The 63281-nt window shown below is 33.0% G+C and overlaps 1 long non-coding RNA gene across 1 annotated transcript; it reads left to right on the top strand.

The window, feature by feature from the left end:
- The first annotated feature begins 2564 nt into the window (after positions 1–2564).
- On the top strand, positions 2565–42810 carry LOC143240466 (uncharacterized). Its single transcript, XR_013021770.1, has 3 exons — positions 2565–2719; positions 12596–12652; positions 42214–42810. It is a non-coding gene; the product is annotated as an uncharacterized LOC143240466 (long non-coding RNA).
- The last annotated feature ends 20471 nt before the right edge of the window (positions 42811–63281 follow it).

The raw sequence follows: 63281 nt of genomic DNA, 5'->3' as shown, positions 1-63281 counted from the left end.
CCCAGGAACAAGAAAAGTAAAATTTATTTTACAAAGTGTAATGAATTACGTCCTCTTTCTTTGTTTTTATAAAGCAAAGCCACGTTTGGATATCTGTCCACCGTAGAGAATCGAAACTCGTATTTTAACGTTTTAAATCCACAGATTTACTGCTGTCCCCTAGGAGGGCTTCTTTTCTATAAAAAAAAGGTTGCTGGCTATTCCGAAATGTGGTAAGTACATGTACACTCTTATGCACATGTTTTCACATATTTGCATGGGTATCTGTATTTGTTCTATACAGACAAGGGGAAATCCATCGTTCTTATTACTAAGTCAGCATTTTCTAGTTCTGAGTTACGTAAAAAGAACATTAAAATATTACAACACTATTAAACTGAAAACCGAGAAACACCTAATACATTTTGTTTCCTTTATGTGTCATACATTACCAGACTGGGAAAATTTTAAATATGGACAGCGTTAATATCCAAATCACGTGGAAATATTTTTCAAAGAAGATAAGTTTTTCATTTGTTTATAAAATGCACCTTGAAAGAAATATTAGTTATCTTTTTACACAACATGAATATGACAACACTCGTCGGAATTCTCTGGAATATTTATGTGTCGTGACATATAACACTTGCGAGAAAAGTGTTACACAATACAATGATTCAGAAAATAGAAACGAAAAAACAAAATACAAGGCCTTATGATGTCATCAACAAGTAATTTAAGTTTTCATAAGAACGAAGGAAAGGTGATTCAGGTTAAAAATTTATAACATAAAGCTCAGAGCGTGAATTTAAAAAAAATCCTGCTAATTTAGAAACGTTTTTTTATTACTTATACATATTGGGTCAAAAGTAACTTTACAGGAACAGAAATTCAAATTCAACTAATTTATTTCTTAATACGATTTCTTGTTTTAATTTCCATGTTCTAGTCAGTTTTTAAAAATGTACTGATGATTGCATTTTCTGACTGCTTAAATGGCTTATATACTGGTTATTATATTCTGGTAATAACACACTATTTTATATCACATATCTCACCAAATGAGTCATTGATTTAATAATTGTGTAAACTTATTTATGGCCTATCCTGTACTTCATAGATGATTTTAATGCATTTCAATCAAGAACATTAAAAACTAGTCTTCTTATCATTTCTTTGTTGCCATGGTACCAAAGATTAGTGTTTTAAACAACATCGTAATAATAGTAAACATATCGAGCACCAATCATAAAGTTTGGTAAGAATACTAAAGAAACCATGGTTAAAAGGCTTATACAGATGATACGATAAAATCTTTCGTCTAAAAATAACCCTTACATAGTGGTTAGGTTATATTAGTTAAAATGTTCAGAATGGTTTTGATTAATCTATTACGCCTTTTCATCTATTAAAAAAAAAGGGAATGTCGTGTATATTTGAGTATATACAGTTAGAGCTTATGATAAACTTGCATGTTCAATTATTTGTAAAAAAACAGAACTATACTTAATCAGTGGTATTTTCAAATCGATAGATCTACATTTTTAAACTTGTTTTAAGAGAAAAACTTGGTGTTTCAAACACACCCTGTTTATAAAATGACACATAACTAGAATAATTCAGACAAAATCCAAAAGTAATTTACGTTGTGTTGTGACCATTTTTGAGAAGTTGAATTTCAAATAATTAGTTGTTTGAAGTTAAGCAGAAAGCTTATATGTTGTCTACTCATCACAGGTATCAAAACCTGGTTTATAACGTTGCAAGTTCATAAGTGATGCTGAGGCGTATGTAAGATAATAGCAATGTATTTCAGCTGGAGAATGAAACAGAACTTTTAGAATGTGTTTATGAGGTAAAGATTAAAATGTAAACGGTCAAATTCTGAAATTATGTCATATTTAAAAAAACACTGTGAAACAAAATGTGGTTTGTGTATGGGTTACTGAAAATACATATCTAATAAATCAGATTAAAGTTGTTATCAACTGTAAATATTTTACACTACGGCACGAAATTACACCATTCAATGTGTTTTGTTTTAATAGTGGGACTTAATATTTTTGCTTGATAAGACGTGTGTTTGTTTGTAAATCACAACTCTACACAATATGTTATCAGTGTGGTGCCCACCATCACCACGCTGTGGGTACAGGTAACTAAAACATTTCGAACGCAAAGCAAATACTCAAGATAGGTAAAGGTTTTATAACCTCTAAGCGAAATTTATCTTGCAAATAATTAAAGAGAAAGATCTAACAGATTGGAATAGGCAAAAAAGATAGCTGTAAGAGAATGTTTGTAGAAATAATATTAAAATAAAGTTAATCTAATTATTTTAATAAATTATTTTTGTACGTCATCTCATTGGCAATTTGCCGACTTCTTTGTTTCTTGCATTTGTCTGGAAGGGTTGCTCAATCGTGGTTTAGAGTTATCATGTCAGTATGAAATACCAGCCTACTATATGTCTCTAAAAGCACTACGTTCTTTCACCTGCAAGCGTATTATAAAAGTGGCAGTCAGTCGCACCACTTGGCTTAGAATAACCACGTATGTAGCGGTAATGTTCGTTACCTCCTTTGTGTTCAGTAGTTTTGAATTAGGAACATTTATGCCTAAATTTTTGTTCTCTGGCCCGGACGTTTAGCTCAGGCATCGTATAATGTGCCATTCAGGTTAAAAATGCAGAGTGCTTTTATCTCTCTCCCTCCCCAACATTGTGTACATATAAGGAGTTGTAAGTATTTTTTATTTCTAAACTCCGTGGAGATTACCAAATGTAAAAACAAATAATAATAATGTTACATTGTACAATACATAAAACTTCGCTAGTTAAGATGTTCTGATTATTTCCAGCTTTATCACAAGCTTCTTTATTTTATAATTAAAGATATGAACTGTTTTAATCTCTTTTATGCGACACTTTAAGTGCATCTTCAAAAACATTAACTTACTTAGTTGAAAAGAGTATCTGAAAAGTTGAAACACGTCTTCGTCAGTTCAATGTTCGTTGCGCCGTCTTCCTTATTTTTAGAATCTATTTATGAAGGTATAGATCCAGCAACTGTATTGATTACTTGTAGTTCAAAGTTATAGCTTCAATTACTTACAAAATGCTAAAAAAAAGGTTATTGATCAGCGTTAAATCTCAGCACCATCTTTTGGCTGCCTAGAAAACTATGCTCATTTTATATATTTTTTTCTCACAATATATTTACACAGAGCATTCCGAATAAGAAAATTCAGCTAGATTCGATAAAGTTGCTATTTCAGAAATATTAGTCGTAATGTCTCTCCTATGTGTGTGTACCATTACACCTAAACAAACGGAAAGTATGACACTTATATATAAATTTAACGTCGATTTTTCATACTAAAACAAGTATAAATTATGTTCTTTTTGTCTTTATGGCACAATCAAACTTTTAGAAACTTCTTGCAGATAATTGTGTGTTCACTAATTTCTGTTTCGGTTCCTCATTCTAATTTTGTATAGACAAGTAGCCCAGCACGGCCAGGTTGGTTAAGGCGTTTGCCTCGTAATTCGAGGGTCGCGGGTTTGAATCCCCGTCATACCAAACACGATCGCCCTTTCAGCCGTTGGGGTGTTATAATGTTACGATCAATCCTACTATTCGTTGGTCAAAGAGTAGCTCAAGAGTTGGCGGTTGGCGGTGATGAATAGATGCCTTTCTGCTAGTCTTACACTGCTAAATTAGGAACGACTAACGCAGATAGCCCTCGTGTACCTTTGCGCGAAATTTAAAAACAAACATAGACAAGTAAACGTTAAACATATGGTAAAATATTTTATGGAATGCATGTTAAAAGTATTTCCAAAACATAAAGAATGTTCAAAGTACAATCGCCTGTCTTGGTTTATATATTTTTTTCATATGGGAAGTATGGAAGCAATAACTATGGAGTTTTCCATGCAAATTATAAAAAATAGTAATCCGGGTGAGTAAATACATGTATATTAAAATTGAGTGCTTAGCACGAGAAATAGCAACCTCTCACAGATCCTTCTAGTCTCCAGCTAGTGACATAAACACCTTAGAATGATTCTGCTGAGATTGCAAAAAATGAATTCCAACTGCCAGATCAACTGCAGTCTGACTATCTGGCGTTGTTTTAAAAAGTCCTGATGTCAGTGTAGAGCGTATTATTACAGTGCAAGAAAAGTTCGTAACTACCACAAGTTAGGGCTGGGCTCTTTCGGAAATGTTATTGCGCTCTCCCCCAAGCAATTGCTGTATTTAACCTAATTTGAGACTTTGTTCTTTAACATGTTTCAATTGTCCCTCCCCTGTTCTCACTTAAGAAACGTTGGAGCTGAAACTGTTACAAGTTAATCAACGACAATGTACTAGAAGAAGATAACGACAACGGCAGGGAATTGGAAAGAACGAATAAGAATATTAAAAGAACCATATTGACATGATGAGAGCTTGAAAGTAAAATTCCGCATTTGTTACTACATTCCTATCAGCCTAAACATTTGCTTTAGTGTTTAATTTTAACGACGCTGGATCTAAATACATACTAAAACACTCTACTGATTGGGAATAAAAACCAACCTGATTTGGGAACAAGGAGATAATGAATAGTACAATGCAACTCAAAATTGGGCGAAGTTAAAAAACAGAGAAAAATACAAACAAATTCTGATAACTTAAATTACATGTAGAATACTTCAGATTTTTCTTAGATCGATAAGAAGTAACTGAATTTAATAGAACGGTAGCTATTCTTCGAACTGCGGATAGAAATATTGAAACGGGGACATATGATTTTCACATTAATCAAGTAGCCAGAAGTATTACTATAGCCGTATATGGATTAAATAAATTAACACGGTATAAAAATGTAAGAAGAAAAACAGAACAAATATAAGGGTTTAGATAAATCCTTGATGTAATGCACTTCGAGGAAAATTCGTTCAAAGTAGTGAATTCATTAATTCGTTCCGGAAAGATAGATAGTTCACTTTGACTGAACCTTTTAATGAATAACACGAGTTCCTAACTAATTGTTTGGCTTACTGTCCATATACCTGATATCAATAACAAATTTTAATTAATATATGAAGATATCACAACAATAAAGCATATTTATTACGCAGCTGATGAAAAAAACGCCATGAACATTGCAAAAACAGAGCAGATATACCATGATTACCTGCCAAATACGCATAAGGAAAATGTGTTAACAAGATAAGACTTAAACATAAACATCTTATTATATCCCATAAGTGGGGTAAGTTTAGACAAGAGGTTAAAAACCCTATGAACGTTTACTAAATACGATGAGCTGTAGAACAAGTAATAAAACTAAATCTAACTCAGAAGCTCCTTCCATTAGATATGTGGGATGTGAGGTATATAAAGATATTTATTGATATTAATGAGCATCCGGAGCTAACGATACATGAAGGAAATTAATTTATATAATCGGATACGCACTTCACGAGCCCTGCATGCGTGTGTATCGAAAAATCGCTAGAAGCAGGTATATGCTTTGATCACTTTTGTGATCTAAAACACGCCAGAGAGAATTGTTAATGGCATTGTTTGCAGACAAGTAATGTGACCATTGAAGAGGACTGGCAGATCAGCAAGCAAGAAAAAAATAAATATTAAAGATAGCATTGCACTGACATTCATACATAGAAATGATTTTTTACACCGATGTCATATTAACGGTGTCAGTAGAAATAATACTGCAAACTTTTTCATTTTGTATGGAAAGGGTCCTGTTTACAAGAAAGCATTTGGATATGCAAATAAGGCATGTATGAAAAGTCGTTTTAGCACGTTTGATGACTCTAAATATAAGATTATTAACTCAGATAATCATTCTATTTGAACATTTTGCTTTTTACAGTACTAATCCTGAAAACACAGTAATTTACTCCTGAAAAAAAGTAAACGAATGCCGGAACTTCTTGACTATTTATCATGCTATTAAATCCACATTAAGTGTTCGAATTAGTTCATATAACTTCCTGATATATTAAAATGTCTAAGCAATATGTGTTGAGGATGGGTTGAAATGTAACCCTAAGCGTATCCTAAGATTAAATGCAATTTTTGCCTTATAGAGCATGCACAAAAATAAAACAAAACCATATACATGAAAATACTTCATATTATATAGCATGCATTAATATTTTATATCAAATTCAGAATATTATATCTTTTTGCCTCATTATTTTCAATAGTTCAGTAGATCTAGTAGCTACGTATTTAAATCTCACTTCAACTTGGGAATGATCCTGGTAATAATAACTTAGTTTCATTTCCTGGATTTTAAAGATGTAGGTTCTCAGGCAAAATCTTGTTGAGTTTGATAAATAGCTGGAAAACGAAAGGATACAAATAAATAAATCTCCTCAGATTAGAAGCGCTATTTTTGAAATAAAAAAGAGTCGAACTCTTTACTCGAAGATTTCATGTAAAACTTAAATCAATATAAAAACATAGACGAGAAGTTTTCTAACTACATTATATAAAAGGTCAGAGAAAATTTAAGCACTGAGCGATTTTTAAGATTTAATTGACTTCTTTAACAAAATTCGTGACGTTTTTAGGTGGACCAACAAAGAAATTGGTAAAAAAGATATTGTGACAGTAACTTAATTATCCTGTGCATGTTCTTAGTGCTCCTCTATACCATTAGTTAGATTATTTTTGCATTTAGTATAAACTGTTTGGATAAACATTATTAAATAAACACAAGTAAACCCTAATAAGTAATTCCGCTCCAGTTAGGGAAACTTTTCCAATCTATGTTTTTCCCATTTCTCCGCCGATTTCTTGTGCTGAGTAATAGAATAAAAAGCAGTGGCGATCTGTCTATAGTGTAGTATATCTCTTAAGTAACAAGTAAATTTGCCATTGAAAGACATTTGGATGTTTCATTCATGTATAGAGTCATCGGGTAAATGAGAACAAGCCAGTTGCAGACTCTTGCGGTTTGGTTACAACTGCTTCAAAATGTCTTTAGTACAACGTGAAGTCCCTTCCATTGAATGATGTGATTGCTGGTAAGCCAGACCACTAGACACAACACAAGCATATAACCGTTATCTGTTGATTATGGCTCACCGCATTAACGGGTATCCGCTGCTCCGAAAGTGAATCCTATATCTGCAGCCATAACTAGACGTCAGGTTATTTGTAGACGATGAAAAACATGTTTTTCAAGACCGGCCTTCATGCCATACAGCTAATAAGGTTCATTACATTCACAGCAGGGTAAAAACATTTCACCTCCAATGGTATCAAAAACGCATGCGGTTGGACAACGACAAATTTCACGATTTTTTTTTTTTATTTTACAGAATGGGTCGAAATTAAAACTGTAACCAGAAAAGAATGCGTATAATCATTCGCCGAGACTCTAAACACAAAAAAACATTTTCTTATAAAAAGGAGACGCATATACAAGGCAGTGGTGAAAGTACAGCATGAGAAAACATCAGTGTTTCTGGGCATACTGACCTCTACATCTACAGTGAGCACAGCTTGAAACCATTCGTACAGCTAAATACTGGTTCAGGTAATTCAGTGATAACATGTTCTCTCGCTGAGCTAAACTTCTTGGAGAAGAAAAGGTTAACTGAATAAAATGCTCTGTTCATCGAACTTCATTTCCATTGATTTATCCAGCGTGCTCGTAGAGAAGAGGCGTTGTATTCCACCAAGTGATGGCATGCTCCACAGATCCATTCAAAATAACTTTCACAGAAATAGGAGATAATCGATGGTTGTTTAGAATTTCGTGCAAAGCTACACGAGGGCTATCTACGCTAGCCGTCCCTAACTTAGCAGTGTTAGACTAGCGGAAAGGCAAATAGTCATCACCACCTACCGCCAACTCTGGGCTACTCTTATACCACCGTCATATTACAACGCCCCACGGCTGAAAAGAAGATCATGTTTGGTGTAACGGGGACTCAAACCTGCGACCCTAAGATTACGATGCGAGTGCCATACGGGCTTAACATTGATGTCAAGATGCACTGTTTATATCGGTGACCATTTGAAGTGAGATTTGATGAATTAAAAAGTTACAGAACCACATATAACGAATGTTACTGTATTTCAGTTCATATGACAGAAATCAACAAAGTAACAAAATTATTTTAATACAGTGGTTTTTGCTTTGACAAATCTAAAATCTTGTAAATTATAATTATTATTAACTTATTTTTGTACTGAAGCAAAAATATATAATTTGTTGCCATAAATTGAATTACATATTAAATTTAATTAATTTCTATGCACATTTCATGATTTGACAGTTGTTTTATCAATCAGTGCAGTTAGACATATTTTAAACTTTTAATAATTGTATTGTTATAATATTTTAGATATTTTCCAACTTATTAATATTAAACATTTCTCAGTTTTATTTGTTCTATTTATATATAACGAATTACTGTTGTTTTTAAACACTTGTACTATAAGTGTCAGTGAAAATATAACATTTCTAGTTCAAAAATTAAATTTCTGCATAGATTCTGTTCATACCATCAGTGTTTTTCTCTCATATATACCACTTAGAGATTTAAGTTAAATGTGTGATTTTTTAAACCCCGATTGTCTTTAACGGATGTTTTTATCAATTAGTAAGTTAATTTTTTTCACGTAATCATTAAACCTTTCTAAAGTAACTTTCGTATCCTTATTTCTAGACGTTTAATGTGAGATTTGGTTTTATCAGTAGAGTACTTTGAGTTGAAATATGGGATGAATTAATTGACATACATGTTTATCTGTGGCACTCAGCTTCTGTGTTGCTGAAGCACATATTACTTTTACTAAAAAGAAAACAAAAAAGGTTTGTAATTTTAATTCTGAAATATTTTATATTTGCGACTCGAAACAAATACTTCGTAATGTGGAGCTGCATTTCATATACTCAAATTCAATGCTTAAACTTGTCATGCTTTAAATATATCGTGTATCAAGCGATCACAGTATTTTTTATCTACGTTAAACCACTAATTAAAGGAATTGTGAAACAGTAGATAATCATCATTTATCTAACAGAAAAAAGTCATGTCTAATTCAGTCGGCAAAGAAAAGTCTCATATTTAACGATCTTGGAAGCTTGTGTTTAATCTTAACTCGAAAATTAAAACAAAAAAAAACTGAGAAATAAAGGGAAGATTACTGTAAAAGGACATCAACATAAAGTCGAAAGTTAACCCTAACACTTTATTAAAATAAATGGTCGAAGCATATACATTAAAGAAAATGTAATTTCACTAATGAATTACCAGTAATTTGGCCACGATTACCATATTTAAAAATACATTACGCACATGCATTTCCAAATTCGCACACCATTTTATAAGTAAAATGCAATTATATTTCTGAGATTTGTGTGACTATTTCATTTCTTTACATTAAAAGTTTTACTTTCATGACATCACAAAAATACGTTACAATAATGAACCGTAAACGCAATGCCTCAAAATATCCCAAGTGGTGTAATAGTCCAATTTCATCAAAAGAGTACTGAGTGCCATATATATTTTTAAAATATCGATCCAGCTTGCTGAAAGCCAGTTTCTTTAAATATTAGTAGTTTTTTCTGGTTCCATTCACTGGATAATTTTGAAAACATTGTTCATGTGTTGCTATTTTCGAATTTTTCATGCAAAGTTATACAAAGGACTATCTGTACATAGATGCTCCTATTTCTGAGCTGATAGTTCAAATTATGGTTGTATTTGATTAATTCTGAGCTTATATATGTATAATAAATTCACAGCCTCAAAGTACTTTTGTGGAAATTGGAGGTAGATCATAAATTCTTGGATTAACAGTTCGTGCGCACTTGCACTAGAATACCTCCAACTAACTCGCTTAATCTTATATGACTCATTTGATATGATCATTTAAGTGATATAGTAAATAATGTTATCAATGATGCAGTCTTTGTTATGCATATATGGACCAATGATGTGGAGAAAGGCAGGTCAAAAGAGCTAACTGATAAGTGTTAGGTATTGGTAAAAGCATTAAAAAAAAAAAAATAAATTATTGTGTTAGGAATACCGCTGAGAGTTAATCGTGGGAATGAGATTATAGGTAGATAGCAAGAGGTTAAGGCTTAGGTTAATATGTAAGGAGGTGCAGACTGGGAGTACTTTGATATACATAAACAAGATTTTTGTAATGGTAATTTTTTATTCAAATAAGGTAAGGGCTGGCTTGTTTGCAAGCGCTATTAGCTCGGCTGTAAGTGTAGCTTTAAACAAAGACAAAACTGTGGTGAAGACCAGTATAAACTAAATGCTGAAAAGCAAAATGTAGAGAGAAGCGTAATGTAATGTAAAAGTGCAGAAGTAGTTTTATGGGTAAGCTGAGTTGTAACTACAGAAATAATTGAAGTATGAGAAATAAAAGAACAGTTGAAACGAAGGATTTTGTGTGACGAAACTAACTGAAATCTGGTTAAATGTCTACAATTTTGATGACAAAAATTCCTTTGAAATACATGGTTATTTAACAGGGATAAAGTACTAAAATTAGGAAGATAATTAGCTTTATTTGTAAAATGTCAGTAACACCCTGATTTAATTTGTGAATATGAGAATTAATAATAAGAAAAATCAGTCTTATTTAGTTTTCTCTATGTAGACTTAGGAGGAAACTTGTTAGTTGGAATTTATTCCACATTACCAGATGAAAGTGATGACATTAGTGAGAAACTCTACACAGAAATTAATATTTCTGCTGTTTATGAGGTTGTGGTTATGAGAGATTTTAATTTCATGCATACAAATAGGGAAGTGCTAAAGTCAGTTCATCAGGGAGACAAGTTTATAGAAAGCGTTTAGGATGTTTTTATTCACTAAGTGATCAGGGAATCTACAAGAAACAATATTATTTTAGATTCATTGTCAATTTAAAATATATAACTTGGTTGTGAGCATGTAAATTGGGGAACATCTTGTGCAAGTGATCTTCCCTCAATTAGATTTGACGTTTCACTGCATATGGAGTTAGGAATAAGGAGATTTTGGTTCCACATTTCAAAAAGCAAATTTTGAAGAGATGCAACAAGAATCATCTTTTGCATGAATATGAGATATTCTTCTTATATAAAAACATAGTCACAAGTAAAAGACCATGTTGATTTACAAAAAAATATAAAGCATAAAATTAAAGAAAAGCACTATAAACCTAAGAAAAACAAACAGTAATGTTTTCTTTAAATACGTTAATAGTGAGCAAAATATCAGGACGTGACCTGTGAAGGATGAAATAGAAAAGCTAATTTATAATTATTATGAGATGACTGGATTATTATATTTTACTTTTTTATTCAATCTTTACTAAAGGAAAGTTAAATAATATTCTTCATGCCTAACAATTATTAGAAAACCTTGGAAGTTTAAAAATATTCTCAAGGGTTTAGAAGGAAGTTAATGATTGAATATGTGAGCCATTTCCTACTATTTTTTAAGTCATTGAACAGTAGACAGATGCCGAAAAAATAGAAGTTGACTGATGTTATTTCTCTTTCCAGAAGAGGTGATTACAATATATAGGCCAAACACCTTTACATCTTTTGTAGGGAAAAGGTTTTAAAACTTTGATCAAATACTATTTGTAACGTTTTTTAATAAAGCTTAAAATTATGTGAAGTAATCAACATTATTTCAGTGAGTGAAACTCTTATCTTACTAATCTTTTGACAATCTTCAAAGATATTACTGCTTATATGAATGAGGGTAACGGTGAGAATTTGGTGCATCTGTATTTCCAAAAAGTATCTGGTAAGGTGCCACATAAAAGATATATGGAATAGTTTGGCTAACTGGATGGAAAAATGGCTGAAAGAAAGCAAGCAGAGGATGGTTATAAATACAGATCAGTCAAGCTGGATTAACATCACAAGTGGGGTATTGCAAGGCTCATTGTTATTACCTTTGTTTTTTTCTGATTTACTTCAATGGCGTATATCAAGAAATGATCACTACATTACCTCAGTTTGCTGTTGATATTAAAATTTTGGGCATTGCTAGTCATGAGGAAGTGGATGCTACTTTACAAAAGGATTTTAATGTTACTTTTATAAATGGGGCAAAAAAACAGCAGATGGCTTTTAGTTATAATAAACGAAAGTTAATGCATGAGGATTATTATAATTTGAATCATAAGTATAATATAAATAAGGAACCTTAACAGCGTTGTGGGAGATAGATCATACTAAATACAAGTCCATACAGATTAAAATTTCATTATATGTGTCAATAGTTGGAGTACTGCGTTCAGTTGTTGGTTTCTTACCTTAGGACGAACATTGAATCGTTAGAAAGGGTTTAGACAAGGGTGACAAGGATTGTGCCTGGGACTGAAAACTTGTCATGTGAGGACCGATTAAGATCTCTGAAGCTGTTTGATCTTCAAAAACGTAGGGTTAGAAAGGGATATGAATGAAGGGTTTAAGATTATCAAGGAAATTGATGGTGCTGATACATTATATCTTTTAATATTTAATAGTGAGAACGGTATAACTATGGAACATAATCATAAACTTTGGAGGGGAGGATTCATCCTGAGCTAAGGCAATTTTATTTTTCTTATAGGATGACAGGCCTTTGGAAAGGATTGCATTTAGATGTGGCGGATTCGGCTAATTTATGGTAAGTTTAAAGGATGGTTTAATAAACATTTAAATGATAAGGGCTGACTTTTAGTGGATGGGGCAGTTTATATGGAACAGTATATATATATATATATATTTTTGCTTTCCTTAAAGTTTATATTAGATTACGATACTACGCCTTACACTGACATTGTTAGATTTAAACAACAAAAAAACCAACGTTTGAGTTGTTACCTTCTATTTTAAACAACGGGCAATGAAGCCTCATCACTCTTATTTCAAAGTTTAGATTTGTTTTTGTTGTTTTTTGTAATTTCACACAAAGGACTATTTACACTGGCCATTCCTAACTCAGCAGTGTAAAACTAGAGGGAAGGCAGATAGTCATCACCACCCACCGCCAACTTGTGGGCTATTCTTTTACCAACGAATAGTGGGATTGACCGTAAGTTATAACGCCCTCACGGCTGAAAGGGCGGTCATATTTGGTGTGACGAGGATTCGAGCATGAGACTCTCATATTACGAGTCGAGCGCCCTAACCACCTGGCCATGTGCGGCCCTCAATGTTTAGTAGTTGATGTAAAAAGTTGATGTATTATTCATTATTTTATGTATGTTTGTAGCTATCACTACATCTTAATACAGACATTTAAGTTATTTTATTCTTTACAATGCAGCTTTTGTTGGTCGTACGCATGTATTCATACTTTGAATAAAACCGGATCTGATTCTTGGTCTATGCGCGTGTTCTGAATAAAATAGGCTTACCTATAAACTATTTATAACACATCACTGAGATGAAGATTTATAAACAGTATAAAGAGACCAGAAGCTCTGTTTTTCTTTACCTCACTTTGAAGCAGAACTCACAGTATGAAGGTTATTTCACTGGCTGACATTTCAGAACCGAGAGTAAACAACGTGTGCTCTCGCTGAAGTTGAACGTTTGACATTTCAGTCAACGCTTGTCCCTTGTTTTCTCCACGTGACTCTTGAAAGTACTGTTTATTTTGTAAACGGTAAATACCTCAGTATCGTCGTGGCTTTTGTAATTCGGTTTTGAAACAAAAGTCATCAACTGTCCAAGTCGACAGAGCCAATAACAATGTTTGTAGAAGGTATTGATATATAATAATAGTAATTCTATACTGCAGTGTCGTCATCAGGTTTTTCTTGAACCATTATATGCGAGGTGCCATATGCATGTGAGAATAATTACGATTAATTGTAAAATGGTTCTGTTATACACATCAAATGGTCCGCTAGATGCAAATATTTTGGTAATCGATGTCTATCTAGTATAAATATTCGATTTTAACTAATCATTTTCATTTATTTGTCTCGGTGCTAATGTGATATTAATTTGTACTAAAATGTGCTTTTAAAATCATGACTTAAAAATAATGTTTAGTGGATAGATTTATTTTATTTACCTGAACGACATCTTGTGTCCTATGAAGGCTTGCGACACGATCTAAAAGGACACATTGTTATTTTGATAGAAACGCAGCTCAAAAAGAGTACTGATCCAGTTGACAGTAGTTGAATTGGTCAGTTGTACGATTTTCAATATCTCTAACATACCATTTAATATTAGTATGTTCTGAGAGTCAATCTGAGAGCTCGCATATTGTATTTATTCGAACATTTAGTACAGATTATAATCGTTATTATTGTGTAAGAGATCTGGGTTTTATTGTAAGCTTATATCAATAATTTAATAACTGCTGATGACAATAATACAGTCTCAGAAATATAATAATCTGAAAGCAACCTAGCTTTGAGGTTGAAGTACAAAAATTATTAATTACCTGAGTCTAAAGAATACTTGTATATGTATCTTAGCGAATAAATTACGTTATTTATAACTCCAAAGAATTATAAACCCTAAACATCAGTACCATTACTTATGTAGTTAAACGGTTTGTTTTGGTTGGATGTTTTTAATTTCGCGCAAAACTACACGAGGGCTATCTGAGCTAGCCATCCCTGAGTTACCAGTATTATGACTAGAGGGAAGACAGCTAGTCATCACCACCCACTGCCAACTCTGGCGCTACTCTTTTACCAACGAATAGTGGGACTGAACGTAATATTATAACGTTATATTGTTGAAAGGGCGAGCATGTTTGGTGTGACTGGAATTCAAACCTGCAACTGTCAGATTACGAGTTGAACGCCTTAACCACCTGATCATGCTGGGCCATATAAACAGGATACGGGTTATGTTCTGAATAAATGATGTTGTTTATAATACTGAATTATTAATCCAGGATAGATTTTGCATCTAAAAATAGCAACAGCCTACTGCTTCTATCTCTAAGAAGGAGTTACAGGCGAGTTTGACCTTCTTCCAGCATGTTATTGATTTTCCTGGAATAAACAAATCATGTAATTCTTTTAAATTTTATTTATTTATTTATTTTTTACACAATAAACATGACTTTTTACTATGTGCCTTTCTCAAAATGAATGTGTTAATTTGATCCTTTTGGCTCAGCATGGCCTGATGGTTAGAGCGTTCGACTGCTAATCTGATGGTCGCGAGTTCGAGTTCCTGTCGCACCAAACATGACCGCCCATTCAGCCGTGGGGGCGTTATGATGTTACGTTCCATCCAACTATTCGTTGGTGGAAGTGTAGCCCAAGATTTGACTGTGGGTGATGATGACTGTCTGCCTTGTCCCTAGTCTTACACTGTTATATTAAGGACGGATAATCCTCGTGTAGCTTTTCGCGAAATTCAAAAAACAAACAAACGCATATTTGGTCTTTCTTATTCTTCTTACAGCTCATTTCTCTGTTTTTGATTAAACAAGCAGAAGTTCTCCTTTATTTATTATGTCTGTGGAGTTAGGGTGCTGGAAATAGGGTTTTGATACCCGTAGTGAGCAGAAAACAAATATCCCTTCATGTAATTTTGTGCTTAAATACAAACAGTATTATTCTTTCAATACTTTATCGATTTTCTTTGAAGAAAGACGTAAATTTGAACTTATTTCTGTCTTTGAAGAAATCTTTTAGCTTGAACTATTCTCAAAAATGTGGTCTTTAGTGTTATTGGTGGAAACTTACTTTTGTAAATGTTGCAGACCAAAGCATAAAATTGCGGAGTGATAAAAGTACGAATTTAAAACAATTGCACATTACAATATGAAAATATTTCATTCACCTGTATTACCCTATACAAATATTTTACAAATAAGTATTATTAAACATATCTGGTTATACATTTTACTGAAGTAATCATAATATTCTGCTTCCAAGTTTTCTCCCCCCTGGTTCTCTTTAAGACGATTTTACCTTGCCATCTTTTCAGGCTTTGTCATAAACGACAGCGAGGCTCAGTCCATATCGTTATTGAAATTCTATAACACAAAATAACTTATCTTAAAGCTATTTCTTGTTTTATTTGTAAGGTTAGGTACAGAACGATGTAATCTTCGAACATTCTTGTTCAACCTAAGCTGATGCACGAATACATGACATTTTATCTAGAAACTTTAAAGCAGCATATATGGTGGAAATTCCATGATCTGAGTACTTTCACTAAATATAATTGGTATCTCAAAATTATAATCCAGAGTATATTAGCTTTCTGCATAAAAATATGCATGCCAGAATCCCACTTCTTTTCACTCTTAATATCATTCATACGTGACTCATTGTAACTAAGATTTTAAGAACATTTTGCTCTCTTTAGCTTTATATTTCGAAATAAAATTGAACTGAGTTTATGTGAAACACATATTTGATAATTCCTGAAATTCTTGCTAGGCTGTGTAGTTCAGTTTCTCCCAAATTCACACGTGTTTTGTATCATTCGTACGATAGGTACTTATTATTATATCTGTTACAGCTTTAAAAAAAATGTAGAAAATTGAATTATTCGTCAATCCATTTTGCCGTAAGAGTGATATTTTTATCACCAATGGAATTTACATGTTCTATTCCATGTCGAAATAAAAATAGTCCAAACTATTCAACTAATAAGTAACCGTAATCGGCATTAATCAAATGATTATACTCCTAAATGTGTATTAAGTAACAGGATAAATAGTTTATTAACATTTTTTTATGTTTTATAAGTTTCAAGAAACCAGGTGAAACCATCACTCATTGATGTGTGAAGTGGTCTAGAAGTTCAAATCAAGATAAGAATGGTGGGATTCATCGTAACGTTATAACGCCCCCACAGCTGAAGGACGAGCATGTTTGGTGCGATGGAAATTCGAGCGCCTTAACCACCTAGCCATGTTAAGCCCAACAATGATAAGAAGAGTCACTTAGGCAAAATGTAAAGACAGCAAAATTAATCAGCTATAATTTAAATAAAAGTAATACTGTTTGATTGTTCAGAATTTTCAGACAAAGGTACCTAAAATGCAAAGAGACGTTCTTAATTTTGAATTACCTAACCAACTCTTACCTAACCGTCACTCAAGTCTGTTTGTAGTTAAACACACAGCTACACAATGGGCTCTCTGTGTTCTGTCCTACACGAGTATTGAAACCTTGTTTCTACCAGTCTAAGTCCGCAGACATATCGCTGTGCCACTGGGGGGAGGGGCATGAAACGAATTAAAATATATTTCACAAACCCATTTATTTAGTGTATTAATGTCCCTGGCTTTGAACCTATGTTATAATGCTATGGTATTCCATTATAAATAAAGAGAAAATATGCTTAATTAACATTTATGAAAAGCTAAAATAAAATAAAAAATACTAAAGAGCTATCAGGTTTAATTTTGAAAATGCACCCCATAGTAACAAAGAGAATAAAATTTCTGATTGAAATTACCATCGTTGGAGGACCTAACTTGAATTTTAAAATGAAATCATATTCAGATTAATGAATGTCACAAGAATTATTCACAATGAGCAATGTTTGTACGCAAACACAAAACCTATTCACAAGATATGGCCGTATTTAGGTAAAAATAACGCTGAAACATACAGCAACTGTTTAACCAAATATATGTCACTGTTATATTGCTCTACCCCCCAAACAAACACATACATACACTAATAGCTCAGCGGTAAATATAAGAGGTTATATCTAAATTGCGGGTTTAATATCCACGAAGTATACAGCCCACTGCGTAGATTTTTATGTAGTAGTAGTTAAACTGTTAAGGTAAGTCTCATCACTCATAAGTTTGTTAATAGTTTTAACAGCTTTTTTGTTTGTTTTTTTGGAATTTCGCACAAAGCTACTCGAGGGCTATCTGTGCTAGCCGTCCCTAATTTAGCAGTGTAAGACTAGAGGGAAGGCAGCTAGTCATCACCACCCACCGCCAACTCTTGGGCTACTCTTTTACCAACGAATAGTGGGACTGACCGTAAAATTATACGCCCCCACGGCTGGGAGGGCGAGCATGTTTAGCGCGACGCGGGCACGAACCCGCGCCCCTCGGATTACGAGACGCACGCCTTACGCGATTGGCCATGCCAGGCGGTTTTAACAAAACAATTAGTATATGATTAGTGTTGACTAGGGTAATTAGTCATGGTTTACGTGGTTGTTACTAATTGATTTCTAATAACTCTAGATATCGTAGGTTTGGTTCGTTTTGAATTTTACGCAAAGCAACACGAGGGCTATCTGTGTTAGCCGTCCCTAATTTTTCAGTGTAAGACTACAGGGAAGGTAGCTAGTCATCGCCAACTCTTGGGCTACTCTTTTACCAACGAATAGTTGAATTGACCGTCACATTATAATGCCCTCACGGCTGAAAGGGGAGCATGTTTGGTGTGAAGGGGATTCGAACCCCCGATCCTCGGAGTACGAGTTGAGCGCCTTAACCACTTGGCCATGCGGGGCCACATATCTTAGCTTCATTTACAAGTAATAATTATTGACAGTTTGTGAAATGTTATATCTCAGCCACGAAGATTGTGTAAGTTAAAAGAAATAAAATACGTAAGTGGATCGTTTGGTAACCGAAGGTTGTTACTTCACTACAGGTTTAACAGCAAGAAGAATGTATTGTTAAATAAAATTCTGAAGAGCTCCATACGTAAATTCATGTGTAGTGGCATGATTTTATCATGTAACTCTGTAAGTTTTAATTGTTAATAACAATCATGTAAGCTGACTAATCAGATAAGAGTACTTATTATAATACGTTTCAGACTGTTTAATTTCAGTAATGAGGGTGGGTGGGTAGAAGTATGTGTTGTTCTCATTCTATTGTTTTTATTTTGCTTCTTTCGTTTATTTTGTACATACATTCTGTTTTTTTTATAACATGATGTTTGGAATTTTAAAAAAATGGTTCTGATCTATTAGTCTCTTTCTTTTAGGTGTTCAGTTTAACAAAACTAATAGTGTATGTATGTTAAACTCAAATAACTTAGACAATATATTTAAACCAAAAACATTTGTGTATTAACTCTGTAATGATAGCTATGTGACTTATGATGCTAGTTTGTTCACGTCATAAATCTAGAATATTGTTGCACATCTAAACTGCTAAAATCAAATCTAAAAACATAAAACACTAACAGAACCTTGAGTAAGACAGTGGTCTTAATTACGCTATTCAACAAAATATGTTTCACGGTTTGCAGAGGTCGTAAAAAAACACTAATAAAGCCCTAAGTAAAACCGTGGTGTTAAAAACAAGGCTCAATAAAATGTGTTTTACGGTTTACAGAGACAGTAAAGAAATACCAACTTAATGCTCGCATCTTGACGAAGTAGCGAAAATATTACTCAGAGCTGTAGTTATCAGCAGAGTTTGAAGTAGAAAAACCACATAATTAGATTTCAGTGTATTGCATTCTAAGAACGAATAAAATGTATCAGTTATAAGCAAAATTAAAGATGATAAAGTTCTATTTAACCAGCTTGAAACAAGCAAACTGTCACGTGACCTAACTCTGTACGATTGGAGTTTTATCAATTCGTCTGCAAAATACTAAAAAACAAGTTTTTCTCTGTTTAGTCCTATTATTGGTCTACATTACAATACAAGAATAAACAGTGCTTTTGAAAATTAATCTAAACACACTATAAATAAGTCGAGATTAAAATAATTTGTGGCGAATTTAAATAAGAGCCAAGCAGCTTTTTTTTTCCTCATTCAGGATGAAATGATTGTGCTTAGAGACCTTATACATACATTTATATTCTATAAGTAGCAAGTCAAAAACTGGAAACATAACGAAGACTATTAGTCCGTAGCGATTAATATGTTCAATATAATTGCACAAAAGTTCTAATTTTGTAACGTTATAGTTAAGGGAAGACATAGGCAACACAGAATATTCAAGATCATCAGCTTTTAAGTTCCAAGAACAACCATACAAAGTAGTGGTTAATAAACTTATACGTTAAATATAAGCGAAATACATGAATTTAATATTCTGTGTAGAAACCCTGCATAAATATCTCATCAGCGTATTAGAAAAATTGAGACGTAGTTGGATAATGACATAAATCTCCGAGGTCAATATGTACCTTAAATAATATAACCACATACACATATATAGATATATTCATTATTTGTGAACTTTACGTACGCAATCAAAACACTGGAAGTGTATTAATATTTATTAGCAAGTTGCAGATAATTTCGTAATCAGTTTCCAAAGAGTTAAATTTGAAGTTTTCGATCCATGGCAATAAACCCCGTTGCTTAACAATAGAAATTAGCCCAACCTCGTTTATTACTCTAGCATCATGATAAATATAAAATACGAGTGTCCTGGAAGTAATAACAGATGTTTAACCTCAGCCTATAACGACAAAATTTGTAAATGTAGAACCATCAAACATGGTATATGATTATCCTTCAAATGTCTTAAAAACGTTTGGAAACGATCAATCACATTAGTTTACTTTTGCTGAGCATACTTTAAATGCGATCAAAATTACGAAGGAAAATTTAGTATTCCAGCTAATGAATTCAGCTGATACGTATTAAATATATCTTGCTTTGAACACCCCTAGGTCGGGTGAGGTCTTGTAGTTAGCGTACCTGTTTGTGAATCAGAGGTTTGTGGTTCACGACCCATTGTCCTCAAAGCACACACATCTGCTGACTAGCTGACTTATCTAGAGTCTAATCAGTTCGGAACTGGGGATAATTATACGATTTTGTATAGCATGTTGTAAAATTCTGAAACAAATTTAGGAGCGTCAATAACATCGCTAATTGAATATTAAACTCGTCCTATGTTATTTTAGTGCAAAAAATAAAAACTTGCTAAAGAAAGTATACAAAACATGGTTAATAAAACATTATTAATAAATACGACATTTTCTGTTCACAAAGCTGGTGTTCTGTTTTATAACTGTTTTCCTCGGTTATAATAGGTAAGACAGCATATTATAACTGCAGGTTAGTTCTAGCTAAGCAGCAAATTATGGATTGTTTTATACTGTTCCTTATTGTCATCACCATCAATTTTGGGGCTATTCTTTTACCAACAAATAGCGGGATTGATAGTCATATTATAACGCCCCAAAGGCTGAAAGGACGAGCATGTTTGGTGTGATGGAGATTCGAACCCCCAACTCTCAATTACGTACGAGTCGAGCACCCTAACCATCTGGCTCTTTCGGGAAAGCTGAGACTGATTAAATTGACTAAAACGGTCTTACTGGCAAGTTGATAGTTATATTTTGTTAATATGAACCCATAAATGTTAACATTAGAATTACAGTTTTGAGATATATCATTTCTCCTCGGCCTGATTAAGCTCGACAAAAAAAAAGTTTGATGTGCATTTAAGTGTTAACTTAGTGTTCTTTGGTTAATAAACAAACTTTTACACTCTTCTTGGAAAAAATAAGTTAAAGGTGTCCATCTTTCCACATATATCTACCACTAAAGCTTTCCTCCTAATATGTATGTGGAGGTTATAACATCAAAAATATATCAGCTGACTTTAGGTATATAAAAAAAACTACAAAACATATGGCATGATCAGCAGAGATCTTTGGTTTCGAACACTGCCATTCAATTTCCACACTTTAGATGGGTAGATGATACAGAGTACTACATTGCATGCAAGACTGCAGAAAAATGTTAATAAAATATAATGAAATATTTCAACATTTGAAGTGTAAGCCTAACTTATCAATATTAGTATTTTCTTTCACACCTCTTCTAATTGCTTTACCACAAATATTCTTAGTTTTCAAACATGTTTAACTGAAGTCTTCAGCCCGCCTTCCAAATTCCATTAGTAAAGACCAGCTTGGCATGGTCAGTTGATTAGGGTATTTGACTCGTAATTTGAGAGTTGTGGCTTCAAATATCCGTCATATCAAACATGTCTGCCTTTTCAGCCGTGGAGGCGTGATAAAGATAGTTACAGCCAATCCCAATATTCTTTGTTAAAAGAGAAGCTCCAGAGCTGGCCATGACTAGCTGCCTTCCTTCTAGTCTGACTACTGGTAAATTAGGTAAGGCTAGCGCAGATTGCCCTCATGTAGCTTTGGGCGAACTTCAGTACACAAATAAATAGGCCCGGCATGGTCAAGCGTGTTAAGGCGTTCGACTCGTAATCCGAGGGTCGCGGGTTCGAATCCCGGTCGCACCAAACATGCTCGCGTTATAATGTGACGGTCAATACCACTATTCGTTGTTAAAAGAGTAGCCCAAGAATTGACGGTGGGTGGTAATGACTAGCCGCCTTCCCTCTAGTTTTATACTGCGAAATTAGGGACAGCTAGCGCAGATAGCCCTTGAGTGGCTTTGCGCCAAATTCAAAAACAAAAAACAAACACAAACAAGTAAAAGACCGGTTTATCTTTGTTTTACAGCAGCTCTGTATAAGATTCATTTATGTTTTTTTTCCATTGACAGAATTAGTTCTGAGATGAACTATCTTACTTTTAAGAACGAGATATAAAGACAGACCTGTGGTTTAGCTGTAGTCAGTCTATGCCTGAAGGCTACTCGGATTACCTCGTGATTTCAGAGGAGTAACCTGGGTGAATCATTGTCCGGTTAGTAATTTAAAGACCACTATTCCAGATAAGCATCGTCTTTAGTATGGTAACTCCACTGAGCAGACTTGTGTCTTTCTTTCATGAATTTATTCTTTCATTACACTTCTAAATAACAGTGCGTAGCATGGCTAGGTGGTTAGAGTCACTGGTTCGAATCCCCGTCACACCAAATATTTTCCCCTTTCATCCGTGGGGGTTATAATGTGACGGTTAATCCATCTATTCGTTGGTAAAAGAGTACCCCAAGAGTTGGTGGTGGGAGGTGATTACTAATTGCCTTCCCTCTAATCTTACACTGCTAAATTATAGATGATTAGAACAGAAAGCCCTCGTGTATCTTTGCGAGAAACAATACGTTTTGGACAAAAATGTCATAATTAAAATCACAAAATTAACTCGAACCGTTTACTACAAACCCATTCCTTCTTACGCTAGACTCTTGTCACAATAATATTTCCATGTGTTATTAACAATTCTGTCGTCTTAATAAACTTTGTACTGACGGAAATAATCTCTTCAGTGTGGCTGATGAATCGAATACATTCTTGTTTTCAAAGGTGATTGCTCGAAAACTATAACTCAAAACTCTATTCACAGAGATATTTATCTCAATCTTTTAACTGAGAGCAGAATAAGGTTGTAAAAATGTTTTACCTTATCGTCTCATTACCTCCTACACATCACCAAATGCATACCACCCAGTGGCACATTAGTATGTCTGTGGACTCACACCGCTAAAAACCAGATTTTGATACCCGTGGTGGGAAGAGCACAGATAGCCCATTGTGTAGCTTTGTGCTTAATTCCAAACAATCAATCAATCAAACCAAGTGCATCGTGGAAAAACGATCAATATTTAAGAAAGCCACCAAAAAAACAAAGACATTTTTCATCAGTTTTCATCATCTTATTTGCTCTGGTTATTGGTTTGTTTAAGGGGACTATACTAGTGTCTTAGCTATTGATTAGGCTTCATTTGCTATACTAATGCGTTCCTGTAGACTAGATTAATATTTTGCTGGTTGGTTATTGTTACTGTAAAATATTGCTCTATTAGTTTAATAATCGTTGTCGAAGTTAAATGTGTTAGGCATTTTATCCATTGACTTGATTAGATTTGTTTACTTCTGGTATTTTGATATTTTTCTCTGTCGAATTCGGTTTGGTGATGTCTCTGATGGCTTATTTAAGATTTGTCTTTGCTCGTGTCATGTCTAGAAGTGTCAGTTACCTCAGGTAAGTTTGTTTTTCCTGATATTTTGTCGATTGTTTCTACTGTGGTTGTTGGCTATCGGCTCAGTTATGTTTGTTTTTGCTCATGTCTATTGGTTAGTTTGTGTTTTTTATGTTGAAATACTCATTACTGAATGACTGAAGTTTTCTCTATAGGTAGTTCGAATATTTGTCAGAATAAGCAAGTGTAATATTATGGGGTTCTGAAATTATGAATATGAAGTGACTTTACCATAAATGGTTTATATTTCATCCATGAGAATTAATGAATGTTTTATACACTTTTTTATATGCTTGATAAATATGGTTATAATTTCAAGATTTGTTCCATTTCACATTTTTCCCGTAAAGAGAAAAGAATTCTCACAGTCTAATAGAAAAAATTAAATAAGCGATAATTAACTTATACTCGATATATTACATCTGTGGCAAGAATTAGATAAAATAAATATTAATAGCCTGTGTTTCTCTTCATCCTTTATCTAATCATCTGTAATTTCTTGGTGTCATTACAGCGACTGCAATTGCGAATGCATACGAGAGCCCCCTTTCTGCAAACAGTTAAATATTAAAATAAACCAGAAAATTGAGTACATGTATATTTGTTTATACATAAATAATGTTCATTTGCTATATTTTCTTTCATGTGTTCTTGAAATTCACAAATCTTGGATGCAAAAATATTCAAACCTGAGACAAAACGTTAATTATAGCCACAATAGTTGCATTTCGTAACTGAACAACCAATTTTAACAATTGGATTTGTGTATCATCTGGTGTTTTAAAATGGACCGATTACTCAATCTGGTATCGACTGATTTCAATCGACTAAGATAAATCGATACTTCGACTAGCTTGTGTTTGTTTTTACTCCTAAAACTCCAAAACGAAAATAAAATCACTGTCTACGTTATCCACCATAATTACACATCACTTAGTCAGTAGCTTGTGACAAAGTTCGAGAGTGTAAAGACCCATAAAACAAAATAAAACTGAAAGAAACATAAAGTTGCTAGCGGTGTAAGTTATGGCTTTTATTTCGGAAGCAAAACTTTTGCAAAATTAAGTAGTTTTTATTAACAATTATGTCTCGAATTAATTCGATGTCAATTTTGTTTCGATGAGGTATTGCTACTCATTAACTTAGGTTGCACTTTTATTATCTCACGAGAAAATTGTTAACTACCTTACATGTTCGTCTTCGAACGAAGTTTTAGATAAATCACTTTAATAATGTCGTATATTTAGTTGATTATCAGGAAACTGAAAACACATCTAAGAACAAAAAACCTCAAACTGTACATTAGAAGTGACAGGTAATTGCAGGATAAACGTGTTTTTTACGATTATTATGATATAGAGATATTTAGTTTAAAAGCAGTCAGCTAATTGTATTAACCACACAAGAAAGAGCTAATTACGCTTGGGTTTAGTTTGTTTTGGATTTCACCCAAGACTACACGAGGGCTATCTGCGCTAACCGTCCCTTATTTAGCAGTGTAAGACTAGAGGGAAGGCAGCTAGTTATCACCACACACCGCCAACTCTTGAGCTACTCTTTTACCAACGAATAGTGGGATTCAACGTCACATTATAACGCCCCCACGGCTAAAAGAACGAGCATATTTCGTGTAACAGAGAATCAAGCCTGCAACCTCCAGATTACCAGTCGAGTGCCTTTAACCACCTGGCCATGACGGGCTAATTACGCTTGGAATTACTTATTTGTCAAAATGTAATACTGTCACGTTTTGGACTGAATCAGAACAAATACTAAAATAATACTTAAAGGCTTAAAAACACATTTCAAAGGAGGTAAGCCACCTACAGAGGAAGTTAATAACCAAAGAGAGAGGCCAAATAAGAAACAGGAATATATAAGTAATACTGCTAATAATAACAATATAAACTTAGAATTCAAAACCTGTTTAACTTCAAAGTGCATAATCAATAAGTTTTGGTTTTTTTGTTTTACTAGGTTCGGAGTAACCCTGAACATAAGTTAACAAAGAGAAATAAGCTAGGCATATGTTATCTATAGTAAAAAGTAGCAAATATAATGTTGGTGTGAAAGTGCTTTGAAATCAGTGTGAGAAAAGCCTTTACACTGAATAGGTGAAGTGAAAAAAAATGTCATTGGCCACTCACGATTCAGTACTTCACTTTACATAGCTGCACAATAGCAGGTATAATAAATAAATTAAGTTTTCTGATTTTTTTTTGTTTTTAATTTCGAAGTCTAAGTTTTATCTAAAATATAACATAAAGGAAGTGTATATTACAGGTTAATAAAGTATAGCATGTTATAAATGCTTCCTTATAATTTGCTATGTTCAAACACAAAATTCGTGTTGTATGATAACTTAGCTATAACACAAAAAAATTTACATTAGAAATGATTATTATAGAATATAAAATAAATAAATGATAAGACTTATCTTTTTAACATATAACACTAAGTGTTACATTAAAGGCTACTAAAATAAGACTAGAAAATTATATGTTATTAAGTTACCATCTAATTAACTCTATTCTAAAATACTCCTTTCGATCCATTATAGAGATAACAACAAGTAACAATAAATTTAAAAACAGTTTTTAATGAATGAGTAATATTAGTAACATCACTAACAAGTGATTCTATTACACAGTAGTTCGTAACAACAACAAAAAAAAGTTGTGAGTCTCAACGGTGGGGTTTTGTTTGTACTTAAATCTAAAAAATAAACCTACACAATAAGCTGTATGTGCTCCACACACCACGCGTATCGAAACCTGGTTTCTAGGGGTGTGAATCCGCAGACGTACTGCTGTGTAACTGGGGCGCCAACTACGGGGTTGCTTATGCTTTAACGAAAACATTTTAATTGTACACGCGATCCTAAATACGCAGTCAGAATGCGCTTACATTTTATGATTCGCAATGAAAAAATATATATACATATGTTATTTCATTTTAATAAAAAATCTTGGAAACCTCAGCCTAGCTATTTCAGCAAGAGAACCTGTTTATACACATACATGTTACAGGAAAGAAAATCATCAATAACTATATCCAACTACAATATTAAGTCACTAGACTCGAGTGTAAACTTACTCCATGTAATACCTCTAAATACACAACTACAATATTAAGTCACTAGACTCGAGTGTAAACTTACTCCATGTAATACCTCTAAATACACAACTACAATATTAAGTCACTAGACTCGAGTGTAAACTTACTCCATGTAATACCTCTAAATACACAGCCACAAAATTAAGTCACTGGGCTCGAGTGTAAACTTACTCTATGTAATACATCTAAATACACAACTACAAAATTAAGTCACTAGGCTCGAGTGTAAACTTACTCCATGCAATATCTCTAAATACACATCTACAATATTAAGTCACTGGGCTCGAGTGTAAATTTACTCCATGTAATACATCTAAATACACAACTACAAAATTAAGTCACTGGGCTCGAGTGTAAACTTACTCCATGTAATACATCTAAATATACAACTACAAAAGTAAGTCACCAGGCTCGAGTGTAAACGTACTCCATGTAATACCTCTAAATACATATTTACAATATTAAGTCACTAGGCTCGAGTGTAAACTTACTTCACGTAATATCGCTAAAATGACGACCTACATTAGAAACGTTTTCAAAACATAACTGATGGATCCAAGATAGAATTGATGCTCGTATTAACATACCAAGCTTGCAGTAAAACTCGTTTAAAAATGTTGTCTCCAATAACTCGTAACATTTCAAACCCAGAATCAAACAGCCTCGTAAAACTAGGGCAAATAAAAAATAGCTGCTTCTGATGTTAGGATGGGTTCTAATAGTGAGTACAAAATGCGCTGAGGTCAGGATACGTGTTCATGATTATTATGTGTAGTACATCATAAGTGGTACGACAGAATAGGATAGAAAATCAGACTAAAATCAAAATTAATTTTTTTCATAAATACCAGCCAGATCCGCGTGATACATTATCAGATGACACTTCTTCTAAGCTATTTATAACTGTCTTACAAACACCTGGTAACTGAGATCAGTTGATGGACTTTACAAGTAAACAAGTCTTAATACTTCATGATGTAGTTTCCGTTCAATTAAAAAAAAAGTCATTTTCAAGCCTTCTTATAGAATTGCTGATATTAGAGAGTACGCAGCTAAGTAATAAAAATAATGGAAGTAAGATTTAGAAAAACTTTCGAAAGTCTCTGATAAACGTATTTTTAAAGCCTACTTATAGAATGATTGATATTAGATAGAAACTGTTGGTACAGGATAAAATAATGGAAATAAGATTTAGAAAGATTTTTCAAAACCTTTGGAAAAAAGTGTTTCATCCATAACGTTATGAATGTTCGTAAAAAATTAATACATCTAAAAGTAGTCTATTTTCTAATTGAGTATTTACAACAACTAATATTTTCTTTTATTAGCACATAAGCAGGAGATAAACTCATGAAACCTAATTCCCTGGCACAAACACATAAATGAGCACAGAGAAAGTTAACGAGATTTAATTTTATAGTGTAAAATATGTATTGTTTAAGCCATTAAATTAAGAAAATGGCTTGTCATGGCCATGTGATTAAGGCACTCGACTCGTAATTTGAGGTTCCCGGGTTCGAATTCCTGTCACACCAAACATGTTCGCCCTTTCAGCCGTGGGGACGTTATAATGTGACAGTCAATCCACCTATTCGTTGGTAAAAGAGTTGCCCAAGAGTCGGCAGTGAGTGGTGATGACTAGTTGCCTTCCCTCTAGTCTTACACTGCTAAATTAGGGACGGATAGCGCAGATAGCCCTCGTGTAGCTTTGTGCGATATCCAAAACAAACCATTCACGTAGTTTTACTCCTGATAATGGTAGCGGAAGCTAGTGAAACATGTAGACTCAATTATATTTTTAAAATATTTCTGGATAATGTAAACGTTGCTTTGCCAATATAATAAACTTTTTAAGTAAAGTTTATTACACAATGTTGTCCTATTTATGTTTTATAAGTCCTACTTATGTTTTATTTGCCTACTTTGTAGTTGCAAATGCAACAAATATCCACACATATTATTTATCTTAAATGTAAGTTAGAAGAGTAAACTAGATGTTGCTATAGGTTAGCCTTTGTAATTGAGTTTATTTAAGTACATTTATGTAGGTATTCTTAATGGAAATGTAAAGAAGTGATTCAAATAACGCCCAACAAAAATTATAGTTTTATATCAGTACTATAATTTCCTACGAAATATGAGACACTTGTTTACATAAACATGCTATTAACTTAATAATCAGTGATGACAAGAAATCGTTGTTCGCTCCTCTACATAAAAATTTTCTCAACCCAAACCAGCCATTTTTACATATATATGCTATTAACATAACCAGGAAAGTTAATCTGTACTATAGTTCTATCTTTAATGGAGATTTACTGCGACTATTTGTAAGTTTGCTTTTGGTATAACTGGTCTTACTTGTTAGTTCAATAGATTATAAGAGAAAACTATATGAAATAAAAGGATGAGTTAGAAAAAATTTCGACTCAAAATTTAATATGAAGATGGGTTGTTACAATTTATTATGGAATGAAGCAGTTTAGGACAATTGGGCAAGTTTCCAGAGGAAGTGAGTTGACCTGGAGTAAAGATACATCAGAGACGTTAAGTAGGATAAATTTGGATCGAAAATATGTCGTAGAAGTTAAGTAGTTTGGATTATGATGTAATATACATGCAAAAGACTATATAGATTAGATTTTATTCGGAGATGCACCTGAAAAATGGAGTGAGTACGTTAAGTTTTTATCACAGATACTTCTGAAGAGTTTGATTTTCTTAGAGAATATGAGTTTTAAAGATTAATGTATAATTAGGTTTCAGTAACAACAGTAGATGAAAAACATGAAATTAACGTTAAACTAAGAATTAAATTTATAAAATCTGTTTTTTTTTTAGAATAAGATTAGAGTTCAACAGTAAGAAGAAGTGGTTTAACTGGACAACTGACAATTAAGTCTTATTAGACTTGGGCCAAATGTACAAGCTTTGATATTTCATATCGGCAGTTCAGAGCAAAAATAATTTCAAGATTAATTCAGTCTTAGGAAATTGGCCTGTCGAAAGATTTACAATTAAACACCTTAACCACGCGTTCTTTAAGAGATTATCACATGTATTATGAAGTTCTATTTTAAATGTATTATTTCATAACATGATAAAAAATATAAAATATTCCAAATATTTAAAGTTGGCCTTTTTTCGTCCAACATGTACAATATTAACTTTCACCTGCTACATACATGTGACGTCGTATTTATTTGTTAATTTAACACACACATATTTAATTTGCTATTTACGTTTTGTCCATATCAAGAAACCAAACTTTAGATTTTAGTATTGTAAGCTAGTAAATTAACCTTCACCTAATAGGGGACATTTCTTCAATGACTGATTTATATAATCGTAATTTAGATTTCGTATTTATAGTTGCTTATTAGTTTAGAATTTTCTATATAGGTGTTGATAAATTTAAAGTTTTATCTACAGCTGTTGTTGTTTCGTCCTAACACCTGAAATACACAAATGTATCTGTGTGTCTATATATGAGAATTTCTCGTCAGTCTGTCTGATGTAGTAAATTGTTGCGAGAACCTCACTGAATCAATTTCGATAAAATCAAACGAACTGTTCGAGTTTGTCAGATGTTTACATTTTGTCGCACTAATTTCGCAAATAAATTCTCAAATCATCAATGAGGTCTGTAATGTGAATCGGTCGTCAAACAAGAGTGATGTTTAATGACGTTCACATCATGGGTTATCCTTACATCAAACAACTGGTTCATGTGTCACACAGCTCAATATAGTAGAGAGGGTTGACCAAACCCCCATCTATAGTATTAATTTTCAAGCTCCAATAACTTTATTAATAAGTATGTATTATTAAATATAAAAGCAATGACACTACAAAAGAGTTTATACATAATTGCAAAAAATATCACGAGAAATAAATTCTGTTGTTGTAAATTACTTTAACTCCCAAATTCTTATCTTTTCTACACACCCTTCATTGGCGATGTGGTCTTCTTAGTGCAATATATATTTTAAAAAAAATGTTTTTCCTCTTTACAAAACTAACTATACAGAAATGTTCAAGAAAAGTAGATGAACTCACTTCTTTTCATGCAAAATACACAAAATACAGTAACAATTAGTTAGATTAATTGCTATATTGACAGCATTTTTGTTCATGTTTTTGTGTGACGAATATATTATTAGGGACATGTCGAGCAAAGCCATGAAGTCACGAAACTTACTGATAGTTCTAAGTGTGTTGGATAATACGCATGATACAATCGAGTGCCTATTTTAACAGCGTACTGGTTTTAGAGGAGATTAGCTAACTTAATACATCTCAGGTTTCATTACGCTGTTTGTAAAGGTATATTGCCATTATAGGACTAAAATGTCAACTTCACAAGTTGAATTTTATTTATGAACACTGCAACTCTGTTTCCAATAACCTATTTTTTATTATTTATTTGCTTTCCTATTTTATTAGGAACAAGTACGAAATTCCTACAACTGGTGTCGGATGGTAGATTTTACATATGAAACATTATGGGCTTGATTAGTTTTATCAGCTTCTTGTTAGATTTTTGCAAATAACATCTTGTTTCTTAAACTATTTAAAAACTTCTCACAGACATCTGAGGGTCGCGGGTTCAAACCCCCGTCGCACCAAACATGCTCGCCATTTCAGCCGTGAGGGCGTTATAATATGACAGTCAATTCCACTATTAGTTGGTAAAAGAGTATCCCAAGAGTTGGCGGTGAGTGGTGATAACTAGGCAGATAGCCCTTTAGTAGCTTTGCGCGAAATTCAAAACAAACAAACCAATAATCTCACAGAACATCACCAGACAACATACTTAAAATCTACAAAACGTACATTAGACCAACAATAGAATATGCATCACCTGCCTGGATTAACATAGCACCCACACATGTACAGAAACTTCAACGTATACAAAATTCTGTACTAACTTCAGCATACAAAGTACCACGCAGCACCTCAACCACATTCATGCACAAGTATGCAAACATAGATACAATAGCTGAAAGACTCTTGCATAATTCTCTAAAATATTTCAATAAGAATTGGCATAAAAATGACTTAATGTGTGATCTCGACAGATATCACGTACATGATGTAAATGGTCCTAAATACCTCTCCCCTTTTAACATATATTTAAGAAATGTAACACAAGCTGGCCACTATGCACTAGACACTTAGTCCTTGTTTCTTTTTATTTTTATAATTATTATTTTCTTTTTTAATCATTATTTTTTTATTATTTTATTTTTTTCTCTTTTTTGAATTATTATTCAAGTATTGAATAATAATAATTATTACTACTTTCTTTTCTGTGTGTGTGTTTGTGTTACTACAAGTAGTAGTAGCATTCTCTCAATCGAGAAAAAGGATAAAAATACAAAAAAAAATATATATATGAAAATACAAAAAAATATATATATGGAAAAAAAATTAAATGAAGAAAAAAAAAACTTCTTGTTCGTCCATGCATGGACTGAGCCCTGAAATGGACCTGAGTATGATGTTATACTTTTACTCTGGCCCAAAGCTTTAAAAAAAAAAAAAACCCTAGAGACAGACGCTATAATCGTTCGGGAGGGAGGAAGAGGTCAAATGTACCTGACCCTCCTGGGTATTTAACAACATCAATACCCAAATACCCACACAGTCAAACAGACAACGAATTCAAATATTTCACATTCAAACAAAACTAGATAACTAAACTTTCACTTACTTTCTTCAAAGTATTCAGATAAACATAAGAAAAAAATAACCAAAAGGAACTTTCCGCTAGCCATGTCACAAGGGAAGTTAAGTTTCAGTAATCACTTGTTATAAATACAGATAAGACAAACAACAATAGCGTGAACCACTTACACGTAAGGTTGTAAGAAAAACAGCTTATAGTAAGTTTATGTTATTATTTTGTTTAGTTTTAATAAGTTTTATAGATCAATATGTACTTGTAGAGACAAATTTATTTATTTGTAGAAAAGTTAGAGCATCCAAACATTTCTCGTGTTTAAATAATTTTCTCATATCTTGCGCGAAACAAAAACAGATCTACTTCTGTATTTTGATTTAATTTCTTGTTGTACGCTTACACTTACCTTTAACACAGTTGATCCATAATAGATTTCATTTAAAAGAGTAAAAAATATATTACGCTTGAAATAATTTAATATGTAATCAGTTTATAAAATTTTTTTCTAAATATTACCTTTCTTTCTGTTTCGCGTATAATTCTTATTTGGTATCAGAAATGATTATTGAAAAATTTAGTTTAAGGCTGTTTCAAATTAAAATAATTTTGTTCTCGTACTGTTTTGTTAATCTTTCTATTTGTCGTGCTTGTTCGTAAGTCTCAGACCATTTATCTTATTAAAACTTGTATAACATTTTTTATCATCATTTTCGTAATAGTTTACTTTAGTGAGCTCCCATGGCTTTTCTGCTCTGCGGCCTCTGCCTTCCTACATCTTCATATTTATTCAAGTGTTTCAGTACAATCTGAATTTCTCTTCTCATGTTGTCACCTAAGCAAAAAATACTTACTTGGCCGCGAAAGTCGAGAAATCTAACTAAGCGTAAAGTGCCTTGTCCTTTCTTCTCTAATGAACCTTCTCTTTACCCTTATATAGAAAACTAAAAAGGAAAATCGCGACTCTGCAATTCCTGAGGAGGAACATAATAATGAGAGCTGATACGCCACGATCCGAAAAAAAAAAGTTCTTTATCAGCAAAAGACAGAAAAAAAATGTTCTCAGTTTTACCAACATTAAGAGTCATGTCACTTGTGTTTGAATTTAAACTTTGAAAACTGAATATCGTAAGAGCACTACACTGTTTTTGGCGTACTGGAGTTTAATACGATAAAAGAAAAAGTATGATTATGTGTAAAGAAATGATTTTGGTTTGTTTAATACTTCTCGAAGAGCGATCCTTGCAAATACGATTCAATAGTACCAACGGCAAGCTATGGTTATCTAATAAAATAATGGGATTCTAATGTCACTTTTACAACGTTGTTACAACCTTGATGCTCGAAGAATAATTTAAGATAATTTTATGGACTCTCGAATTCTCAGTCCAGCTCGCTAATACTAGGACACGACCATTTCTGTATCGAAATTGTCTTCATTACCTTATCCTCCATAAACATAATAAATTACGACAGAAAAAAAGCCAATAATTACACTGCCATAGTAAAGGAAATAAATTTGATGAAAGGAATAAAAGAAAAAGTATTTGAAAATTACTATACATTTATCTAAAACACTCGCACACGTGTATATGAACCACCCGTTTCACAGAAAACTGTGCATATATGATTACAACTGGAAGACCACTGAAATGTTTAATATTTGAGTTCACTAAAGAGCGGCATGGGGAAGGGTGAGTTGGAGAGCATATTTGAACCCCATATCTTCTCTGTGAATTATGCCAGTTGTCCGATTTTAATTGGTGGGCCGCTGGACCGATCGGCAGCAAACCTGGTATGTGCTCTCAGAGCCCCGGAGAATGACAAAGGAAAGAGGGAATCTGCATTCGGATTTTGCGCTGACCCTCCTCGGTCTCTTCCGTGCTTTGAATGGGTAAATTAGTTTGTATGTGCTTATGACTACCTAGGCACATATGATACAACTTTATACACCACTGACTTATAACTTAAAATTCTACTCAGAGCGGCTACTTTGTTGTTTGAGATGAATTGAAGCTCATAAAGAATGGTGTTTTGTGCACTGACGCAGAAAACAAATATTTGTGTGAGAGCATTATAAGCTATTACTTTACTGGATGCTTGCGAAGTTTGTGAATGTAATTGAAGCTCCTTTCATTTACGCTATAATGAAGTGTTATTTACCTTTCATGTTCAGACTTGCAAAACGTTCAATTACCATAGTGTACTGCTTTAACCGAAGAGCTTTACTAGAGGAAAATTACTGGAGAGACAGTCCTCTATCAGGAAAACTAGATACTGGAGAGAGACACAATATTTATTTTTGATCATTAAAGCAAATGCCTGCATTAAACTTTGTGGAAAACAAACAACGTACCACGTCCTTTGTTTTGTTTTACGCTGTATTTTAAAGACTGCATTAAAATATTACGTTGATAAGAGAATAATAAAGACTTACCAAAACCTAGTAATGATAGTAACTTTTTCTAATTTGTAAACGCACCTTTAAATACTGCATCCTTTAGGAACTTCATGAAATACCTTAATAATACAAACGTCATAAAATATTGAAAAAAATATATATTGAGAAACGAAAGACAGATTGACAGATTATGGAAATTCTGGAACTATATAAAATATACTACGTGTTCAAATTGCATCAAGTCAGTATTTTTCAAAACTACTACCTTCAGATACGCAAAACGTTTTGCCTTTTGTAATGAAAATGAATGATTTCTTACCGAAACCTCAGAAAACATAAGACTTAGGACAGAAAAAAAATGTACTAGGAAATTTATTGTTATGAAAATAAGGCCGTTCAAAGGGATAAACGCCGAATTTGTATGAAAATTGTTATAGATTCATGTAAAACATATATATGTATATAATTCATCACTTAAACATGTGTGTGTGCCCGCTTAGGAGTTGAAAACCACATGTTAGCATTCTTTGGTCTCACGTGGACAACGAGACGCCACAAAAAACAGATCGTTTTAAGAAAGAGAATGTTAGAGCTCCTACCAACCTAAATTGTCCGTCAATCACAACATAAAAGTGTGTGGAAAAAGGTGATTTATAATTTCCAAGACGTGAATATCACTTTTACTAAATAACATTGGAAAACAAAGGAACGAGATGAACTTCGAGAACCACGAACAACCAGAAGGAGACCTGAAGCAAGACGTACCCAATCCATAGGAGGCAAAGTATGGCATCTTTTAGCAGATAAGAATCCAACAATAGAAGATCACTTCCAAAAAACATCCACATTTCCTGGGTAGCAATATGTACTATAATCAAGAAGAATCTCCTTCTGGGAAAGCGACACTAGTCACGTTTACACAATTTATTTCTAAAACAAAATTAACTACGACTATGACGTCAAGCGTGGCAAGGCATAATGGTTAACTTGCCACAGTGTGAAACCAAGCGATGAATTGTTCGCGTCCCGTTGCCGCAAAAGCGCGTCCCGTGCTTTGAAACCGTAGGTGTTATAAGAAAGACAGTCGCATACTATTATACATCAAACAAGAGTAACCCAGTAGTTAGTGGTGGGTGATGCAATTAACATGCGGCTTCCTTCTTGTCTGTCAGTTCAAAATTGGGAGCAGCCATGTGCAGGTAATTTGTGTGTATGTGTATTTCCTTATAGCAAAGCCACATCGGGCTATCTGCTGAGTCCACCGAGAGGAATCGAACCCCTGATTTTAGCGTTGTAAATCCATAGACTTACCGCTGTACCAGGCGGGGACTAATTTTTGTGTAGCTTTACCTAAATAATTCTAAACAAAAATATCAGTAATGTTATGGGTTATGTATAACTTTTAAACATGTGATAAGTGTAAGAATTTACCTCTAAAACACATTTAACGCAACATTTTGTTTCATTTCTTTTACTACATTCATCGGACAAATTCGTGATATCTACTTTTTGAACTTCATACACATAGTATTACAGAATATAATGGACACAAATTTTTCGGTGCATCTGATAATTAATGGTTACCAAAATCAAACAAATTTCCGTGTCTTTGTTATTATGTGCTTATAATCTAAGTTTCTCGGGAAGTTACGAGCTAAGTATCAGAGCATTTGCTCATTTTGTTATTCATTTACTGTGTTAGACATCAGTTAAGTTCTGGTACTGAAAGTATTGACATAAAAAATTATACTGTTAGACATAAATCAAATGTAAATATCATTTTGTATGTCTAATATCCTACACTGATTAAATGATGATAAACAAAATACATCACCCATAAATATTTATTTATTTTTATTGTTTATTTCTTATCATAACACTTGCCGAATAAGTTCCAATTCATAGCGAAACTTGTTACAAAATGTTTCAAATATTAAGATATTTTCGTGTAAGACTTGTTACCACAATATCTGCCTGAGAAGCTCTAGTTAAAGTCATAAGTGGCTATACAGCTTTAAGCTCAGGTATTAAGTATCCGTAAGAAACACATTTCTTTTCTCCTACAAAAACTTTGAAGAAATGATATAGACGTACATTGTTAGTTGGAAAACCAGACCACCAGAAGAACGACTAAATCAACTACAGGCCATTCACCCGGGTGTTTCGTGATAAAAGACGTAACAAGCAACATTATTGCAGGGATCATAAATTCTGTTGAGAAAATAACTGCCGGTTAAGATTTTTTTTTCTTTTACAAGATATCTAGAAATAGATTCAAACTTAATCAATTAATTATAATATACTAACAACTAGCAGTAACTATTGTTTTTTTTTGTTTGTTTTTTGATTTTCGCGAAAAGCTACTCGAGGGCTATATGCGCTAGCCGTCCCTAATTTAACAGTGTAAGACTAGAGGGAAGGCAGCTAGTCATACCACCCACCGCCAACTCTTGGGCTACTCTTTTACCAACGAATAGTGGGATTGACCGTCACATTATAATGCCTCCACAGCTGAAAGGGCGGGCATGTTTGGTACGACTGGGATTCGAACCCGCGACCCTGGACTACGAATCAAACGCCTTAACATGCTTGGCAATGCTGGGCCAAGCAGCAACTAGAAAACACGCTACTAGTTGTTAGAAGCTAAGTATTATTTCTTTAATTAATAAACAACACATGTCAGGAAACTAAATGTTTGGAAGTTTATACAAAACATATGATTACAGTTGTTGAATTATTCTGTTTCAATCATTCAGAGTTGTGCCTGAATGTTTCAAAATGACGAACTTGTGCAAGTTCTGTGAAATTTACACTTAAGATTTGAATAACGCACCAGAAACTGGTAGATAGATATATAAATTGAAATTACAAATGTGGCATTTAATTAAAACCTGTCTAATTTAGCCAAAACCATATATCAACTCCAGACAGTAAGAAACCCATGGCGAGTTACGAAATACTTCTCGCTGAATTTCATCAAACATTTCTAAGACCATTATTTCTTCTTGTGGATCGGTTAATTTCACTTAAGCCTTCACGAAGATAAAAAGGGAGGGGCGTTTATTACACTGCTGCCATGTTTTCGGCAATCTTCCAAGTCAAGAGTAATCAATAACTTCGAATTTACTTATCTTAAGGAAGGTAATTTTGTTGTAAAATACGATTTAAAAACAAAATAAACAGTTTGATGTTTTATAGCAAAATGCACACAGTGAAAATGGGCGTTGCTGGAAGAGGTAGGATAGTAGACTTACTTGAAGAGGTTTATTGTAACTAATCTTGCGTCCCCAGCTGATACAGCGGTAAGTCTACAGATTTACAACGCTAAAATCAGGGGTTCGATTCCCTTCGGTGAACTCAGATGGTAGCCTGATGTGGCTTTACTATAACAACACACAACAACAACTAATCTTGGTTAATCATTGTTACTGTGAAGAAACTGAAAGATGAAATGCTAAATAAGAGTTGTTTGTTTTTGTTGTCATTCCAAACTGGTTCAATTGAGTCACTGAGTTAAACATCAATACAGTGTTTAGTTAAATAACTCAAATTAAATGTAAGATACAATAACACTTTCATTTCTAGTAAAAAAATTGTATTTTGTTTGTTATTTTAAACAGGTTTTACAGAAAAATATGTTTTCAGAGGACACATTATGAAATTTATTTCTGAATCTTTCGGTAAAATATTGACATAGTACAGCTTCTCTGCCCTGGCTGTCCTTGAATTGTGAAGTGACAGCTGTAGACATTCAGTCTATCGTAATCAGCTTTTGGAACACCGTAAGTGTTCATATAGTGCAAAATGCAAAGTATAGCACTCGCATGAACGCTAATGCGATGATTTCATATCATTTATCTGTCTTTTCTACTAATAACGCTACTTCTTCAAAAATAAGTTTATTGATGATTAAAAACTGTTATTCAAGTATTTTCAGTCCAGTTCGAGAAATATTTTATCTAAACCAAAAACAGCACGACCGTAAAAAAAGAAAGCCTAGAAATAGAAAGATAGGAACTAAAGGATGTGATATTAAAATTTAGGTAAGCATTGTATACCTATTCTTCATGTATTACTACACTGGTTTGGATGTCATTTCTGGTTTCACATATTTGAGTCACCGTCTTTTTATTTCACAACTGTGCTGCTTTAGGCTTAGTGATTGTAACAGATATCATCACACCTTTTTAGGTTCAACAAAATCTAAAACATACATATACAAATGTGAGCTATGGATGCGTGGATTTTACACATACACGCACAGATTTATCACGTCAAGCAGTATTTAGTCTATATATCAGTTGAATGTCAACCATGCAAAAGCCATGAAATATAATGAATACTTTCAAAGTGGCATAATATTATATTATTCATTACATATAAGAGAAACTATCACATGTTGAAGGGACAGTGACCTAGGCAGTAAAACAAGATATGTAAATTATTTGCTGTTGTAAGCCTGGACACCCTAGTCAACTGAGATCCGATAAAAATCGGATAACAGCCGATTTGTATTCCGCTTGTAAATCCAAGAATCGAATGGAGACCCATTAAAAACTAGATAACAGTCAGTTTTCAAGTTTAAACAACGGAAATTATTGTAGTTAATTTCTGAACTATTTGTCTGAGAAAAAACATCTTTCAAAAATCACCGTTCTTTTCACTGTAATAACTGAACGTTGCTTGGTTTGCACGAAATTTTGTACATACACAGAATGAATAGGATGTTAAAGGTGTTCCAATATTAATTAATGTTTTTAATTTTTTTAAATTCTCTGCAATTTGGTGCGTGGAAGAAAATGACGACTAATAAAACAGACGAAAGTTAGCATCCCATATATCATTTTTGGTTGCACGGATTGCCTCGAAATTTGGAATGTGAAAGAAACAAACTAAACAACAATACAAATGGAAAATTTAGTAGCGTTCATTAATGGCGTAAAGAAAACTGAAAATCGTAATTCATTGTTTCCTGTAAATCACACTGTTTGATGCGCTTCCCTAATTTTTGTCTTGGTCGCACGACACACTAGCGTGTCTTGTTTATTTTGTTTATGTGCCTCTTACGAGACTTTTCTACAATACCTAAAATACGTGAAGCTTTCAAAATGTAACACAATATAAATGTAACAATATGTGTAAAAGTTATTAGCCGTTATAAAATCCTAGATATTATTCTAATGATATTTGTACATTATCGTCACTGTTTGGTGCAAGTAAAAAATAATTACAACAGAAGAATTCCACACAAGGTGAGAAATTAAAGAATGAAATGATTAAACATTTGAATGGTATGTGGAACAGGAATTAATGTGGTGGCAAATAGAACAATACGATTGTATATATAAAACAACTTAAACCAGTATGGAAAACAATACAGTTGCATATACAGAACAAGTTGAAACACAAGATAGTATGAGGGAATACAGAATAACTGCGGATTACGTACAGAGATTTAAAACTAAGAACACAACTGTGGCACTTAGAACAATACTATGAAACTGGAAACAGTGTGATACATTTAGGAGAATACACTGGAACTGAGAATCTGACAGAACAAGACAACAAGAATAAACAGAAAAATCAGGGAATCAACATCAAATCAAAGTGCAACAAATACTGCGATAAAAATTATATACTTTTTATTGCGAACCTTAAAAGCCATTTGAATTAATCCTTTATATTTGAAGCAACTCTCAGCGTTTTGAGTAACGAATAGAATGCTAATAAACGGTGATCTTTAATGTTTGCTTGTTACGCTTTAATTGATACAAAAAGAATATAGTTAACAAACATATCTGGACATTATTACAATACCCGTAAGTTCTCTTCGGGCCCCGGCATGGCCATTTGGGTTAAGGCGTTCGACTCATAATCTGAGGGTCGCGGGTTCGAATCCCCGTCGCACCAAATATGCTCGCCCTTTCATCGTGGGAGCATTATAATGTGACGGTCAATCCCACTATTCGTTGGTAAAAGAGTAGACCAAGAGTTGGCGGTGGATGGTGATGATTAGCTGCCTTCCTTCTAGTTTTATAGTGCGAAATTAGGGACGGCTAGCGCAGATAGCCCTCGAGTAGCGTTGCGCCAAATTAAAAACAAAGAAACAAAACAAGTTATCTTCGGATGAGTTTACCGATGTAAAACTTTTTCCAAGTGCTGCTTGTTCTTTATGTCAAGCGCAATAAATAATAATAAAAAGTAAGTTTTTTTAAATCTTCAAATCTACTTGAATTTATATGTAAATGTAGCGATTTTTATGGCAAAAACAATCTATAAAATTTGTACATCTGCTTCGGCCCTTGTTTCTTACATTAATAAACATTTATCAGAAATGAAGAATGTTTGACTATTTATGGTATTGAAATAACTGTGAGTAGTCAAGTAGTTAGCGTAATGAGTAACGAATCGAAAGGCCCAAGGTTCCAGTCGCGGTATGCTGCTTAAATCACTCTACAGTTTGAACTATGATAGGCGTTATAACTGTGACAGTTAGTTAAGAATAGTAGTCTAGGCCTCGGTCCTGGCAACTGGACGCATTCCCTAATTTCAGTAATTAAAATAAAACTATAAACTAGCTGACCACTTCGGATCAAAATATCAAATGCAACTAATTAATTTTTTGCTGTACCAGAGCTAAAACACCAAAAAATAAAACTTCCTAAATTATTCAATAACTCGAACGATTTTTATTATTTTATATCTATTCTGCCAATTTCATATCTAATTCGTGCTTTTACAGTTACTCAAAAAGAAAGCACCAGTTCTCAAACTTTTAATGATACTCCCGGTTACACTTCTGGCACTCGCTCTTGGCTCTCCGGTGATTGACGATCTAGGTAGCTTCTTTTAGTGACTAGTAACAAAATCGCAACTTTTGTTAACGTCTCTTGAGAATCAAAGATAATAATAAAAAAGAAGCAACTATGAATAAGGGTTAAAATAGGATCACACTGCACTAGAGGGTAAAATAACTTTATAGCAGTTCTAGTGCAGAAAGATGGTCATAATATAAAAGTATAAAAACTGAAACTCGCACATTAAAACAAAGACTTAGATTCGATTGGCTGAACAAACGCTTGCCGTTTATTTGTTGAAACTTTTCCAAGGTTTTATTTTATTCATATTTCAAACGAATAATCGTTCATTAATAAATTATATGTATTATTCATTTGTTTGTTTGCTTTTCAGAACAAAGCCACCTGAGATAGTTCCTATGTGCACTGCAGGAAATCGAACCCCGAATTTGAGCATTATACCTCTGTAACCTTACCGATGTCCCACCGGCAGACCTGTACGTTTTAGTTATATAAAATCAAAATATTTTGTTTTACTTTTTTAATTAATTAATAATTAATGCAGTAAAAGTAATTTTGCGGCTATTTCAATATTATGTTTGAATGCGAGTGTTGTGACAATTGTCCTCCGGTGTATTATCGGTAATTTTATAAAATTACTACCCTAGAGTACAGGGTTCACTTCCCCTTGTTGGACGGAGTACAGGTAGTCTGTTGTGTAGTTCTGTGCTGAAGTAACAAAGACAACAAACAAAGAAGTAATAACAACCAGAACGTTAACATCATCATTCTGTTAATTAAAACCGGCACAAGGCACGAGTCCATTGTTTTTCTTCGATCACATTTATTACATATTTGAGAAACGTTTTAATATAAGTAACACTGCACGGTAATTTCTTGTGATAAGGATTTAATAGTTTCATAGCATAAATTAAAAAAAACAAACTCAAATCAATTTTTATTTTACTTTCTTTTAACATTGTCTACGTTATTAACTATGATACAATATTGTTAATGTTTGAAGCTAAAGTTTTTCAATCTGCGCAAAAAACACCGTATTTTTAAAAATATATATATATGTAAATCTTTTGCTGAATCCTGGCTAATAATATTTATGTTGAGCTTTTCCAAGTTATTTTAAAAATTAGTGTTCGCTTTATATACCTTCTTTTTTAACCCTTTTGATTCAAGAACGATATTATATAATGAATTATTACTTAGCTGTGGCAATACTGTATTATATAAAATATCAATCAGGTATGATAAAACTGCTAATGAATGGATACTCATAAAATAAAGATGTTTGTTGAATTTTTACCAGTTTGTTATAAACATGTCGGAAATGTTAAGAATCAGCAACAGAAGTTGTCAGAACGAAACACAACTCTTCTACTTTGTAAACGAAGTCCAATTATCTTCCAATTTTTATACAGAAGATAATTGAATGGCATGTGATTGTATATATGTAAGGGTGTTTCTCTAAATCATTACATATTTTATAATGATGATTTTCTACAGTCTTATTTGTTAAGACATGATGATTACTTCATGTTTGAGTTTTATTTAGCATCATGTTATATTTCCAGTTGGTAAAGCGAAATAAGTTTTACTTAACACAAATCACTAAATTCACATTGTCGATTTGTTAACGAAAAAAACATAAACAACATCAAGAGGTCTCAGGATCTTTACGTATCTTAAGTTTTATTACGTATTACATATAAAATTACTTCTTACAAAAATGAAAAGTACTATTCAAAATACACCACGTTATATATATAACTAAGTATACAAATGCACATACACGTAACTGTTTTCGACGACTGAAACGATTTTGATTTTTAAAAAAACAAACGTATAGAAATATGCGTTTTTTTCTGAAGAAGTATTTTATTTATAAGACAGAGAAAATAAAATTTTTCTAAATAATATTAAATATTTTAAATGTCAAACAACTGTTTATATTAGTTAAGTTTCCACCTCACAAACAGTAAGCCCTAATTTCGAGCTGTATCGACTCCTGTTGTGGTATCACCTTTATATAATTTTAGGTTAATGCAAGAACTTGTTTTAAAATATTCAAAGATACTTGCCCATAAATAATCATTTCATCGGAATTAAAGTTGCTTTGATGAAGTACAGAATACTATGATTTGTATTTAAACAATTAAAACCATTAAACTACACAGTGGTGTGCACGTGTGAACAACACGAAATCAAAATCCATGCATTTTTTTCTAAATAAGCACAACAACTACACAGTGAGCTATCTGTACCGCGTCCATCAAGAGTATCAAAACCCGAGTTTTAGTGTTGTAAGTCCGCAGACATACCTCCAAGTCACTGGAGGGGCCATGCCAAAATAAAGCGTTGTTTGTTGTTTTTTGAATTAAGCACAAAGCTACTTAATGGGCTACCTGTGCTCTGCCCACCACGGATATCGAAACTCGTTGTTTAGCGTTGTAAGTCCGCAGACATACCGCTGAGCCACTGAGGGTCAAAATAAAGCGACTAAACACATATGTTTATAAATGAATTTATTTTAACCGCATCATAATAAAATGTTGCCTCGAAACTCTGTTTATAGAAAACTCCAAATACGCTGAAAAACATTTATCTTTTCTAGCGGATTCGTATTCTGTTATAGATGGGTGAAAAGGCAAATTCAAGATAAAAAATAACAGATACTCAGCCTGTTGACAGATCAATATTTGAAATCAATAACAACTTTCTTTATAGATTTTTAAGCTATTCTTGTTAAGTATTAAACAAACGTTGTTTTTCTCATTACAATAATTCAAATAAACTAATTATACTAAAGCGAAGACGAAATGCAAAGACTGCGTGATTTCATATTTAGTAAAAATTAAATGTGAATACAAGTTAAGAGCCAAACGTTCTTTTTCTAACTTTCTATTTATAACTTCGACCTAAAAACACTACTGTTTCAATGCAGTGTTGTTTTCAGCGTCCACGAATGACAGAAACACAACCTAGAAAGATAATGTGGGTGTTTTCGACATATGTTGCAAAGTAATGATACTTATCATAAGCAAATATGTTGTTCAGCCAGTATTTCCTTCACAAATGATAGCATTCATCTGCTTGCATTTTCTTTATTTATTCCTTTTCAGTTAATCTGATATTCAAACTTGTTCGATTACAAATAAAAGTTCAACATACAAAATTTTTCACGGATTGACTTACCAATAAAACAGCGTTGTGGCTTGCGTAACAGACATAATATTAATACCAGTTTAGTTTGCTGCCAAAATTTAAATAGCAGCAGCTTTTGAAAATCGAAATAAGGATATTCTGATCGATCTCTTTCGTTAATTGTCGTGTCTAAAATTAAAACTGTATCGATAACTGTCTCTAAGAAACAAGGTGTCATAATTAGCTAAATTCAACAATTTGAAATCCACTGTTAAGACTTAACCTGTTATTAATGAAATACTTAGAAATAAAGTAAATGAGAAGGAAGTTTATTGCGTGGTAAAAGAATAAAACTACAACTGAGAGACAAAAACACGTAGTGCCTCGAAACAAATGTTCATACACTATTAAATATATAAATGTATTAAACTGAACCATAACACATACTACAAATTGATATGATAATATTAGAACTGTTATTTTAGAGTGATTTACTTACAGCTATATAAGTTACTTCAAAGCTGGTGATTTGTTTATGAGATGTAATGTCATTGTGTATTAATTTTGAAAAATATTCAACATTAGATAAATATGTATTTTGCAGCTTTTAATTCATGATCTGTGTACAAGTATATTGAACTGATCGTCAAAAATTCGCTGAAACGATTATTTAGATGCTAACGACACTTGTGGCGCCACCTGGCGTGCACCTGCGGCCATACGCGACTTTATTAGCAAATAAAAACATTTCACATAAAATTTGGTTAGTCTTCAGTGTTGGGGCCAGTGTTATTTTTTTCATTACATTGTAAGCCTTATTAAGTTCGCTTTATTAGTAGAACACTATCGATAGTAAGTTTTCCTAACTATTTTTTATCTTTGTATAAAAATTTCACTTGTTAAAATTGGTTTAAAGATATGCCACGTAACCAGGTTTAAGCTCTTAAAAACATTATTCAAAGTAATTATATATTTTTGTCATAGTTTTGTAGCTATTTTGCTGAAATTTACACCAAGCCTAAATTACCGAACATGTTTCGAAAGCTACCAAATCACACCTCTTTTGCCTGGACTTTATAGAACAATTAACACTTTGACATAGGATCATTAACCAATCAGAATGACATTCTCAGCTGTCTGTATAAAACGATATGTCTCTGTATAAAACTGTAGATAACAGAACATTTGGTAAAGCATTTTCGAAAACAGAGGCAAAATGCTCATAGAACTTTTGTGTGTTTCATCCTTCTCCGGACACAAAATTAACTAAATTGCTTTAAATATAGAAAGTTATTGTCATTTAGTTCAATTTCTTTTAATGCAGTTATAAACAATGTGCATTTGCTTCATATATGTATATATTTTTTAAAGTTTAAATTATACTGTTATTTTGAAAGGAAGTTTCAAGAGCTCTTGATTGTGAATTTTGACCTTTACTGCTTATGGCAATGAATATTTGAAATCCAAAATTATATCAGAATCTATACAAGTTTACTAAACTTTCTTCCTTTTTCAAATGTTTATAAAAGTAAATAAACGAATACGTAAATTTTTCTTTGGTGCATTTTTGTTCTAAATATTAAGAACTGGACAGGAGGGGAAGTACCTCCGGTGTTTCTGATCTTTTACATTATTTTAGAATTTAAAATGTTCAAGTTTATTTTTATGTCTATTTGTATTTAATTAGGTATGTTAGTTAATATTAACAATCATGCTTTTTGAATAATTTTTAGACTACGATATGCTTTATAAATAAATTTTAACCTACGCATAAACCGATTTTTTTTCAGTGATTAGATTTTTTACTGTCAAACTTAACACTGTTTTTACAGCATCGCGACGTCAGTGGATAGGTTTAACAGCTTCTTCAATCCTGTTAAATGACCAATTATTTTCTTTTCTCAAATTAAAATACCGAGAAAGAAATTGTTCAATTTTAGAGAGATGATAACAGTTCTGTGTTCTACACTTCACCAAACTTGACATTATATTATAAGATATGAAAGAACAATAGCATACATTTCCAAAGATGACTACTTTCGAAGCATCCCCTCTTTCACGATATCAGAGATAACGCGAACGTCTTACCGCAGAATGATACGTGTGTTTCCGCTTCACAAAGTAATCCTGTCACGTTAAACCACATTAAATTAACCTCTCAATCTTCTATTCAAGGTAAAACTGAGTTTACTTCTTGATTTACTTCGAAATGGTCACCATCATCCCTAAGAAACAAGGCTTATTATGACGTTTTTATTTATAGTTAAGCACAAAGTCACACAATGTGTTATTTGTGCTATACCATCACTGATATAGAAATCTAGTTCTTAACGTTATAAGTCCAAAGACTTACCGCTGTATCACTGGGAGGGGGGAATTTGTTGTGTGAAGTGTTCTTATAGACTTACTAAAATAAGACAAGTAGACGTGCTAAGTACTTTAACGGAACACGACCAGCCTATTAATTGTAAAAAATATACTAAATATAGGCTCAGACATTGTATTCCAGATCAGGCGTAGTCTAATGATTAGCGTACTTAAACTGTGATTCAAGTCTTTGTTATTCGCAGCCTTGTGCATCAAAATGCATAAAATGTAAGAATAGAAATCAAATTCCACTATTCGTATTACAAGCGAAACCCTACAATTTGGCAGTGGGTAGTTTTTTGTAGAATTTCACAAAAAACAAACATTATAACAAGAATAATAAGAGAGATCTGGTTTCATTTAAACACCACAAAATTAAGCCTTCTTTCCCATTCCTGTTACCTTCATGCTGTTTCTTTACAGGTTTAAATTTGCAGTTTCTGTGATCTGTAACCTCCTTTCTTCTGGTTGGTAAAGACTGTTCTAGACAGCTGTTATTCACTACCTATGACACTGAGCTGGTGGCTTTCCGAGTTATCAATAGGAGGTCGAAAGCTTTCAGCATTAATGCTTTCTGGTTTTGTGGTTCTTCTCATAAATACAGATTTATTCAGTATTTTAAGACTTGGTTATTTCAGTATAAGTGTTCCTATGGGGACTGACAGTTGATTTGTTTCATGGTTTCTTTCAGACCAGTACATTGGATTTTAAAGAACACTGTTATCCTAAATGTTTTTCAATGCGATTTATATTATGAGCCTTGTTTATTTTCATCACAGCAGAGAAAACTGAATTAAAACACAAATCTTTAAGAATATTTTTTATTTGTCTGGTTTTGTTCCATACTGATGGGTGTATATGTTTTTTTTCTTATAGTAAAGCCACATTGGGCTATCTGCTGAGTTTTTGTGAATATGATACACTTTGTGGTAATAACCATACTCGTTGAATTTTATTCCTTAAACCATCACAAAAAGTTCCAACAGTATTATGAATTTATTTAAATAAAATATATTTTTGTTTTTTGTTAAGCACAAAGCTACACAAAGGGATATCTTTGCTCTAACCACAACGGGTATCGAAACCCAGTTTCTAGCAGTATAAGTCCGTAGATATACCGCTGTGCCACTGGAGGGGGGTGTTTTTTATTTTTTATACATAGTCATTTTACAATAATACAACATAAAACATGATATACCTGGTTGTGCAGTACCCGTAGAACTGGTGAAACTGCTTATGCTCTGAAAACATGTAATAGATAGACTCAAGCTTAAATCTAGACTAAAAAGGCAAACATGTTTGATGGAACGGGGATTCGACCCCGCTTCCCTCAAATTACGAATCGAACACCTTAATCACCTGGCCACGTCAGGCTGTAGAATGTGTGTATATTTGTAATTACGAACAAAGCTACACAATAAGATATCTGTGGTGGGCAGTGCACAGGTAGCCCATTACGTAGTATTATGATTCACAACAAACAAACACTGTTATTATAATTGTTGCTTAGACATATGGCAAAGACTTGCTTAAAACAACACTTAAAAAGACGACTTCGGTTTCCAAAAGCAGTTACTTATGCGTTAATGTTAATATCAAAGTTAACTTACGTTTCTTGAATTTCACAGATTAAGAAGTTGTATTAATATATAACATAAATCTCTACTGAACTCAAAACGTTTTAAATTCAATCGTTTAAATATTACTCTGTTCAGTCAATGACATAATCTCTCAGTTGTTTAAAAGTGTACATTTAACACAGCACAAGCAGCGATTATATCTTTAACGGTAAACGTGATGGCACTATATTTCGACATTAAAAGCATATTCAGACTGGTGAAGTAAATAAAAATTTGTTTATTTTTATTGGAAGACTTTGAAATAGACTCTGGGGGCGTTATAATGTTATAGTCAATCCCACTATTCTTTGGTAAAAGAGTAGCCCAAGAGTTGGCGGTGGGTGGTGATGACTAGCTGTTTTCCCTCTAGTCTTCACTGCTAACTTAGGGACGGCGAGCGCAGATAGCCCTCGTGTAGCTTTGCACGTAATTCAAAACAAACAAGCATGTTTGGTGTGACGGGGATTCGAAGCCGTAACTCTCGGATTACAAGTCGAGCACCTTAACCACCTGGTCATGCTGGGTCTTTGATGTGTTAGCTTTAGGTTTTAATGCTGATTTAAGTTGTAAATAAAGAACACATCCTGCTAAACAACAAAAACGCTAATACTAAAAACATACTGATGTTTCTAATATGTTTATAATTTTGTTGACATAGGATGTAAAATGGGAACATTGTAAATTTAAACGTGTCTATATATACTCAAAAACATAAAACAATATTAATATAAAAATAATTGTCAGTTATAATATATTTACTTAACTAAGTAAATAATGTTTCTACTATGTTAAGGTTTATGAGTAGAATTGTATCAATAATTTTTATTAGCATAAAATACCGACGCCTCACATTGAGGTTCAATACCCACCCAATTCTTCATGAGTCTTAGGGTCTCCACCTATTGATCAAGTTTCTTTATTATCCACATCTACTTATAGAGTTAACCCAATAGGAGTTTGTACTGGAAAACAAGATAAAAACAACCGCTAGGAAACTTGCCTGTAGCATCCGCCTACGTGTGCATTAAATATAGTTTCACAAGCTTATTGATGGAAGTAAATTACAAATGAAAGTGCAAAAATAGCATCCCATTAGCTCTGAATAAAAACATGGCTATACTTCATTTCAGGTCAAGTGATAAACAAAGCATAAGTTGATAGTTGAATACATGTATTTAAGTTGAATCGGGTTTATGTTCTAATAATAAATAAAACGGAGGTTTTAGTAAGAATAGGAACTCGCGCTTTTCTTAAAAAACATGATTAATCGTGTCTTTATTAATACACGTCTTAGTTTGTATTGTCTTGGTTACAGAGTAAGAAATTTAACTGAACTTTTCAGCTTTATTTAGGGCTCTTAACATTGGTACTTTTAGTCTAAAACTTACATAAATCGGATATTGAGTTTTATGAGCAGACTAGAAGATTTTAGTAGTCCTACTATCCTTAATAACCAATAAAATTAAATAATTATGAGTAAAACATTCGACGATGTAATAACCTAACTGGTTTGAGCATCTGTCCGTTAAATACAGTCGCACATTTAGGTCCCGCATTGCTTTAGTTTTAACCTATATGTATTATTTGAACTTTACAAGGCACCATATAACCTTTTAACTTTTCTCTTATGTGAAACCTATAGAGAAACCTGAAACTGAACCCCATATAATTGTTTTTTTGTTTATTTGTTTTTCCTTTAACAGAAAGCTTCGCAATGCACTATCTGCGTTCTATCCACTGTAAATTTCGAACCACGAATTCTAAAATTGTTTTGGTATCACTAGTATAAGAGTCTGTTGTACAGCTCGTTAAACATAGAAATTTAAATTAGGTAAAAACGAATCGATAAATATAAGCCAATATTTGAAGCAACATTTTGGATTCTACAAATTTAATATACTTCAATTTGTTTGACGATGGAACCAAAAATTTACCTTTTTTTTAAGATTCTCTGGAAACTTTGATACAAAATATATCGATAAGATTTTGTTTTTCTAATTTCGCGCAAACACGAGGGCTATCTGTGCTAACCGTCCCTAATTTAGCAGTGTAAGATTAGAGGGAAGGCAGCTAGTCATAACCACCCACCGCCAACTCTTGGGTTACTCTTTTACCAACGAATAGTGAGATTGACCGTCACATTATAACACCCCCATGGCTGATAGGGCGAGCATATTTAGTGTGACAGGGATTCGAACCCGCGACCCTCGGATTACTAGTCCCTCATCAAGTTATCTGCTGTGCCCATCGAGAGAAATCGAACACCTGATTTTAGTGTTGCAATTCCGTAGACTTACCGCTGTTACAGCGGGGGACATCAATAAGTTAATTTCATTTGGATATAGAGGACGCTTCTTCACAGTCTATTCAAATGACTTGACTAATGACATTAACGAAACTATACTAAACTCAATATTGTTTCATACGCTGACCATTTTACGTATTTCTATATGAAACTTTGTAACACAGTCAAATGTTTCAACCTGACAGCTTGACCAATACACTTTTAATAACAGGTTAGCTTGAAGGTCCTTCCTTACACAGTACATTGACAAGTCAAAGTTATAGTCAATTAGGTACGTAAAAAATATTTGGAATAATAATCACTTGTGTACTTTATTATTCGCCTAAATTATAAAATGATTAATTATTGTCCTTCTTTTTCTAGCAAAATTTGTTTTTAGTGTTACTAAATGCTTTTGAAAACTATGGTTCATGCAACGTGCAGACTCAATTATAAAATCGATACATTTTAAAGATAAAAACTTGTCAAAAGTGCAAAGCGTTACTAATGATTTATTACATATTAAAACACCGAAAGATACAAGTAAAAAGTAAATATAATAAAAATAAAACATTATATCACATAATTTAAATAGGAAGACAAACGCCACAACACAAGTATGTCATATCAACTTCTATTAAATTCTACCCAGTTCCAAGACGCAATTAATTTCTGGTAGGGCTAAAGTTAACCTCAACTTCTAGTGAAAGAAAACTACATACATAATAAAATTAGCCCAATAATATTTATAGCTTATTAATTAATGTTTGTATTCTTAAAGATTAAAAGTTTTTAATGTTATTATCTCAAATACTCCTTACCTGGAGTGTAAAGGTCGATTTTTCTTAAATTTTATAAAAATGTGTAAATCCCTCCAATAAACACTACAAATTTTGAAAGATGTATTCTAAAGACGGCTGATATGGGTATTAGAACTTTAATTAAAATAAAGTACAGAACAACGTTTCGAACTTCTTAGGCCATCTTCATTTTGAAAGACAACAAAAATTTATATCTCAAGAGGTTTTACCAGTTTAAAAGATTTACGTTAGTCCCGAATCCATATTCTAAGCTAATAATGCAAAACAAACTTCGTAATGAAAATAGTATGACATAAACTGAAACATTCTAACAAATACTGTTAGTGTTGTTAAATCATTCTAACTGAAGTGATTCTTCGGCTTAGTTGCAAAGTTAAAGATGCTAAAAATAAAACATTTGATGTCACAGTAATAGAGATTGAGGACCAAACAGTTTGCATGATAGTTCCTAAACCCAAACCTATAGTAATTACACAAGCCTGCGAATTTAAGCTTCACAAACATGGATTTGGTTTTAATGACATATTTCTTCCTTAATTCAGCTAAGCAGATTTCAAAAATAATATTCATATTTTTATATCACGTAAGGAGTTTTTTAACAAATCGGGAAGTAAAAAAAGACTTACTTAATATCAAATTATTATATTGTTTATCACAATGATCATTTTTATTATGCTTGTTAACGAAAATACAAACAAACTGAAGAATGAATATGTATCTTTATTCGTCCTGATTTTGTGTGTGAAAAATACGTCTTTTAGTCTCAAAATTAAGTGTTGTGATTTTTCTTTTATGTATTGAGATATGATGTTTTATGAAATATCCGTATGTGATAGAGAAAAATTGTTATCAATACAGTTTCAAAGTACAATAATAACTGTAGAACATGTAAATATTTCAAGACAATGAAAACATCCTAGACCTGTGTTACAGTTCATCCTCGAAAGACCGGAAACAAAACAGTGAGTTTATTCATACAATCTAATCAAGAAGCATGAGAAAAGGTATCAGTGTCAAGTGCAAGCAGTGAAACTAGCTAATATGTATTATAAAAATGAAATTACAACTATAACTGAATTTCTTCCAGAGATAGATAGATGAACTATCATTGGGACTTTGGTTAAATTCGACCTACTAGCACTAAGGTCGTATTTTTTCCTGTTGAATTTGTTGAATAAGCTTTCTCTGCTTAATAACTATAATCTTACAATGATGAATTTGTTGAATGAGCTTTCTCTGCTTAATAACTATAATCTTACAATGATGTTCATGTGTGGTCAAACTTCCATCTAAAACAACAGTGTCAGCGCTCTTTCGTTCATCTTGGGCATAAACGAGAGTTATCTACGCTGGCCGTTTCTAATTTAGTAATGGGATACTACAAAGAAGGAAGCTAGTGATCACCACCCACCGCCAAATGTGTGGTACTCATATATCTATTTTCATCACTACTATGGACACGGACACATGCATATCTCCTATAAATCAATATTATAAATACACATACATATTATAGCAATAATTTAGAAGGAACTATATAACGCAAATATATATATATATATATATACATATACACGTCTTGCCCTCTACAGTAATGCCACATGTAATGTTTGGAATTTTGTAAAAAGATGGGTTTGAATGTCTCGAGCTTCTGATAAGTAATGATATATTATAATACACATATGTTTTTAAAAGTAAATTTGGCAGTGGAAGAGCTGTGAAAGTGGTACTGAAAGACACAAACGAACGGTATCTTCGAAAGATTAAGAAATAAGATTCATATTTTTAATTAAACCAAGCTATACATTCAAATGTGAAAGACAAGTCACGAAAAACATCTAAAGTTAAAAAATAACTGATTCAGTGAGAGTACAAAGTTACAGAGAAACAGAAATATGTTTCTCAAAGAAAACCAGTATTGTGTGAGACACAGAATTAATGCACTTTGTATAGGTTGATAAGTACTAAAGAAACTGTAGCCTCCACTGATGATGGATGGAGCATACACTGGTTCTAATAGTTATCTGTTTCAGTTGTATACAACACTTTATAACTAGTCATGTATCAGTAGCAGAGTGAAGTGTTTTGTTTTTGATCCGGATACCATACGTCGTTTGTGGTTTGTAATTTTTCAGAGTCTAGTTAGAAATTTAATTTACCAGATACTTGCTTATACATACTGGAAATAATTGGCAATTAGTTTTTGTACCTGAAAGGCAAAGAATAAATTCGGTTCAACAATTTATGACTAGAAAGTATCTAAGAATCCGCTTAGTTGGAATGAATAATTTATAGCTGTGCTTTATGTCTATGAATTAAAAGATACAGAAAGAAATTTGAAGTTTGGACATATATGTATTACAAAATTTTTTGATTCTGGACTTCTGAATAAGCAATGTATAATTGTTTCATGCAAAATAAAAAGGAAACAGAGAGGTTACGTAGGTCATATTAAAACAATTTTGCAGCCTCATAATGCTGTACCGAACTATGTCGCCACTTATGGTCATGTTCCATTTGATGGCTGCAGCGAACTTCCAAATACAAAAGACTTCGTCGTAAGACTGTCATGCTCAAAACAAACACTTTCTCCCTGTAGGCTTTCCATAGTCCATCTAATATATAAGAACGATAGTACCCAGTGTCCGTTTCAGTAGTGCTATCGCAGGCAACTTGACTGTTATGCCTTCAAATAGAATAGTATGAATAGCGGTTTCATTTTACAGCTGCTGGAGGTACGTGATGGTTTAATGAGTATGACAAGTCGTGGACGCAACTTCTATATACGTTACTTATGTCGCTTTTCCAGACGGTAATTTTTTATTGTATTATAAAATACTGCTTGGGGCACGCGTATGGCTTTTGCAACTGACCTTGTTTTCCGTTTTGTTTTTCTCGTAGATTCTTACTAGTATGACATACTTTGCTTGCCACGCTTGAGTTGAGATAAGTTAAAGACTCTTTCTAAATGTTCTTGGTCCTTCATGTCCATCCATACACTTTGTTTTCCAATATCATTAAGTATAAGAAATATTCCCACCTTATAAATTTTAAATCCCCGATCTTGACACATTCCAAAAATAATCAGCTTTCAACGGTATTAGCTACAAAATGTAATTAATATTCATTCTGTGACGTTATATGGACCCTGGTTGTCACATGACTTTAGGTTTGTGTATTTATAATTGTTTTGATATGATATACTCATTGTCATATATTGTTCTTTCTATATGTTTATAATTTTTAGTTTCTTTCGTTAAATGTTAATGTTTAATTAATAGTGTAGCCAGATTCATTTATAATTTTTTAAAGTGTTCTGTCGTAATTAATCGAGCAGATTACTCGTAAGTGTAATTCTACGCAGGTACCCCCACAAAACATAAACTGCACTTCATCACAATGTTATGTATATATATATAACTTAAATAATGTTTCACTCACCCGGTGGTGTGAAATATATTAATATTACGTTTCTAAGCTTCACTCTCGATTAGAACCTGCTGAGTCTTTGATGTAAAGTAAGTAGCGTGACGTACTAGAATATCTGTACAATGTTGCAAACTGTGTGAAATTTTAAGTCCTTAATATTTAAAGAAATAAAAAGTATCAAATGATTTTTGTACTCCATTTCTGTTCCGTGATATTCGTATCTTTATTAGGTTACTAGACGTGTATATACACATTAATTAAGGTATTTAACGTCAATTAATAAGATTTTAACTGCCACATATTAAGGCAGATTTAATACCATAAAAGTTCACTGTATTGTCACTGTAAATTAAAATGATATAATTAATTCGTTATAACTCAAAAAACAATCCAATTTATCAAAATAGTTTCGAATAAGATAAGTATTTTTTGTACCTGGGAATTTATCTCTTTCACGATTCTTGTTTGATATTAGCTAAAAATTTTATTTTAAATATAGCTGCACTAAATTATTCACGAATGAAATTTCATTGTTCATAGTTTCAAGTGTTTTTTTTTCGTTTAAATTATATATAACCTCTTCTACTCTTTACTCGATCAAACTTAAGAAGTGGCTCTTTATCATTATAACGATCATTCAACTTTTCATGAGCTCTTTCCAGCGTTAAAAGATCGTGTAATACTTTGTTCACCATTAATCTTTGTTTTCCTTCAGTTTTACTATAGATGTCTTTCATGGATCAGTACATAATGGCCCTGCATGGCCAGGTGGTTAAGGCATTTGACTCGTAATCTTACGGTCGCGGATTCGAGTGTCCGTCACATCAAACATGCTCGCCTTTTCAGCCGTGGAGACGTTATAAAGTTACGCTCAATCCCACTATTCGTTAGTAAAAGAGTAGCGGTGGGTGGTGATGACTAGCTGCTTTCCCTCTAGTGGCACACTGATAAATTAGGGACGGTTAGCGCAGATACCTTTGTGTAGTTTTGCGCGAAATTCAAAACAAACAAACCGTTTATAAGAGAATCGAATAAATAATAATAATAATGAAAAGGCCACCTACAAACTAGACATCACATTAGTCAGCAACTCACTTATCAACATTAAAGGATAATATATGTAAATGTTTCTTAGTAAGTTCCTTCTAGTAAAAGTGCGACTTATTATGGAACTTCAGAGAGAAATAATATATTTGCACCAAATATATTGGTGAATGGTACACGGATATTGCCCTCATAGTGACCTGAGTAAGTACGGGTTGCTCAGGCCCTCATGTAATATTTATTCATACATAAACAATTGTAACAAGTAAAGGAAGGAGGAAAAGGTCAGCGCACACCTGATCCTCCCGGGTATACAAATACCCAAATGACAAGAGAGAAAAACTCGAATAAACCAAATATACTTAGGACACACTTTCTTTTTGAGAACTTCAGAGGTGATTCTTTTAATTTATTATGAGATTTATGCGGGGTTTTAGCACAAAATGGAAAAGAGGTAACAATATCGTAAATTATACTTTCCTTTGTTCCATGGAAAATGTGTTTTTACATTTAATAAGAAAATGCTCATTTCGATATGATCTTTAGTCACGAGTCCATTACATCAACAGCCATGGCTACGTAGCGGATCGCATAGACTAAATCTCGAGCTCGCTGTAGGATTAAATTGATTCTCGATATCCGATTTGATAGGTCATGAAATAGCTCGGTTCTATGTTGGTCGGTGCAACTTTTAGAGGCAAAGTGGTACCTATGTAGCTTTGTTCCCTGTGCCAAATTAGAGGGAAAATGTATAATAACCCTGCGAGCAGAGAAACTTTCAGCCTCTATGAACTGAAGACTGTTTGGACAAAACATTACTTAAATAGTTGAATTTTTTATATGTAGATTATAAATATCTGTAATACAGAGGTGACACTTTTCAAAGAAATGTGAATAAAATAAAAATATTGTAATAAACAAGGAGTGAAAGTTGTATTTCCCTATTTACATAGTAATATAAAGGATGCCCCCCTCTCCAGTGGCACAGTGAAATGTCTGTGGGTTTATACTGCTAGGAACCGAGTTTCGATACCCCTGGTGGGCAGAGCACAGAAGCCATTTGTGTAGTTTTGTGCACAGTAATAAAAATCACAATGTAAACATATTAATAACGTAATAGGACATTAAACGTCAAGTAAGTGCAGAAGTAAGTGTCCTTTATAATCACACGGTAGTATGGTTATAATGAAAAATGTTGATAAAATGACTTTTGACACGTTTGGATAGCTGTATACAAATCAGTCAAAAGGTGTGTGTTTTAGCACCAAACACGGCAAAATACAAACTCGTATTCATATTATAGAGATTTTTTTGCTTCTTTTACAACCTGTCACTATACCTGATCTTTTTTCTGTTTTAGGTAGATTAGATTAAAAGAGTGGCATAGCTTACCTGTGAAAATTAATAGCGGTAGGAAAAGGAGTACAAGTAGTGAGCATGGCATATCACAGTGATAATGGTGGTGGTGATGGACCAGGTCCTTGAAAACGAGCCAAAACCGTTCCATTGTGCATCATTCACTGCACCAATTCACCTCTATTTTTACTACTTCAAAAGACATGGAATCTTGAAGAACATTGCTCAAATCTGGTGAAATGCGAAACCACACACCGATTCCTGTCATTGCAAATACAGTAGAAAAACATACTCTGCCGAACGCTTCATACCATAGAAAATATTGTAGTTTGTCTACTATGTAAAGTGATGTAGAGGCAATTTGTGCTACATAAAATGATGATCACAGCAGGTAGAACTTTAACATAGGAATATGATTGACACATACGTCCTTTAGCTTTCATGTTAACGAAGATTAAGTCCTGCATGCATCAAAATAATTTCTATAACATTAAATTGTATTGCTGAAAAATTATTTGGCATTCATATACTCAATATTCATAGAACCATCTAACAAATGTTCGTAATATCCATAAGTCTTTATGAAGTGTAATTATAAAAGGCTTATATATGAGTGAACATATATAAAAGCAAACATTATTGATATTTCAATATTACTGTGATGTTTGTTCTGATCTAGATAAAAAGGTATTATTTTTGTCTTATCCCTAAAGAAATAGAAATAATGCTTAATGCTACATTAAACCTGATAAGACTAAGACACTTCGATTTATTGTATTGTATAGCAAGTACAGAAAGATCAGAAATATTTCAGCTTAATGGTCTAAAAACGTATCACTAGAGGTTTTTCTACTGAAAAGGACGTACAAATTATGAGTTGTGAATCAGATGCAAATAAAAGACACATTGGTTTAGTGTTTGTAGTTCTACACGTAAAATCCATATAATACAAGAAAACCCTAAACAAAGCAAACTTGCAAAAACAGCTTTGTAAGAATTTATGTGGTTTTATTAACAAGCAGTCATAAAAATATGGCAAAATGCATGTTTATAGATTAATGGATTTTAATTAGTTTTGTTGTTATGGAGAGGACAGATACCTGAATGTAAGACACATATGTCAAAATAACACAAAGTATGGAAGTAACTTTAGTACACCCTGCCCGTTTAGACAGTTTACTGAACTTAGTCATACAGTTTTGCCTAAGGGTGCCTCAGTTTAAGTACAAATTTTTCGTATAACTTTACCATCTCCAAATGGCTGTCATAGAAAATTGAAAACTTTTAGTGGTACTAATGGGTAAATTTTTAGGGGTCTGGCTCAAGGATTATAAGAGTAAACATGTACACGAAGGGTATCCTGTGTGTTTGAGCTTTCTCTCTTCAGCATTTCTAAATTAGTGAAAGTTGTAGGGTCTCTGTCGTGGCCAGTGATAACAAGTGTCAAAGTAAGTGTCGTTAAATTGAAAATACAAAATATTAAACCTCAAAAGCAGTTTACAATTAAGAGTAAATTACATGTGGGAGTAACTTATACTCTTATTTGTCTTGCAGCGTGATTTCTATTAAATATAAATTTATTTGCCAAGTAATTTCCCGTGTTCCAATTTTATTTCTATTTCATACTTGGAATGTTTAAAGAATTTGTTGTAGTGTTTTTAGTGACCGAAATACTCATACCTGCGATCAAATACCCAGAAAACATATAAACGATTAGATATTGAAAGCCTAGATTCAATTTACTTCCACGTAATTTCTTCTGCTATAGTCTGGTCATAAATGAAACATAATTTGTTCAGGAGAAAATAATCACCATGTGTGTACTAAAACAGTGAAGTATAGAAAGTGTAACGCTTGAATCAAATGTCGTCACTTGACAAGTTGATGGATTACCCAGATTTTACGAAACAAAAATACTAAACAGTTTCATAGTTCTTAAAGTGTCGCACCATATGTAAAATTTAAAGTACGAAACAGAAACTCAAAACTTTCGCATTTCATTAATTTACAGTAAAAGTCGCTAAAATAACACGTAAATGTTTGCAAGTCTCAGTAACTGTTACTCGTATGTTAAAAGATAAAGTACTTAAGTCTTAAAACTTACTTAAAAGTTTTAAAGTTAAACTTTTTAGAAGAACAATAATAATTTTAACCCATACAACGTTTTGTTCTAGATATTCGCACAAAAAATCACTCAAGGGACCTTAGTCGTTCCTAATTCTGAGCGATAGATTGAAAGAAAGACATCACCCAATGTCAACTTTGAGGGTGTTCCAATTGAACAATGGAATTTAATTGTCGCTTTTATAACACGCCCTAAAATTAGAGGTTCGATTCCCCTCGGTGGACTCAGTAAATAGCCCGATTTAAAACCCAACAAAACACGCACGCACACACATAACACGCCCACATCCCAAGCTTTATGAGAGAGATTTTCAACAATTCGACGCGAACTATGGACTTTTGGATTCATAGTTAAACGCTCTAACCCTTCTGCTAGTCCAACCCACAATCATAAAGCTTCATACTGTTCATTTCAAGAATACTTACGTAATATTATGAACTAATTAATGTGGCACGTTTTTCTTATTCTTCGTACACAGGAACTCAATGTTTCCAATTCTGCAATACAAATCGCAATTTACTGAAAGATCCTTAAGTGTATGTTTTGTTATGCACAACACAGTAAATATTATGCACATATACATACACACATACACGTATGTATACATCATCATAAAGCCATACATCTCCATATACCCTAAAAACCCTACACCACCGCTCTCAATAAAAAACGAAATGGTATTAAGTTATAACTCTCGAATAGTACGATAATTGTTGTTAAAGTAGATTCTAGGTTGCTGTTTTCAAGCACGTATGGGTTCTTTATATGAATGCACTTAATTTGCTATTTCCTGGGAAAAATACTTCTACAGTTTCATAGATATTTTACTGGGTTATTTGAGATTAATTCTATACACCAGAAACTGGTTTATTTTGTCCCCCGTTACATTTCTCGGGGGACAAACCACAGAAAAACGCAACGAAGCATGAAACGGCTTAGAGTTTGATGAAAAAAACGCCTCGCATCACAAACTCCCAGAAATGCAACTTGCACCCAACATACCGATAAGGCTTAGTCTTCAAAGCTGCATGATATCGATTTCCAGTGGAGCACGCGCTAACATGGTAATATGATGTTATTATCACGTGAAGCCGACAACTAAGTTCTGGACAAAAATATGAAACATCGTATAGTATTAGGTTTTTTCCACCTCACTTTTATTCAGTGAAACGATATCAATACTTAGTAGAATATCTAATACGGCTTTTCTTGCAAAACAAAAATTGAAAATAAAAACGAAAGTAAAGAAAAAACATCAGAGGCTGAAAGGAACAATTCACACAGGGTTATTATAAACAAGTGTTTATTAGAATATTTTGTGAAATATTTTTCTTTTCATGTTTACTCTTTTATGAAAACATTTTCTCTGAAAACAGAGAAATTACAAACCGTTCCCTGTAACAAGTGTCCAAATGTTCATTTTACGTCTTCAATGATTTGCCATTCCCACACACAGTTTCTATCCGGTTTTACTGATGTTATTTTCGACGCACTACATTATACAATAGACGCGATTTTCACACTTAAAGTTCATTTAATACTAAAGAAAGTCGCACGTGCTTAGATCAGTGATATCACTCAGACATCTACACCAGGAATAATAAAATCATCACCTACAAAGAAATACAAAAATACTAACGGTACACAAATAACAGAACACATAGTTTTGACAATCGGTGGTAATGAAAAGGAAATTATTTCTCAATTAAATTTCAGAATGCTTTTACTAGAAATAAAAATAATCAGAAAGGCCGCCTGAAAATAAATTTTAGGTAGTTTATCAAACTCAAGCAATCAAGCAAACGAAATATGAGCATTCGGATTTTATATTTATGAGAAAGTTTCTAAAGCTGTTTGCTTGTATCTCTGATTTAAAAATAACAGCTAAATGAAAGGCAGGCAGTCATTATTCAGCGATATTCTAACATCCACCATCCACACTGGAAGTTGACTATCACTCATAACGGACACACATACAGCTTAAAGTGTGGAGAATATATTGCGCTAACGCTCAAGTTGGATTGGTTTGGTTTGTTTTGAACTTCGCACAAAGCTACTCGAGGGCTATCTGTTCTAGCCGTCCCTAATTTAGCAGTGTGAGACTAGAGGGAATGCAGCTAGTCATCACCACCCACCGCCAACTCTTGGGCTACTCTTTTACCAACGAATAGTGGGATTGACCGTCACATTATAACTCCCCCATGGCTGAAAGTGCAAGCATGTTTGGTTTGTTTGTTTTTGAATTTCGCACAGAGATAGTCGAAAGCTATCTGTGCTAGCCGTCCCTAATTTAGCAGTGTAAGACTAGAGGGAAGACAGCTAGTCATCACCATCCACCGCCAACTCTTGGGCTACTCTTTTACCAACGAATAGTGGGATTGACCGTAACTTTATAACTTCTCCATGGCTGAAAGTGCAAGCATGTTTGGTGTGACGGGGATTCGAACCCACGACCCTCAGATTACGAGTCAAGTTCCTTAACCACTTGGCCATGCCGGGCCCTCTAGTTGGAACTCAACTCGCCAGCACCAAAATCCAAAGTTCTACCACAGGTATGCGCCATAGATAGGCGAGACCTAAATTACAAAATCTGTAAACTCTATAATCATTAACTTGCCAATCAAATAAATAAGTTAGTCAAAAATTAAACTATTAGGGAAAAGCTTAAAATTTACACCAAAATAACCTAACAAAACAAATTAAACTCGCATGTGATATTCGGGAATTTTGTTAAGAATTTCTATTTTGAGGATTATTTACCTATTCAAATAAGATGGTTCATAAGCGTTAATAATTTGAATATATAAACAATGAGATAATGGGATAAATACATAAATAAATTTTCTGTTGTAATCACTTTTACCCACTGAAGAAGGCCAAGGCCGTTAGAATTTGAGTTTGCGTAACAAGGGTTTGGAGCAGTATTCCCATTGAACTAAAACAAAGATTTTATATTACAAGAATTAAGAATATATTACAAATTATTTTTTTCTTTTCCAATGATATAAGTTGTATTCAAATCAATGGAACAAAGATGCGTTCATTTATACCATTCTCATGATTATACGAAATCGTATAGTCAATTGTTTCGCAAATTGATGTATAAAATACAATACAAAACTGGAACAGGCATATATTGTTTTATAAGATTCACAATGGAAGTGAATGGCAACTAATCACTATATCTTGATGTATTAATCAAGTCTGTTTTTGTTATTAGACACAATGCCACACAATGAGTTACTTATGCTCATCTCACCA

Source organism: Tachypleus tridentatus, chromosome 13 (assembly GCF_004210375.1).
Source record: "Tachypleus tridentatus isolate NWPU-2018 chromosome 13, ASM421037v1, whole genome shotgun sequence".
NCBI lineage: Eukaryota > Metazoa > Arthropoda > Merostomata > Xiphosura > Limulidae > Tachypleus > Tachypleus tridentatus.
Note: the sequence above shows the minus strand (reverse complement) of the source record. Positions and strands in the feature narration are given on the sequence as shown.